This window comes from Arvicanthis niloticus, chromosome 1 (genome assembly GCF_011762505.2).
Source record: "Arvicanthis niloticus isolate mArvNil1 chromosome 1, mArvNil1.pat.X, whole genome shotgun sequence".
In the NCBI taxonomy this organism is placed as follows: Eukaryota; Metazoa; Chordata; class Mammalia; order Rodentia; family Muridae; genus Arvicanthis; species Arvicanthis niloticus.
Genome location: NC_047658.1, coordinates 18,402,621 through 18,473,107, shown reverse-complemented (window position 1 = coordinate 18,473,107; position 70,487 = coordinate 18,402,621). Strand labels below are relative to the sequence as shown.

General features: G+C 47.7%; 2 protein-coding genes across 14 annotated transcripts; one reads left to right on the top strand and one right to left on the bottom strand.

Moving 5' to 3' along the window:
• Positions 1-17,642: 17,642 nt before the first annotated feature.
• Vrk3 (VRK serine/threonine kinase 3) lies at positions 17,643-49,035 on the bottom strand. 8 transcript variants are annotated; one of them, XM_034507608.2, is made up of 15 exons: positions 48,896-49,035; positions 45,543-45,604; positions 42,936-43,075; positions 38,631-38,780; positions 36,650-36,859; positions 35,626-35,690; positions 33,762-33,828; positions 32,601-32,685; positions 31,867-31,972; positions 30,181-30,273; positions 28,881-29,013; positions 27,795-27,915; positions 24,152-24,210; positions 19,302-19,461; positions 17,643-17,942 (listed from the first exon to the last, which is right to left on the bottom strand). In XM_034507608.2, the coding sequence occupies exons 3-14, from the start codon at positions 43,072-43,074 to the stop codon at positions 19,313-19,315; spliced, it is 1,377 nt and encodes a 458-aa protein (XP_034363499.1). In that variant the 5' UTR covers position 43,075; positions 45,543-45,604; positions 48,896-49,035; the 3' UTR covers positions 17,643-17,942; positions 19,302-19,312. The 8 variants fall into 8 exon arrangements, with proteins under 8 accessions (XP_034363499.1, XP_034363525.1, XP_034363518.1 ...); XM_034507634.2 differs by having other exon boundaries at positions 36,650-36,844; XM_034507627.2 differs by having other exon boundaries at positions 48,818-48,914.
• Positions 49,036-49,060: 25 nt separating this feature from the next.
• On the top strand, positions 49,061-69,630 carry Znf473 (zinc finger protein 473). Of its 6 annotated transcripts, none has more exons than XM_076933410.1 (6): positions 49,061-49,193; positions 55,400-55,576; positions 58,695-58,827; positions 60,814-60,879; positions 63,184-63,294; positions 66,680-69,630. In XM_076933410.1, the coding sequence occupies exons 2-6, from the start codon at positions 55,517-55,519 to the stop codon at positions 66,685-66,687; spliced, it is 378 nt and encodes a 125-aa protein (XP_076789525.1). In that variant the 5' UTR covers positions 49,061-49,193; positions 55,400-55,516; the 3' UTR covers positions 66,688-69,630. The 6 variants fall into 6 exon arrangements, with proteins under 6 accessions (XP_076789525.1, XP_076789519.1, XP_034363477.1 ...); XM_076933404.1 differs by having other exon boundaries at positions 60,811-60,879; positions 66,680-69,624; XM_034507586.2 differs by having other exon boundaries at positions 63,184-69,624.
• Positions 69,631-70,487: the final 857 nt, after the last annotated feature.

The following is a 70,487-nucleotide window of genomic DNA, read 5'->3' as shown; positions in this document are numbered from 1 at the left end:
CAGCCTACAACAGCTGAGCACACCCTGATAACATCTTGTTTTAGATACCCAGGATTTTCCCTTGGGTGTGTGAGACTTGAAGGTGTGTGAGTTAAGGGCGTGACTTAGAGATCAGATTTAGAGACAAGACCCAAGGGCATGATTAAAGGTGTGACTTAGAGGCGTGGCTTAGAAGTGAGACATAAAAGGCGAGAGGCAGACAGAAGAAAGCAACAGATTATTAGTCATTAGGTACTTGGCACTTGGAGGAAGAACAGAGAATTAGGCATTAGACATTAGGCACTTAGCACTTGGAAGAAGTAACTTGGAACTTGGAGGCACTGGGGACTAGGAACTAGGGACTAGGAACTCAAGACTTGGGACTTGGACTAAGAAGAGAGACTGAAGAATAAACTGGATTGAATCATACTCTGTCTGGTCTCCATTCTTCGCGTCTGTCCTCACTCTCTCTCTTGCTGAACCCCGACCCTTGGACTGGAGCAGCTTGGGGCAGTGCAGGCTCTAACAACTTAGCCCCCAAGGCTTTTGGCAGTGCGGGTTTCAACATTGATAGAGTGGTTCCCAACATTTTTAGCCCCCAAGCATGGGGCAGAGCAGGCCGCAACATTTCCCCATTACCTTCTCCCTTTCTCCTCAGAGAAGGGGAAGCCCTGCTTGGGTACCTGCATCCTGACCTACCACAGTTTCTCCTCCTCCAGCACCGGCTCCTATCCACTTCTCCCTTTCTCTTTAGAAAAGGGCAGGTCACCCGGGTGTATTGACCAGCCAAGGCATAGCAAAGGCAGTAAGACTAGGCACCTCCTCTCCTATCAAGGCTGCCAGAGGTAACCAGGTAGGAGGAAAGGGTCCCAAAGGCAGGCAACAGAGTGAGAGACAGCCCCCTGCTCCCACTGTTAGGAGTCCCACAGGAACACTGAGCTATACAACTGTAACATATGTACAGAGGCCCTAGGCCAGTCCCTTGCTGGCTCCAGGCCCACAGTTTACCTGGTTCCATCTTTGGGTATAAGCTCTGGGCCTGTTGAAGTGAGAAGTCTCACAGCAATGCCCTGAAGTCCTTGTGCCCAGTTGGACATGATGGCACATACCTCCAACCCCAAAACTTGGGAGGCAGAAGCCAACAGAATAGACGGCTCCACAATGAAACCCTGTGGGGACTCCTGCTAGGTTCCTCTTGCTACTGAATGTGCCGCTCACCTCTCTGAAGCTCCCAGCTGCTATCTAGGCAGTTGGGACCATGGCTGACTAGCTCTGAAGGTTCCTGGCTTCCACAGACCTGATGACAAGGATCCACTAGGTTTGTGGATGATTTTGGTGTGGGTGTGGAGGAGGAAGACCACAAAGAAGAAGTGTCCTTTCACCTTGACCACCTGGTTGAGCAGAAATGCTGGAAGTCACCATGTGCAGTCCATCCTTGAGGACTGGGTGTCAAAGGATGCGTCTGTCCTCCCACTTGTAGGGATGCTAAGGGTTGGGGTGTTCATGTATATGCAGGTATATATGCACATGTATGCACATGGGGGCCAGAGGACCACTTTAGGTATCGTCCTCAGGCACTGCACACCTTGTTGCTTGAGACAAGATCTCTCACTGGTCTGGAACATGTTGATTAGGCTGGCTAGCTAGCAAGCCCATGAACCACAAGTGTGCAAGTGTGCGCCACTACAACCTGCCTTTGCCCTTCTTTCTTCCCTCCCTCCCTCCCTCCCTTCCTTCCTTCTTCCCTCCTTCCTTCCTTCCCTCCCTCCCTCCCTCCCTTCCTTCCTTCCTTCCTTCTTTCCTTCTTTCCTTCCTTCTTCTTTTCAGCATATAGACCAATCTTGCCTGAAATTCACAGAACGATTTCTGCCTTCCCAGTGTTGGGATTAAAGGTGTGTACCCAGCCTGGCTGCAAGCTGGGTGTTGGGGCTAGAACTCAGGTCCTTCTGTTTTCAAGGCTGGCGCTTACCAGCTGAACATAAGAAACACCAGGGTCCAGCTCAAAGACTTGAGGGCCTCAATAGAGAGCCAGCCCAGCCTGTGCCTCTGTGAAGAGCTGAGGGAAAAGGCAAGGGATGCTGGGGTACCCAAGCAGAGCACTCTAGGACTTGCCATGTTCAGCATACTGTGGGGTGAGATGCCCCGAATGGACTGCGGGAGGGGCAGGCACAGTCTATGTGCTCAAGAGCAGGTCATAGCCAGGGTGCACTAAGACACAAACAAATAGGCTGGAGAGACTGCGCAGTGCTTGAGAGCACTGGCAGAGGACCCAGGTTTGATTGATTCCTAGCATCCATATGGAGGCTCACAACCATCTGTAATTCCAGCCCCAAAGGATGTGACACCCTGTTCTGACATCCCAAGGCACCAGACAGACAGACAGACAGACACACACACACACACACACACACACAAAGTGAGGGCCTGTCCTGTAGCTTGTGTTTCCTCCAAACAGCAGGCCTCACTCTGGAAGAATCTCCACAGAGGTAGTAAAGTAATTCCAGGAAGGAAAGAAAAAAGTGGTTCAGGCTTAATTCAGGCCTGTAATCCCAGCACTTAGCAGATTGAAGCAAGTGGATCAGAAGTTCAAGGTCACTATCTCTTCGGTGACATAGTGAGTTACAGGCCAGCCTGGGATACAAGACCTAAGTAAGACCTTACCTTAAAAACAAAAAGAAGAAAGAAGAAAGAAAGAAACAAACAAGCAAACAAACAAACAAGTGGTCTTTCTTTGGCTTTTCCTGGGCTTTCTCTGGACATGTCTTGAGTTTTTGAAGACTCCTTGTGGAAGGAAAAGAGGTAGCTCCCCCACTTCCATCCCCGAAGGCTAAAAGAAAGGATATCCATGTGTGTATGAGGGGCTGGTCAGTGCCCTTGTGTGGATGTGTGCACGGACAGGTCTGTCCTGCGGCCCCTTCCTTCCCCCCTCCACTCATTCTTGGCATCAGTTTAAAGCGTCTCTTCAGAGTGAAGGAAGCCAAGGCAGGAACATAGCAGGGCGAGAGTCTGAAGGCAGGAACTGAAGCAGAGCTCATGAAAGAACGCTGCTCATTGGTCTGCTCTGCAGCCTCATATTCAGCTAGCTACTCCCTTTTAAAAAATAGCTCCTGGGACAATCAGCCCAAGGGAAGGCTCATCCAGAGTGAGCCAGGTCCTCCCCTACCAATCATTACTCAAGGAAATGCCCCCAGACCTCCCAGCAGGCCAATCTGATAGAAGCATTTTAATAAAGATTCTCTTATCTTAGACACGTGTAGGTTTCTGTCAAGTTGACAAAACCCAGCTATCACAGGGATAGAAACTAACATCTATCCTGGGGAACACAGGGCCACTGACGCAGGAGAGAACATGGTCCTCCTCTGCACAGCTTCCTGTTGTGTCTCCGTGGCTGCTGGGGTAGTGGCAAAGAACACGGGCCATCTGGACATCCAGCCCTCACAGTGTGTCTCTGGGCAGATGCTCCTCATAGGGTGACTATCACCACAGTGCGCCCTGGAGCATGTGACACAGGTATGCAGGATGTGCCTCCTCTGGGGCAGGAAGCAAAGATAGCAAGAAGGTGCTCCAGAGACACCAGGGGGAAGTGTCTTTCTCCATGATATCACACACCTCACCCTTCCCTCAGTAAAAACAGAACATGGAGGCCCTGGCTCTCAGTCTTCGTGTGCATGTGCATCTGCATGGATGGGGTCATGCACGAGTATTGAAGTCAACATCAGGGTTGTAGCTAGGACTCCTCTCTACTTTACTTTTTGATACATGGTCTCTCAAGGGCCTAGGACTCAGCAATTAGGTCATATTGACCAGCCAGTGAGCCCCGGGCATCCTCCTGTCTCCGCCTTCCCAGTGCAGGGATCACAGGTGTGCACAGCACACGTTTTTTTCTCTGTGGGTTCTCGGAATGCGACTCAGTCCTTGTGTTGCAAGGCAAACCAACTGAGCCATCTCCCCAGCCACTTGTTCTTTAATGACAGCGTCTCAGGTAGCCCAGGCTGGCCTCACACTTACATAACTCAAGATGATCTATATTCTGATCCTCTTGCCTCCACATTCCCAGTGCTGGGATTATGGATGTGCGTCAGGAAATGTGGTTTCAGGCAGTGTGTGGGGTTGAATGAAGGACTCTGTGAGCTCCAGTCCCAGCCTCTATTATTTAGATCTCTTTATCTTATTTAATGTCCTATCAACCACTATAAACATGCTTGGAGTATTTGGTACCCTCATCCCTGCCCAGACCCTTGGAGAGCCCTGTGCCCTCAGCCTGCGGTTCTCAGTGATATCCAGCCCTGGTAAGTGCTCTGTCTCTGTAGATGGACTTTCCCCTCAGATTCTGACTTCCTACATCTGGCTCTTCTCACTGGCCTCATGGAGCCAGGGTCAGTCCTATTAACACTGCAGCTCAGGCCTCCGTTCCTCTTCATGGCAGAGTATTGTTCCATCCAGTTCTAGAGATCTAAGCCTAGGTCCTCATGCTTGTGAGACCAGCACTTCACTGACTGAGGCCCCTCTTATGCTGTGCCCTTCCCCCAGGCCTGAGAAGGCCTGCAAGTCTTTTACCACAATAGACCAAGCAACAGTAGGACCTAGGAGAGGCATTGCATTACCAGCCTTGGCGCCTTGGAGCCTGCTACCTGAGCTAAGAAGAATGGACTGCCTGCTGAGCTAGCCTTGACACCTTCTGGACTGCTATCTCCTTACCCAGCCCCTGGGCTGAACCGAGAAGAGACTCTGGAGGGTGGGGCTTCCCCTTTATATGTGAAAGCAAATTATTAAACTTTGAGCCTTGATCAGAGAACTTTGTCTTGGCTTCATCTCTTCCCGCCCATTTCCCTATTCTCAGCCTCTCTTACAGGTGAACCCAGTTCAGCACTGTTGCTGCTGGCAGCAACATTGTACCCTACCTGAGAGTCTGTGTGTATGTGTGTGTAGGTGTGTGGGATCAGAGGACAGCCTTAGTGGCCCTGCCTCACCTTCCACTTTCTGATAGTCTCTTGCTTACCACTGTCTACACAGGCTGGTGGACCTATAAGCTTCTGGGATTCTCCTGCCTCACCACAGGAGAGTTGGAACTGCAGATGTGTGCTGCATCATCAGGCTTTACCTCGGCTCTGAAAACAGAGCCCAGGGTCTGTGATGCTTGTGTGGCAAATGCGTTATGCAATGAGTTGTCTCCCTGACCCACACCTCAGGATCTTGATGTCACTATCACTCGTGGTCATCACAAACACACACACACACACACACTCTTCAGCAGTGGGGCATTGTTTGTATCAGTAACCCAACCTAGTTTCCAGGTTACTGTTGGTGGACACATGTGGTAGTGTCTCAGATAATGCCTGCAGTTGACCTGGACCCCATTTTTATTCTTTGGGGCCCAGTTTCCCTGTGTATATATCCCAGCACTCAGTAAGTATCCAGAGGAGGATCAGGAGTTCAAGGTCACCCTTAGCTACACAGTGAACCTGAGCTAGCCTGGACTAAAAGAAACCCTGTCTCAAAGCAAACACCTGTGTAGGCATATACCTTCTCCAACCTACTTTAATAGAGTTCAAGCTCTCTTGTAGTCCATCACCCACCAGAGGTAGTAGAGGAGAAAAGTTATTAGGACATGGGGGAAGTAGACCTGTTTAGAAATATTTCTTTGGGGGTGAGTTCAATCTTTGTTGTCAGGGTATCAGCAGTTCAGTCCCATAACAAACACTAAATATGAACCAGCAGCTGCAGTCCAGTCCTGAAGAAACCATAAGGCTTGCCAATCGGCCTGGGTCTGAGGAAGCCACAAGAAGCCACAGGAAGCCCTCATGAGCAGTTCTTTGGCGAGTTTCTCTCTATGGTGTCCTTACCACAAGTGGAGCTCAGCAACACAACCTAAGGCGAACTAATACATGCAAGTCCTTAGCAAAGAACAGCGAGGCAGAGCAAAGCAAACCAATGCTTCTGCCTCCACTGTCTGTGGGGTTATATTTATATCACTTCCTCAAGCATCCTTTTATGTATCTGCTTTAGCAAAATATCCTTTCACCTGTGTTCCCTAGCAAAACACTGAAGTGGAAACTGCTGGTTTCTTTGGAAAGTCAGTTATGTTGGATGGTGTTTTGCTAAAGTAGACATGTGAAGGAACGTTTTCCTGAAGCAGACACAAGTGAAAGGATGTTTTGCTAAAGCAAGCACATGAAAGGACACGTGATGAAGGATTCTTTGCTAACAACACACATGTGTTGTTGAGCTCCATTTGTTGTGACTCCGTAGAGAGAAATGTACCAAAAAACTTCTTGAGGTTCCTGTGGCTTCTTGCTGCTTCTGCAGACTTGGGCCAATTGGCAGAGTGATGTCAGCTGATACAGACTCACGTGCTGAGGCAAGACCCATTGAGGACATGTGATGTTTGGAGAGAGTATAAAAAGAACTCAAAGGAGGCTCAGCTGGGCTTGCTCATATAGCTAGCTGTGCAAGTTTCTTGGTCTTATGTCTTCACTTTGTTGAGAGAGGCCTGGCAAAGAACTTCTCCTGGCATCCCTGCTGGTCTTGGTTGTTCTTGCTGACTCATTCAGATTCAGCTGAGGTCTGGCTGTCTCTGCTGGGTCATGCCAACATTGCTGATTCATGTTTGCTATCCCAACTCCACTAAAATGGACTGCTGGTATATTTCTGAAGTATTTGCGAGTGGATCGAGCTGTCACTGCTGACCTGTGAACTGAACTGTGGGTTTCCTGACAATGCAGATGGGATTTTCTCCAAAGAACAATTTCTAAACAGGTCCACTAACCCTGTATCCTAATAACCTTTCTTTTCCACTATCTCTGGTGCATGGTGGACTAGAAAAGAGGTTTAACAGTTATTAAAATAGGCTGTGAAAGGGCTGGAGAGATGGCTCAGAGGTTAAGATCACTGACTGCTCTTCCAGAGGTCCTGAGTTCAATTCCCAGAAACCACATGGTGGCTCACAACCATCTGTAATGGGATCTGATGCCCTCTTCTGGTGTGTCTGAAGACAGCAACAGTGTGCTGACATATATAAAATAAATTAAAAAAAATAGGTTGTGAAAAATTTATGCCTACAAAACATCACTTGATGTAACTTACTTTCCAAAGAACCCAGAAGTTTCCATTTCACACCTGCTATTTGGAGATCTCAGAGTGAGTAAATAATTGGAGGGGCCCTTAGTTGGTTTTAGGATACCTGCTTATCCTGACCCCACTGGAGGAAGTGGGGGGCGGGGGAGGAAGAGCAGGTCCAATAAACCTCAGGAGTGTTGAAAACTGAATTTCAAATACTTGGAATATGATAGGCTTAAGGGGTTTCAGAGTTTCACACAGGAGAGAAATGTGATGAGGACCAGCACCTTGGGTAAGTCAGGAATAGCACAGACACTCTCACACACTCAACAGAGGGAATGCACACGTGTGGCAGGTCCACTCAGTGGAACATAACAACACCTGACAAGACATCCATGTGTTGATATGTGCTCTATGCCGTTGTTCCTCACTGTACACTGTACACTGTACAGCAGTGTAGTGCTGAACAAGGCATCATAATACCTCATGTACACAATCCCAACAGCAATACCCTGACCAGGCCAGCGTTCAAGAAAAGTGTCGGGGCTGGGCTGGATGAGTGGCTTGTTCAGGGAGGGTTCTCTGTGAGTGTCGTGAGTGCTATCCTGTGGTGATGACGATTGAGTATGTGCACAGGGATGCTGGATTGCGGCGTAAGCAGAGCAAATGGGACTGGTGTGTGTGCTGAACCTCAGCAGAGCTGTGCGTGGGGAGTCCCTCCTCCTATGGAAAGGAGAGCACAAGGGGGCAGGCGCAGACCCAGGCAAGCTTGGCTATCCTGGAGCTTGCTGCCCACCACAGTCATACCAAGTCACCAACCCAGGAGGGGTACAGTGACATCCCTCAAGATGATGCAGAGGATTCTGAAGCTGGTTCCCACAGAGACTGTACCAGGCCAGTTGTAAGGCAGTGGGCTGTGAGAAGCAGCTGGGTGTTTGGTTGAGCATGAGTTTCGAACCCCGGAACCTTTATCTGATCGGACGGCAGGAGTTCAGCTCTGCTCCCAGGCCCTGGTTCTTTTCACTTAGTTTCAGTCTTCCAACAACCCCTCCCACAGAGAGGTTTATGACCATCAGTCAGGAGGAACAGTCCCTCGGGCTCTCCCACATGCAGATGAGGTATCTCCAAGCTCTCAGGTCAAGCCAATAGACATTATCTGCTGTCAGACCCTAACCCACCCCAAAACTGTATATAAGGGCTCTATTTAGGGGAAGTAAAGCCCGTGCTCAAGAGTCATCCTGGTGTCCGAGAGTTTTTGTCACAAGAGCTGTAACAAGAGCTCTGCTCTCCCGGAACCTGCCTGGGACACCGAGCTGCCTCCTTGCCAGCTAGCCGGCTCCTTATCGGCCCAACCCAGGCCTGGACCGGCTCACTGGGAGAGACCGGTCAGCGAAAGCAGCAGCGAGAGGGCAGAGGCAGCAGCGGGGGCAGGCAATCTCCCCTCCTGCTTGCACTCTGTGTCCTTTGGCCTCGACCTCCCGAATCAAGCCGGGCCGGAGACCTACAGACAGTGGAGACACAGGCTGGAGGCAGCGCAGAGACAGTAGCGAGCCCTCCCTGCTCTCACCCTGTCCCCAGTTGGGAGATCGTCACGAGACACCCTCTAGAACAAGGAACCCACAGCCAGTGGCTGGGGACTCTCATGTCCGGTTCCTTCCTTACTGGCCGCCCTGCTCCAAAGCCACCTAAGGCTTGTGCACCCATGCTCAGGCCCTTCACATCTGACTCCCCTTCACCTCCTTACTCCCCTCTGGACCTCTTCTCTTCATCATCTCTTGGCAATACTTGGAGCCAAGAGCTCCCCAATGTCTCCAAATAATTGCTGTCTGCTGAAAACCTTGGTCAGGGGCCCTTTGGCCATCGTCTGATCTGAGCTCCCCCTACCACATTTCAGTCCCTTCAGACCCAAACTCATGATGGAAACTTGCTACCATCCCCACAGAGTCAAAGGGATCTGACATCCACCTTTGCCTCACAGGTCTAGAGATGTGTACTTTGCAGAAAGGCCTCGGCTTCTCTATCTGCTGAGTGAGGATGCTAGTGTTTCCCTGGTATATTTTTGTGAAATTTCATGAAACTGGCCTTCAGCAACAGAGAACCCAACATTACTACCATGAAATAAATACACATGAGTGCAAGAATGAACAAGGGCCCAGTTAGTGTGTGGAATAAATACACAAAAGATGAAATGTCCAATGTCGATATTTGCCTAGGATTCTCTTTGCTCTCTAAAAAGTTCCAAGTATTAAAACTGCATAATTCTTTCTTGAATTCCATATTACTGGTGACTTATTCTTTGCTGGCGTCTAGGAATTACTGCACAAAACACTCAGACACAGATCTCAGTCAAACAGTGGTTTATTGAATGCACACCCCAAGACCAGGGACCAAGTTCAGACTCAGGAGCTGAACTGAGAACTGGAGCCAGAATTTTATAGAGTGTTTAAGTCTGAAATTCGTAAACATCTGTGCCAATTTATTTCACCAATCAGGATCTAGGGATACAGGACTTCCTTAGGGTCATGTCTTTATTGTTCATTTAGCCTGTTTTCATTAGTTGGGGTATTCAACTGTGCTGGGGGACTTGCCTTGCTTAACATGTCTTAACTTGCCAACCAGGATGTCAGGATGTCAGTTACCCATGTACATGTCTCTGTCAAGGAAGACGTCAGTTCTCAGGGAGATCTTGGGAATTTAAACTTTATTTGACTCCTACTCAAAATGGGAGTTTTACTCCAAATAGCTTCTTATATTGGTAAAGGTGTCTCTTTTTATGTTGGGGTCTATCCCAGGGGAAGCTTATAGAGGCAAAAACCATAAAAGTTCATATGTAGGTGCAGGAAGTGCCACTGGGCTGTTGGTTTGGGTCCAAGCTTACTGTGGGTAACTATACAAGGCAGTTCTAACTGACCTCTATTGTGATTGGTTTCTAAGAACACCAAAGCACAGAGCATAACAGAATCTGAAATCAACTTGGGCATGAGAAAGTTTCCTAGTACCAGCAATTTAGCATCTGAGATAGTTTCCCTGTAACATTAATAACAGCTCAAAATGGCTGGCTAGGCAGGTAAGTTTCCCAGGCCTTAACATTCTTAACCAGCGTTTCATCCAGGAATTACTGCAGTTTCAGTCACATCACCCATCTCTGACAGTGCTCACATCCAACCTTGTACTGTCTTTTTGTCAATGAAATAGTCACTAGGGAAAAGACAACATCAGCATTCTAAATGTTTGCTTGCTTGCTTTTTAAAGACAGGCTCTAACTATGTAGCCTGGGCTGCCCTGAAACTTGATATTGATATGGTCTGACATAACTGTAGCCATTTTGTAGCGTCCATGCTATTCATAAAGTAAAATCAAGTTCATCCACTGTTTAGGAGTCATTGCTTTAACGGACACTAAAGAACGTTACTAATAAGCCAAAAGTTATGGCTGTATTACTTACACTCTGTTATCTCATGTCCTGAAAATCCCCTGTTCACTGCCTGCCTACCACCTCCCTACTTTACTTAGGACCAATCACTGTAAGGGTTAGCTGTAGGAGTGGTTCTGATGCTAAGGTCCTGTTCCCCAGTTGGTTCTTGATCTGTCAGTAAAGAAGCCATGGGCCAATTGCTGGGTGGAAGGAATAGGTGGGACTTCTGGGACCCTGGAGGCAAGCAGAGAGATGCAAGGAGAGAAGAGACAGAGTTTGCTATGCTTCAGAGAGAAAAGTCAAACAGCCATGTGAGATCTTGGGAGGAGCAGCGGCCTATGGCTGCTTCTACAGGCTGGTGGTCAGGGATGTTTAGCAGGGACTAGGTGGAACTGAGTAAAGTTTAGGGCAGGTGGAGAGGTGTGGCATTATGAAAATTGATAAGGGCACGATTCTCCAGACAGGAGATAGTAGTGACAGCAATTGTGTCAGAAGGCAAGCTGAAAACGAGTAACCTGTTTGTGTGCCTTTTATCCGTGGATTCAAGGGAAGCTGGGTAGAATCTGGTAGTGCGGACCGTTCCCAGAGCTTAGGTGGAGTAGCGAAAAGCTACAGGTTAACAGTTAGATGATAATAGTTTGTCTAGTTAGCCATGTTGTACTACTTTTCTGCTTCCCTTTTAAATGTTTGAACTTGTTTTTCCTATAAAAAGCCTGGGAACAGACTGACGCCACAAACTTAGGCTCCAAGCCCTTTTTGTAGTCCTGATCAATCATTCTGAATCAGTATTCAATACATTTTCATCATATCCCAGACTGGTGTCTGGGTGGTCAGTGCGTGGCTAATCCCAGACCCCAACATTTGGTGCACTGATGGGGAAAGCCCCCTACCTTCAAGACTGCCTCTTGGATATTAATGAAAGCTAGAAAGGCTGCCAGGTCCCTCCCTCTGCAAGGAGGTTAAGGGTCCTGCACCTGTTCAGATCTGCTTCTGTTCTTCTGGTTTTTGTCTAGACCTCTAGAAAGGCTCATAAGAGACACAGGACACAGTTTTTGCTTTTTGAGCTTAGGGAACACTGAAAATCCTCTTTAGGTGAAGGGAACCATCTAGTCCTTTGTGTTTCAGGCTCTCACCTGACCGATGCACGACACTGTCTTCTGTTTCTGAAAATCTGTTCTGCAAATGTCATTCGCTTTCAGGTTATTTCTGGCATTGTTATTCTTTACATAATTTTCATTTCTATCATGGGGCAATCCTCTTCTACTCTTGACACTTTTCTTGAGGTGATTTGGTGCTATTTCCAGTATTTTCAGTCAACCTGACCTTTGGCATGGGCTGGCCCCTGAGGGGTCCTTTGAGATACCTGGTCTCCTTCCCATTCAGGATAGTGTCCTTCATTGTCTGGGACACTCCTATCAGATTCTCTGTGTCACCAGGCGGTATCTGTTAGCAGACCCTCTCTGTTGGCTGAAGGGTTGAGCCCCTTCACCTGCCACAACTACTGCAGAGGAAGCAGCTATTCTCTCAACCACATTCACTCTTTTACCTATTCCTTATAAGGTAATTAATTCTTGCCTGTCTTTCTGAACTAATACAAATAAGGTCCTGAGGTCAGAAACTGGTTTCGAGTTCTCTATTGAATTGCTTGCAAGTGTTTGAAACAATCCATGGCCAAGGTGCCCTACCAGTTAAGAGCTGACTTCATAAGTAAAGGACAACTAAAAACAAACAGGAGATCCTAGACCTCCTAGCTGCTCTATGGCTCCCAAAGAAATTGGCCATCAACCATTGTCCTGGGTATCAACAGGGACAGGCCCCAGAAGCTATCAGTAATCATAAAATAGACCTGATGGCTAGGGAGACAGCCAAACAGCCTCTCCAACATTTGCTGGTGACCCCCCCACCCCAGACCCAATCCTACCTGAACATCTAACTTATTCCAAAGATGATGACCAGGCTTATCAACTCTTGCCTAATACCTACACAAAGGATAGATGCCGAGATACAAACAGATGGAAGAAAAATTCTACCAAAAACCATGGGCAGAACTTTTGTGGGAAGCCGACAGAAGGCAGCTATCGTCCTTGCAGCCATCTTGAGCCATATACCCTGACAAGAGACTTGTTTACAACAGCCTACAACAGCTGAGCACAGTCTGATAACATCTTGTTTTAGATACCCAGGATCTTCCCTTGTGTGTGTGAGACTTAAAGGCATGACTTAGAAGTGAGACATATAAAAGGCAAGAGACAGACAGAAGAAAGTACTTGACACTTGAGACTCAAGACTTGGAACTTGGAACTGGGAAAGAGACTAGCAACTTAGAACTGGGATTAGGATCTGAGACTTGGTACTAGGAACTTGGGACTGGGAACTAGGGACTTGGAGAGAAGAAGAGATACTGAAGAATAAACGGGATTGAATCACACTCTGTCTGGTTTCCATTCTTTGCATCCGTCCTCACTGTCTTGCTGAATCCCGACCTGTGGACCAGAGCAGCTTGGGACAGTGCAGGCTCTAACAACTTTGCCCCCAAGGCTTTTGGCAGAGTGGTCCCCGACATTTTGGCCCCCAAGCGTGGGGCAGAGTGGTCCGCAACAAACTTTGGCTTGGGATCTCCATGCAAGCACACATATGAAAATAAATAAGATGAAAGAATGAATATCTACAGTGTTTTTTTATTCCAGGGCTATGGATTTGCATGGTATTGTTACTAAATGTCATTCCTGTCAAATGACAAGCCCAGCTCCCAAAACAACAGATGCTAAAAGAGAAAGAGGAACCTCACCAGGAGTCTGCTGGGAAACAGACTTCATGGAGGTAAAACCAGGAAAATCTGGTTACAAATGTCTTTTAGTGTTTATAGGTTGCCTCTCAGGATGGACTGAGGCATTCCCAACCAAGAAGGAAAGTACTCAAAGTATAAGAAGCCCATGAGGAGATAACACCTCGATTTGTAACCCCTACGCTTTGGGACCTGACAATGGAGCAGCTTTTACCTCGCAGGTTAGGCAAACTTTAACAAAAACAATGGGGGTAAAATTGGGAACTTCACTGTGCATATCACCCCCAAAGTTCACAACAGGGAGAGAGGATGAATCAGACCCTTAAAGAGACCTTAACTAAATTAACCTTGGAAACTGAAGATGACTGGGTATCTCTCCTTCCCTCCATCCTCCTCAGCATTAGGAGCATTCCTTGTGGAGATGGGATAACCCTTATGTGGTGTTTGGGAGACTCCCTACCACACACACACGTCAAGGCAGGTTTGCTAGCTGAGATTTCTGATTATGATATCCTTAAGTCAATCCAGGCACTCCAGACTGGTCTACATGTCCATGTTTGATGCCTACATGAACTAGGCTCATGGATCACCCCTCATTGGTTCCAGCCTGGAGATTTAGTGCTGATTAAGAGACACCATACTCTGGCCCCTCGATGGAAGAAACCCTTTATCGTGCATGATCCTGAAGACACCCACAGCAGTTAAGGTTGACGGGACCCAGACCTGGATCCACCATTCCCATTTATAGCCTGCTCCTTAGAAACAACAAGGCTCAACCCAACGATGGCCTGTCCAGTCTCATCTACAGGACCCACTGAAGCTACAGATAGTAGCTGAGAGAAAGCATCAACATCTAGGCCAATGATGGACGGCACAGCCATACTCAGAGGGCCCTCTGAAGAGAAGACTTGTTGTAGACTGACTATTTCCCTCTGTTTTATACTTACAGTATTCCCCTGCTCAACACTAGGACTGGTGAGACCTAATAACTATAAGCCAAAGACTTGGTTAAGGAAGCTGTCTGATACTAAAATGGGCAGAGTCATAACTGATCTATTCATGATTATTCTTAGTGCTAACTCATTCCCACCCTGAACTCACCGAATCCTGTCAGTTATGTTATCATTCTAGTCCACCCTTCTATGAGGGAATTGCTGTGAGTTCTGAAGGCACTGAGACCCAAGAGTCCTCCTTACACAGGTGGAATCAACAGCAGGATGCAAAGCTAACACTGAGCGTGGTCTCAGGCCAGGGACTGTGTGTTGGTAATAAGGCCCATGTTGATCTTTGCAATAAGATAATTCCCTATGCCTCCTCTTCCTCTGCCTACCTTCTTCCCACAGATGATAGTTGGTGGGCTTGCAGCAATGGCCTTACACCTTGCATTTATATTCCAAATTTAGTGAATAACAAGACAGCATTTTGTGTACTTGTACAGTTGATTCCTAGCTTAACCTATTATACTGAAGAAGATTTTGCTCAGGCGTGGGACCCTGTTGCTGATCACGCCCTGCTTAGGACAAAGCTTGAGGTCATAACAGCCTTACCTTATCTGTCCTCCTTGGCCTCAGTGCTGCTGGGGCTGGGACAGGTATAACTTCTCTAGTTCCTTCAAATAGGCACTACTCAGACCTTCAACGGGCCATTGACAAGGACATCGAACAGCTAGAGATTGACATCACTAATCTGAAAAAAAATCCCTCGTTTCACTGTCTGAAGTGGTCCCCCCAAATCAGAGGGCTATATCTGCTTTTCCTTCAGCAAGGAGGGTTTGTGCCGCCCTCAAGGAGGAATGCTGTTTTTATACTGACCACACAGGGGTAGTTAGAGATAGTATGGCCAAGCTCAGAGAGAGATTGGAATGTTGAAAAGAAACAACCAGAACAAGAAGGGTGGTTTAAAAACTGGTTCTCTGCCTCTCCTTGGCTTACCACCCTTCTCCCTTCCATCCTGGGTCCAGTGGTCAGTCTCCTTCACCTTTTGGCTTTCTGCCCTTGGGCCTTTAACAGAATCACTGGCTTTGTAAAACAAATTGACTCCTTGGCATCTAAACCTCTACAAGTGCATTATCATAGACTTGATCTGGCTGATAGAGGCTTAGCTGAGTCTTGTGATGACACATCTCCTTTAGGAGCTGCATAGAACTCAGATCTGTGCACGTTGGTTCAGCATGGCGAGGACACACGTGTGTACCTGACAGGGGTGTGAGGCTTAGCACTGCAGGGGGACCTTATATTCTGCTTCTGAGTCCCCTGAGAAGCAAACCTGATTGCATAGAGGTTAGTGTTGACTTCTTGTGTCTCAGAAAGTGGTCGACTAGGACCCCTGAAATCCAATGCAACCTATGAGACAAATAACCCTCTCCTGCCCCAAAAAGACACCATTACAAACGATACTGGGAGGATCAGATTAATATTTCCCCCCTCTAATTAATGGCCACTCATCTGTTGATGAGATCTCCTAATGTCCACCTTGGCTTGTCAGCCTCATTAAATATTGTTAAAAGGGAGAAGATGCCAGGAGCTAAACCCAGGAAATTACCTGCTCTTCTGGAAAAACCTAGTCAGTTAAAGTACAAAGTTAAGAAAGAACTTCCAGGTCTCAGGCCCCAGGAACTTAAACAATGTCTGGTATTTCCTGGAAGCTGGTTATGACAGTGTGATGGTCTTAGGCAATGAGAATACAATAGTGGGATAGCCTTAAGCAATGATCCTTGCCTAAACTTCCTGTTTTGCTATGCCTTTATAACCTGCCATCTGAAATTAAAATTTGAGAGCCTGCTTTCCTTGTGTCTCTTGTCCTTTCATTCGTCTGCCCCCCCCCCCAGGTCCTCGTTGAATTCCCTGAGGGTCGAGGCACAAACCCTTGGAAACCAGGAGCCGAAAGAAATCCTTCTTCCTTTCTGTTGTTTGCGTCAGTTTTTTGGCCATAGTGATGGAAATCTATTTAATACACCATGTGGTTTTCTCCACAACATGCTCCTGCCATTGTGATGTGTCACCGAGTGAGGGGCTGGGGCCAAGCTCTGCCTAGAATCCTCCACTGGGGAGAAAGTGTTGGGGACTGAAGAGGTGGCTCAGAAGTTAAGAGTGCCTATTGAACTTGAGGACCCAAGTTTGGTTCCTAGCAACCACGCTGGGCTCCTCACAACCACCTGGAACACCAGCTCCAGGGGATCTGACCTCTACTCTGCTGGTACCCAGACTCACATGCATATATGGCTTATGTAAGGATGGAGAAAAGAAGTACTAGGTGTTTGATTTTGGACCTGGGACAAGAGTCTGAGGTGCATATCTTACATACTAAGGCAGAACTGGCCTCCATGTTTTTCCAGCATCCCTCAGTCCTTACCTGGCATATTATGGCGCCAACCCTGAACTTGCCAGCCCAGGGACCGAGCTGCCTTCTCCCCAGAGGCTCCTTTCTATATAATCCAGACATTTTGGTCTCTCCCTCTCTTTTCCTCTTCTTTCTCTGTGCTTGTTCTTTTCTCTCTCCCTCTCCTACCACCTCCCTTCCTCATGATGACTTTCCTGGTCTTGGTCCTTGGGGGTCCAGTAAGCTCACCTACCCAAGAATAGCTTCCCAATAACCTACCTTTAATATAATCTAATCTGGTTTAAATTGGCTCATTTCACTGGTGGCAGAGAAATAACCTATCACTAGGCAGCTGAGAGATGGAAGCATTGAGGGATGGATGGATGGACGGATGGATGGAAGCATGAATGTATGGAAGCATGGATGTATGGATAGATGGATGCATGAATGGATGGATGGATGAAAGCATGGATTGATACATGGATGGAAGCATGGATGGATGGAAGCATGGATAGATGGATGCATGGATGGATGGATGAATGGATGGATGGATGGATGGATGAATGGATGGATGAAAGCATGGATTGATGCATGGATAGATGGATGCATGGATGGATGGCTGCATGGATGAATAGATGGATGAAAGCATGGATTGATGCATGGATAGATGGATGCATGGATGGATGGATGCATGGATGAATAGATGGATGAAAGCATGGATTGATGCATGGATTGATGCATGGATGGATGGATGAATGGATGGATGGATAGATGGATGGATGTGTAGGCTGGCGGGTATGGTAGTGGCTAGATGGAGAAGTGTAATACTGGCTGCGTGGTGGCTGACTTCAGAAAAGTAGGAATAAACAAGTTGGAAGCTTTTGTTTGTTTGACATTTTCTTGGGGTGCTAAGGCTGGAATCAGCCCCTTGGGCTGAGTGTTCTTCCTGCCTTTGTATCCCCAGCAGTGAGGTCTGCATGTGTGCACTATCACTCTGACCAGCTGAAATTCTTAAGAAAAAGACCAAGTGGCTGGATAAGCAGGAGGAAGGTTCTTCCAGAACTTCTGTGAACACTGGACTCTCCAGGCTTTGATTAAAAACAGTTTATTATGCCATCACAGGAATGGCCAAGGCAGGAAGGTCCTAGGAAGTGGTTGCTGCTGCCACCAGCATCCACTTACCTCCCTCTACAATTGCAGAGGCTGAGGGATCGGGAGGAGTTTCACATTACAGGACATGACTCAGGTTCCCCAACACAAGTGCTGATTTGTACTTCCTAAGGGAGCTGCAAGAATGCACATTCAAGGGATTCTTTCAGGAGCTCTGAGTTCAAACAGGCCTCGAGTCACACTACTTCATGTTCTACTTCAAGCTGCAAGTCGGAAGCGCTGTAAAACAATAAGCATGGCTGTAAGGAACAGGCTTTTGGCCCCTCCCTCCTGACACATTTCTGGGAGGTGTGGGGATATACCAATAACACGGGGGACAAGCAGCCTTGGGGCCTGAGACAGTGACCACTCAGAAGCCAGTCATCCTGTTGATGGGAGGCAGGGCCGGGTAGGGAGCAGGTGACATGAGGTGAATGTGACTGGCATCAAGGAATGCCAGGATGGTAAAGGGAGGCTCTGGTAATCCCAGCACTCTGGAGCTAGAGGCAGGAGGATCAGAACCAAGGTCAGCCTCAGCTACAGAGTTTGAGCATTGCCTGAGTTTTGTGGGACCTGGTCTCAAACACAAACAACAAAAGAGGGGCAGTGTCCCAGGTCTTGAGACTAACAGAAGCAAAGGTCTAAGGAGGCTATGGAAGAGAGACGTGGCTGGTACCTGGTGGACTCTGGGAAGGGAAGATGCTACATAAGGAGATAGCCTGCTACGAGGAAGTGCCCCTCATGACACACTCATGACACTAGTGGCGTCTGGTAGATGCTGCTGCCAGGGTAGAGGTAGGGCTGGCTGCACCCTGAACAGTGTTCAGTTAGCCTCCTCATCTCTGTTGTTTCATGCCATGGGACATTCCTGTGTCAGCCAAAATGTCTCCAAATACATAGTTTCCAATTCCTACGTGTTCTTATATGTGCATGCGTGTATGCACAAGTGTGTGCGTGTGTGTTTTTATGTGTCTGTGTTTGCACATATATGCTATACCAAGCTTTTGACTGCAGCCAACTACAATGAGAGAAACAAATGCTCTGGGAGAGAGCATGGCCTTGGGGAACTTCCATTTGGGGACACAACCTTATTATGGGAATTCTACAGAACTCATGACAGATTGAGATAGGATGTCATGTAGTCCAGTCTGGCCTCGCTTCTGAGCTGTACCCCTACCTCCTGTGTGCCAGGATTGCATCTGTGGCCACCATATCTAGTTTATGGGGTGTGAGGGATGAAGCCCAGGACTCCAGCGTGCCGGGCCAGCGCTCTCCAACCCCATTGATTTCTTTTGTTTGTCTCCTTGTTTGTTTTGTTTTGGTTTTTTAAAAACACTCGTATATAGCTAAAGTTAGCACTGAACTTCTGATCCTCCTGCCTCCATTTCAGAATTGGGATAACAGGTATGCACCATCACACTTGGGTGACCTCAAAATTTTCTAGTTACCACAGATCACCCAGCTGAATTCCAGCTGTCTGGATTCCTCTTGAATTGACATCAGGAGCCCATGAGAAAACCAAAGGTATACCAGGGGCTGGGGCACCCAGTCCCTCACAGGCTTGGGTGGGGTGAGGGGCTAAGTCAACAACCTCCTCACCTGGATTCTACCTAAGGCACCATCTGGAGGTCCAGGGGGTCATAGGGTGACACCCGAATATCCTGTAGCAGAGCTTCTAGACTGTTCCTCAGCGTGGTGTAGGGCGGCCTCTCCTCGTAATTGAGGGCCATCGCCACCTTCAGGTACTCCTGCAGGGTCTCTGTGGTCAAGACACCCAAAAGCACTGGTGAGGCCTGAGAGGTGCTGCTTGCAGTCCCCTGCTCAGCCACTGGGAGTCCTTGTATCTGCTGTCCGCATAGAAGCATCCCGAGAGCAGCAGCAGAATGGTAAATACCAGAGTGCTCACCAGCCCTCACCAGCTTCTCATCCATACTACTTCCCAACACTCTAACACGGGGCCTGCGGGTTCCAGCTGAGGCAGGAATGGAGTGTGAGCACAGTGCACAGGAGCCAGCGAGCAGAGGGAAGCAGTGGGCATCACAATGACCAGCATCAGCGGCAGGCAAGCCCCATGTGCAATTACATGTCCTTTAAACATTTTTTCTTTTAGATAGTTTATCTTAATTTTATGAGCATTGGTGTTTTGCCTGCAAGTATGTCTGTATGACAGGATCTTGGATTTACAGACAGTTGTAAGCTGCCATGCGGATGCTGGGAACTAAACCCAGGTCCTCATGAAGAACAGCCAGTGTTCTTAACTACCAAGCTATCTCTCCAGGACTTAAAAATTTTTTTTTCAACCATTGGAAAATACAAAACAGTATTAAGTTCATGGCAGCACAAAACAGCTCTGCCACAGGAAACCATGGAGTTGGCCTGGTCTCGCTGCCTCATGAGACATGCAACATGTTTTCAGACTCCTGTGTTTTTAAGAGTCCATGGCTCCTAGGGCACAAGGTGCCTTCCAGTTCCTGAGAGACCAACACACACCTTCAGGCAGTAAAGCACTCAGGCCACTTTGTGTTTCTCTGTACGTTCCCTTAGAAGTCAAGGAAGCATGAAAGCCTGACAGGACAGTTGGTCTTAGACATTAATCTTGTGTACCGTGTATAGCTTGCAATTGCCCATATATAGATCCTGGCAAATGACACTATATTCGGTTTCTTATAAGGGTATAAAAAGTGTGATTATTCTCAATAATGTTGTCACAGCCTATCTTGCTGTGACTCCTTCAACCTGAGCCTGGATTAAGTTCTTACAAGTCATATCAAGTAATTTTGGCTCTCTAAGTAAGTGTAGGTGCTTATACCACACAAGTTAGAAGAAAAGGGCTCTTTCATAATTTAATTTGGGGGATAGGAGTCTATAAAGAGTCTCACTCTGGCTAGGCATGGTGGTACATGTCTTTAATCCCAGTAGCTGGGAGGCAGAGGTAGGCGGATCTCTGAGTTCCAGGACAGCCAGGACTACACAGAGAAACCCTGTCTCAAACAAAACCAACCCAAAAACAAACAAAAAGTTTCACTTCATAGCACAGGCTGCCCTTGAATTCCTGATAATTCTACTGCCTTAGCCTCTGGAATGCTGGGGAAACAGGCCAATAACATGACGTTACCATTTTGTTGTTTTGTTTTTCTGAGACAGTCTCTATATAGCCCTGGCTAACTTAGAACTCATTATGTAAACCAGGATGACTCAGAACTCATAGAGATCCCCCAGTCTCTGCCTTTCAAACACTGGGATGGAAGGTGTGCACCACCACACCTGCCGTGATGGCACCTGTAAAAAAAATATCTGTTTTTTATGTGTGCGTGTCTGCCTGAGTGTGTGTCGTGTGGAAAGTGCCCTTGGAGAGCAGGACAGTTACTGGAGCCACACAGTGTAAGTGTGGGGCGACTGGAGGCGCACAGTGTAGGTGTGGGTAGCAACTGGAGCCGCACAGTGTAGGTGTGGGGGGCAACTGGAGCCGCACAGTGTAGGTGTGGGGGGCGACTGGAGCCGCACAGTGTAGGTGTGGAGCAGGACTCAGGTCTCTGTAAGAGCAGCAAGCACGAGTGACTGAAGAGCTCTCCATCCCAATGTATTCCCCTAACATTTATGTACTGTGTGTGTGGGGGTCAGAGCTCAACTTGTAGTAATTCCTTCCTCTCACCACGTGGCTCCTGGGGTTGAACCCCAGCCATCAGGCTTGGCAGCAAGGGCCTTTACCTTCTGAGCCAGGTCAACAGCTCCACGGCGGTGGTATTCTTACTTCTCAGGTGTACTTAGGATACATGTGTGCACTGCTCTGTGTGTGAAGGTCTGTGTGTGTTGAATGAGGTCACCAGCACCTGTCTTCCTCTCAAGTGTCACTCTCCTCCTCCCTCTCACTAACCTGGAGCTCACTGATCTAGCTAGAGTAGCAGGCCGTCTAGGCCCAACGATTTGCCTGCCTCAGCTGCTTCCAGCCCTGGGATTCTAGGTGCACACGGCTGTGTAGGCTTTTCACAAGGGTGCTGGGGTCTAAATCCATTAACATGCTGGGTAAGAACAGGAGTGGGCTGCAGACGCAGGGAGCAAGGCCAGCATGACAGTGTTCTTTCCCCAACTCCCACACTGAGTGTTACTTCCTACCCCCTGTGCTGGCCTTAGACTGCTCTGGGCTGATGAGTCTACCCCATGGGACCCCGCTCAGCAGAGATAAACCTATCTGGCTGAGGCCCTGGAACTCCCAGTGACTTGCGGAAGGGTAAAGCTACACGGATCAGTAAGCCTGAGACTGCACTGCACTGAAGTCCAGCAGAAGAGCAGTGTACCACCCAGCCCAAGCCAGAGAGACGGATCACAAGTGAACAGACAGGATATGGGTTAAATTCCTAGCACCCATATGTTGGCTCACAACCATCTATAACTCCTATTCCAGGGGACCTCTTCTGGCCTGTACAAGCACTACACAACCCTGGTGCACAGACATACATGCGGACAACAAAGTCATACACATGAAATAAAAATAAAGCTTTATAAAAAAACATCTGGTTTTAGCTCTAACAAAGGCTACTGTGGAAAGTTGGGGGTGGGAGGTGTGTGTGTGTGTGTGTGTGGACTCTCACTGCTTATACTCCACAATTGAGGTGATAAGTTTTGGAGGAGGGTTACTGGAACCTCACACTTGCTTTACAAGCACCCTGCTATATAACAGCACACCCACAGTTCTCACTGTACTTTTAAAAAACATTAATGATTCATTTATGATATATGTCTGTTCATATTCAACCTGTGTGTGTACACTGCCCACAGAGGACAGAAGAGGGCATTAGATCCCTCTGGATCCTTCTGGAGTTACTAATGGCTGTGAGCTGCTGTGTGAGTTCTGAGACTAGCACCTAGGTCCTCTGGAAAATCAGTAAGTTCTCCCCACCCCACCTTTCTCTCTTGTTTGTTTTTTTTTTTTTTTTTTTTGGAGACAAGTTTCTCTGTGTAGCCCTGGCTATCCTAGAACTCACTGTGTAGACCAGGCTGGTCTCAAACTCACTGAGATCTGCCTGCCTCTGCCTCCTGAGTGCTAGGACTAAAGGCGTGCACCCCACTGCCCAGCTGCAGTAAGTACATATTCTTAACCACTGAGCCATCTCTCTAGCCAACCTTCCACTAAATTCATGATTACAAAACCACTACCCCAGTTTTAAAAAAATCATTCTGTATACATGCATGTAAGCATGTTCATGTACATATAGGTGCATGTGATTCAGCATGCATGTAAGCATGCTCATGTACACACAGGTGCATGTGCATGCATGTAGAGGTCAGATAGCAGAGAACCCTGGGTGTTGGTCCTCGCCTCCCACCTGTTTGAAGCAGGCTCTCCTGGTCTGCTGTGGACACAAGGCTAGCTGGCTGGTGAACTTCAGGAGTTCTCTTTCTGCCTCCCGTCTTGCTGTGGGAGCACTGGGTTTATAGAAGTGTGTACTGCACCAGCTTCATGTAGACTCAGGGGATCTGGGCTCAGGCACTCACACTGAGTATACCTTCCCAACTGAGCCACCTTCCCAACCTATAATTCAGTGTTGAAGAAAACGATGTACTTTCTAATTACAAAAACCCAACCAAAGCCTACAAATGGCTGGAGGTAGTACCAGACACCTTTGATCACAGCATTCGTGGATCTCTGTGAGCTCTAGGCCAGCCAGGGCGACAAAGCGAGACCCTGTCTCAAACAACAAAATCTTACAAGCATTAATGTAAGAAACCTCCACAATCTAATTGTCTCAAACAAGGAAAAACAGAAACCTAAACTGGCTAATATAATTCTATTAAAAAATAACAGGGCCAACAATATGGCTCAGGGGGTAAAGGCACTCGCCATCAAGACTGATGACCTGAGTTTGATCCCCAGAACCCACAACATCCCCAGTAAACAGCACTGAAGTTGTCTTCTTACCGCCACACTCATGCTGGGACACACATACATACACAAACAAAATAAAAATAAATAAAGCTTAAAAAAAAAAAAGGTATGCGTATGTAGGCATGGTGCTTGCCTGTGACCCCAGCACTAAGGGGGGAAGACCTGGATTCCCAGGCCAGCCTGAGGGAGCACACGGCAAGTGTGAGGCCAGACTAGGTTGGTACAGGAGACCCTGTATCAAATCAAATAAATACAATGTATAAAGTTTAATTAAAATAAATGAAAAATAAACTTATGTGTAAAGGCCGGGGAAATGGCTCAGTGGTGAGCACTTGCCTGGCATGCACCAGCCCTGGATTCCACTCCAAGCTCCAAACAACTCAAGAATTATGTATATGGTTTCACCCCTGTTACTACTGGGAGAATTGAATATTTTTACATGTTTGCTTGTGTCCTACAGGAAGCATACACAATACACATGCAACTGGGCAAGCAAGAAGAAAAACATGGTAAAGAAAGGCTCCAAGCTACAAGGCTTGCTGGCATCTTCCCCTTTAGGACATACCTGAGGCCTTGTTCCAGCGGCCACACAGTCCCACGATGAGCTCAGGGTTATCCAGATACCTTCAGGGAGAAACATTTGGGAAAGGATAGTGATGTGTTAAGATGAAGTATCCTCTAAACACACACACACACACAAACACACAAACACACACACACACCACTTAGGAAAGACAAACACTACTTCAGGCTCCTGCCCCAAAGTCCCTTCCCCTCTGGTTCTCTAATCTCGACTGTCAGGCTGGCTCCTATCTGATCTCTGGTTCATCTGATTTCTCCTGCAATCATCCAAACTTTCTCAAGCCCCACCCTCCTGCTTCTTAGTCCCTACTATGCCCTGTTCTGGCTATGGATCTACTTCAGGCTTCTTGCTTCTGTAATTCCGTAAGGGTTCGATGGCACTCTCTGACCAGGCCCAGCGCTGTCCCTCCAAGCTCACAACCTGCTTGTGGCTTCCCCATGGCCTGGCCTCCATCACATCCTCCCTGTTCCATGCTCTTAGACCCATGGGCCTCACAGTTCCTCACACTTCCCATTCCCCTGTGATGCCTGGTGTACAGTCTGCTTTTGTGTGTCCACTTGACACAAGCTAGAGTCATCAGAGAGGAAGGAGAGTCAGTTGAGGAAATGCCTCCATGAGATCCAGCTGTAAGGCATTTTCTTAATTAGCGATGAGGGTGGGAGGGCCCCTTGTGGGTGGTGCCATTCCTGGGCTGGTGGTACTGGGTTCTATAAGAAAGCAAGCTGAGCATGTGATGTGAAGCAAGCCAGTAAGCAGCACCCTCTGCATCAGCTCCTGCCTCCAGGTTCCAATATGATGTGGAAGTGTAAGCCAAATCAACCCTCCCCTTCCCAGTTTGCTTTTTGGTCCTGGTGTTTTGTTGCAGCAATAGAAACCCCTAACTAAGACACACTTGGTTTGCCAGGCAGTGGTGGTGCATGCCTTTAATCCCAGGCAGAGGCAGACAGACCTCTGTGAGTTTGAGGACAGCCTGGTTTACAGGGCGAGCTCCAAGACAGCCAAGGTGACACACAGAAACCCTGTCTAGAAAACACACAAACAGGACACCTGGCTTGGCCTTTCCCACCCTGACCCCAGTCCCTGGCAGATAGCTGTTCTCCTCTTAGGACAAAGCTCAGTGGTTGGTAAACTAGGAAGCTTCCCTGAACTGCACTAGGCAGAAAGTGCCAGTCCCTTACGGGTGCTTGCATACTCTGTACAGAGGTCTGTACAGGCAATGCTGGTATGTAGAAAAAGCCAGGTTTGACTCCAATTCCAGGACAAGTGAGAAGCCAGGAGTAAGACCTAGTCCAAAAAAGTCTTACTTGGAGGATCTAACTTTCCCTCCACTCCTCTCTCTCCCTCCCTCCCTCTTTCTTCCTTCCTTCTCCCCTCTCATCCTTATTTTTTTCTCCCTATATTTCTTTCCCCTCTTTCCTTTCTTCCTACCCCAAGTGAAGCCAAGCAGAGTGCTCACACTTAAAATTTCACAAGCTGAGGCAGGAGGATTGATGGGACCTGTGAAATGACACCTAAGGTTGCTCTCTGGATTCTGCAGTCATGCAGGCATGTGCACACATATAACCTTACATCCTACCCAGTGCAATCCTAGAGATATGCCGAGAACTAGGAAATGCCAATGTTTTTACCATTGCCCCTTGGCGGCCCTTTGGGTTACTGCACCAAACCTCTCCACATGGTGGACTTCACTCCAAGTCACCTCTGCCCCAGGATGCCAGCATGTTTTTTTCTGTTCTACACTACGTGGTGAGCACAGACCCTGTCTGTGAAGCTTGGTCCATTCATCTACGTCTCAGGAAAGAAAAAGCTACATGGGGTGGGGGTTCTCTCACGGTGTTGCACAGTGATGTTCTCTCAGGAGTTACAGGGAGTTGGGGGTGGAATAGAGGATTGAACCCAGGGGAACCTCAGGGTGGAGACGGAGGCAGCTTTACCTCAGTAATAGCTGGGTCTGAGTCACACAGACAGGCCCATGGATGCCCTCAGGAAATCAAACTGACTGGCTGACTAGGTGGATGAATTAATGAATGCAGAGACACCAAACACCTGCCTCCCCCAAGCCTACCTGCAGACTCCTGGGGGCACCTGCCCCCATGAAAAAAGGCTTTCTCTAACCTGGGAAGAGTGTATCTCTGTTCATTTATTGCCCCAGGCCACCACCCTCACCTGCTCTGGCTGCTTCCTGTTACATGACCTCGGTGTCCCCACTTAAGGCCAGGCTGGTCATGCAGCATTCCTTACTGCTTATGGCACCACTATAACTTGGACACAGTGCAGAGTCTCTGTTGCTAGGACATATGAGGACAGAATGTGGACAAGGGAAACTAAATGCGTGCTAGAGACTCAAGGCTCTGCCTGAGACATAAGTCAGCATACGGACTGAAGCTGCAGTGCTGGTGAACTCCCTGCTTTGTCCCTCATCTATGAAACAGGACTATTAAGCTGTGACTCCTCATCTGTTTCCTTTCGAGCCATCTGCTCACTCCACTGGATTTCATTTCAAAAGGAAACTATTCCACTGCTGTGGAGACAATACCACATGCTGTGGCTGGAACAGGAGTAAGTAGCAGATACGATGATGGAGGTACATTAACCAAGCAGGCCAAAGTATCCTAAGAACAGGAAGTATAGCAGACTGGTGGGTGTTCCCTCGGCTGCTCACTCTTTTCTCAGAGATCTCCTCTTCCCAGAGTTCAGCTAACAATCCTGGAGATAGCCAGGAAGCCTGACCTTTGTTAGAACTTCAGTCTCCTGTGAAGGCCATCCTGGAAGATCCGGGTCAGGACCTTCAGGGGTTCCCCAGATTGGTGTCTTCTGTCCTTGGTGCTGAAGCACACACCCTAGGGACCCAGCAGATGCCACATTTCCTCACAATAGAGCAAGCCCTAAGATCAACATCAAACTGTCCTTGGTGCTGAAGCACACAGCATCGTGAGTCCTTTCAAAGCCATTTGTGTGGTGCTTCCATTCCCAAAGCAGACTTCCTGCCGCTATCCTAGGTGCTGAATGGCAGTTCAGAGGCACCAACATGAACGTGTGGCTGTTGCCACACATGTGCTGAACATGTGGCTGTCATCACACATGTGCTGAACACCAGCACAAAGGCTGCCTTCTATCCTTACCAACCGCTTAAAGTACAACTGTCAGGATGTAAAGACTCACATGCTGAGGCCAAGGCACTAACCCTGGAAGTATGGAGACGGGGTGCCTGAGTAGAGGTGTAGGCCCTCAGACTACAGCCTGCGAGTAAGTTGTGGTGTGTTGCATGCAATGAGCATGGAACCCTGTGCAAAATATGTTTACTCCCTAACTGCTCACAGCTTGTGACCCAGGTGCTACTTATATAGCAGTTTACAGTGAGAGAACACCAGGGCTCACAGAAGTCAAGGTACTCACCCAGCACACAGAATAGTGGGCCAGAAGCTAACCCTGGGCGGCATGGCTCCAGAGCCCAAAACTCTCTCCTGCTGGAATGCATGGCAGAGAATTCACTTGAGGCTGCAGAAGGCTGTGGTTCTGTGGGTGGCTGCCTACCCATCCCTTCTGCTCGTCTCTGGGGTCTGAACTCTTCCCCTACCTGAGGGGTGCTTGGCTAGTACAGGGTGCTGCAGACCTTTACACTCACTTCTGCTTCTGCCTAGTTATCTCTTCGGTGTTGGGAAGGCAGTTTGTCCATGGCAAGGACCCATAAAGCCACTTGAGCATACAGTAGCCCAAGGTCTGAAGATCGCTGCGGCGGGAGGGCCCTGGGGAGAAAAGGGGACAGGTGGTGGCTTAGTCTTGCTGTTCCACCTCTTCATGTGTTTATCCCCAGCTCTCCACTCCAGCTGTGAAACAGTCTTAGCCATCACTGCTCAGTCCCCAGACTCCCTTACACTCCCCAAGACTCTCACATACTCTGCTGCTGTCACCCACTCCAGTACTCTGCCCCATCTGTTCATCCTCTGTTAATACAGTTATCCAAGGAGCCCTGGGTGCCTGTGCACCCGGCCTGGCCTCTCAACTCCCAAATAGTTCATTTCCCATATAGTTAAGTGGGGAAAGACTGTGGTGCTGAGCTACCTCATCACAGAGGAGAGGGAACAGGACAATATCCTTTTGCCTAACTCACTCTTCAGATAGCTGTGTACTAAGCTGTTTTCCCTCCTGTCCCCAGTGCAGTACAGGAACCTCCCATGCTCAGCATGTGTGCAGGCAGACAATGGTCATGACACTGAGATTCAAGAAAGAGGGGCTGGGGAACCTGTGGAGGTCTGACAGCCCTCTTTGCACATTTTCCCTGGATAACCTGATCCTCTTGTTCGATGCTTTAACTCCCACAAGACCACAAAGATCTCATGCTCCAGCAGTGGATGGCACCCATTTCTGCAGCTGCCCTTCCTAGGTGACCCTAAACAGTACTCACCATCTCCCAAGTCTGCCACATTGAAAATCTGAATCTCTGGAAATATGAGATTCCTGTCCAGCTGCCCACTGTCCTGGGTTCTAGATCCCATATCCCCACTACTCAAAGGCCACCATGCAGTTCTCCTTGGTTCTGAAGAAGGGAACAAATCCCTCACATGGCCAGGACACTCCTATATTCCCAGTCCCCACCATAGCACCTTTATACTCCTCCACTTCTGGTGTCTATTATCCATGATCAAGAATGTGGAGGCCATGGGTGTGACCGTGACATGTAAGAGGCATGTCATGGTGGAGCCCCTCTCACCGCATCCCTTGTGCACATCCACGCTGATGAACTCCAGGTCGCCATCGTGTGGACTCCTGCTGCCTTCTTTGTAGGCCACGTGTTTGCCACCTGGGCAGTATCGGTAGGTGAAGCCATAGCCCACCAGGGTCACCTGTGTATGAGAAGGAGGCACACAGATCTGAGGTTAGGGCTGCAGTATGGGCACAGATGCCTGTGTCAATAGCTAACTACCTCACCCCAACAGTTGTAAAGAAGAAGACTTGGGGCTGGCTATTGATTGCAGAAGGCTAGACATAAATTCAGCAACATCCCTACTTTGGGTCCAACATTACAGTGGACCAGGTGTGGAGTGGAGACTTCTCACATTACAAAGGCTGGGAGTAGAGAGCAATAGAGAGAAAACAAGGACAAGACAAGATAGATCTTTGATGGGCTGGAGAGATGGCTGAGCAGTTCAAGGCACTGGCTGCTCTTCAAAGGATCTGAGTTCAATTCCCAGCACCCACATGGCAGCTCACAATAGACTGTAACTCCAAATCCAGGGAATCCTACACCCTCACAAATATACACATGCAAGTGAAACACTAATGCTCACAAAATTAAAATAAATAGATCTTAAAAAAATACACCCTTGAAAGACATGCTCTTGGGCCCCACTTCTCCTAATTCCCACCACCTTGTAGAGACGGCACCAAATGAAGGCTCCAGCACTCGAGAAGTCTACTGTGGAGTCAGAGCCCTTTGATCAAGGCTCTGAACACTAAGCTTTCAACACACAGCGGCTTTGTTCTTTCGACTTGGCTTGAACTCCTAACACTCACCTGCCTCAGGCTCTACAGCACCACCATGTGCCTTTGGAGAGAGACTCAGATCTAAATGTGAACACTGGTTTTGGAGACTCAGAAAGCCCAGGCTAACCTGAAACTCCACACATAGTTGAGGATGACTGATCATTTTTGTTTTGTTTGAGACAGGGTCTTTACACAGCCCTGGATATATTAGAACTCACTATGTAGTCCAAGCAGGCCTTGAACTCAGAGATAAGCTGGCCCTGCTCCCAAGTGCTGGGATTAAAGGAAGGCATGCACTATTGCACCCAGCTTAGGGTGACTGAACTCCTGACCCTCCTATCGTCACTCTCTAAATGCTGGGATGATAGGTGTGTGCCTATGTGCCCAGTTTATGTAGTGCCAGAGATGGAACCCAGGGTTTTATACATGCTAGGCAATGAAGCCACATCCCCAGCACCACGAGAGAGAGAGAGAGAGAGAGAGAGAGAGAGAGAGAGAGAGAGAGAGAGAGAGAGAGAGAGACTCACCTGGCTCAGATCCTCTGGATTCACAAAGATATTCTCAGCTGTCAGGTTCCCGTGAACATACTCGTTTTCATGGAGATACTCCAGAGCATCCAGCTGGAGGAAGAAGGTATTGAGGTGATATGACAGAGCAATGACAAATTGGAAAGGGACAAAGCTGTCAACCTGGGGACCATCATTGTGAATGGAGTATCCTGCCAAGTTCTAGGGTAGCATTCACTGTGGTGGCATGCCTGTGAAGAATTCAGCAGTCAGCTGGTGTTTGGCTTTTCCTCTACCTCCTGTGCTGACTTAACGTCCCTCTGCAGCAATAATGAGCACCCTGCACTGTCAGAGTTCTGCTAATTTTTCTAAGAGAGAAGGCAAATGGTTAAACCCCTCAGTGAGGGTTCTAGGTAGGTGCTCGGGTGCTGAGCTACAACCCTTCCCAACAATTTCTGCCTGTCTGTCCAGCTCCACTTTTTACACAAAGCTTTGGAGTGTTTCAAGGATTCATCTGGGTATCAGTCACACCCTGCTTATCTCTCCAGACACCTCCTTGGCCCCGGGGCTGAGCTGTCTGTCAAGTACCACTTGTTCTTCTGTCTTCTAGTCTCTCCCTTCCCTGGCCAGGATGCTCTGCAAGCCCCATCTTCTTCCAGCCAAGCCTCCATCTTGCCTCTAATGTCCTCACTCCAGCTCACCTCCACATGGCCTGACGGTGTTTCTGTCTCACCCACCCAACTTTCTCAGGGCTCCCCAGTATCCCCTGTTACTTACCTGGTCGTTGTTTGCTATTCTCTGCACACACTGACCCCGCCCCCCACCATACACTGAGTTAGAACATTGACCTCACCCAACAAGCACATCACCCCCTTGGTACTTCTATCACTCCAGCAGTGTGATCTGACTCCTCTTCATTAAGCACAGGTCATTTCTAACAGCCATCTGTTTGCCAGAGCCCTGCCCACCTAACTGTAAGAATGAAGTCATGAAGACAGGATTGGCTGCCTTTTGTTCCACCCTAGCCAGAGAAAACTCGGTATTTGGTGACTACTGAGAGCATGAATGAGTGAATGAACAAATACGGGAATAAGTGAGTGAGTAACATCTTTGTACAAGCTGTGGTGGTTTGAATGAGATGTCCTCCAAATAGTCTTGGGTATTTAAATACTTGGTCCCTAGTTGGTGCAACTGTTTGCAAAGCACTAAGACACATGGCCTTGTTGGAGGGGTGTCCTGCCATTCCCATCACACTCAGCCATGTTTTGTGGCTGTAAGACATGAGTGCTTGGCTACTCCAATTGCCTGAGGATTGTTACTGCCACTCTGCCATCATGGACTCACCTCTTTGGAACGGGAAGCCCAAGGTATACTCTTCCTTAAGTGTCTTATCACAGTAAGAGAAGAGTAACTGAGATAGCCTTGGCCCAAGTGATCTTGGCTGCCACCAAGGCGGTCTTGTACACTACCACCGTTCCTCATCCCAGTACCTTGCTAGTTCCCACTCATCCTGAGAGCCCAAACTCACAAACCGTGGCCTGCACCCTCTGTTCCAGGCTGGACCTCCTGGTTGATCTTATGGTGCATCATCACCCACTGGGCTAGACCACTGGCATTCTGCCCTCTGTGCATCCATGACGATCACTTAATCAGCCTGATGGGGAAGTTGGGGTTTAAAGAGGGTGTGGGATGGTTTCAGGTACGTACCAGCCTGCAGGCCACCTGCAGCACACATCTCTCTGATACCACATGCTTTGGGTTGTCATCCAGGGCTGACTGAAGGCTCCTCCCCAGGCAGGGGAACACTAGGAACCTAGAAGACAGAGGACCCAGGGAGCTGGAGATGTGGGATGCCAAGCCCTGCAAGATATTCTACAGAGACTGGGCAGGGCAAGCTAGGACACTTGTCTCCACCAGTGCTAATCTACAGCTGTGTGTTCCTGCCACTAGGTTCACTGTCCCCCTTTCCTGTAAGTTCTCATACTGCACTTAAGGGGATTGAGGTGCCTCACCCCTTAGTTCTCAACCAATCCATGAACAAGTCCATTCCCTTGTACCAATGCCCACATCCCAGTTCTCGGCAGGCAGGAAGCCTTTCAGGTGTCTCTTAGCCCTCGCTCTCTGCTGCTTCTTCACTTTGCTTTTTCCCCTTTCCCTCTGCTGCCCAAATTGAATGAATGAATGAATGAATGAATGAATGAATAAAAATTTAAAAAGCACAGTTACAGGGCAGTGTGACTTTGGTCATCTGCTGCTCTGCAAGTCAAGCTGAATAAAACTCATCATTTGGTAAGCTGGACCTACCCTAATCACGAGGCACAATCCCATCCTGAAGAAAGGCAATCCAATCCTTCTTTTTCCCCCTGAGAAACGCCCATTCATGTAACAGAGAGACCATTGGGCGAGGGTGGCGGGAGTGGGCAGCAAATGAGGAGGCTCACCTGTACTTGTCCTGGTGAATGCCAAAGCCAACACAGGTGGGGATGGCGAGGAGTGGGACCAAGCACTGTTTCTTCCACTTGTTCACTGGAGGCAGAGACTTGGGGTCAGATCCATGGTCAATGCCAGTCCCAAAGGAACAGCCTCTGCTTAGGCCAGAAGCAGAGAGAACCCAAACCAGACTCTGGGTCTCTTCATTGGTCCTCACTGGTATGACAGCCTTGTGGTTGTCAGTGAGAAGAGGTGGGGACAGGTGGGCATATGTGATCCATGTCTACAGGTGACTTCTGAGCAAGCATGCACAAAGCTGGCATGAGGGGAAGAGGGTAATCACAACAGGGTAGGGCTCCGATAGGCTCGGTTGGTAGAGTGCCTGCCCAGCATGTACAATAATGTCCTATTCTCATCACTGAATAAAGGCTCCTGTGGTGGAGCACACTGGTAATCCTGTTACTCGAGTCCAAGGTCGTCCTTGGCTGTATTTCTAGTTCAAAAAACCCAGGACTACATGAGACTGTGTCTCAAAAACAGAAAAGAAGTGATGATCAGGGTGATCTTTGAGTATACATGCAAAGCTGATAAGACTGACAGAAGTCTAGGCAGCCACAGAATCACTGGGCCCCTGTGCTAGAGCAGAGGATGGTGTGTGTGGAGATCTGGCCAGGTACAGGTGGCCAGGGGAAAGCCATGGGGCTAGCATTTCAGCTACTACCTAGGAGGTAAATCCTTCCTACCAGGCCAGTCTCACGGCAGCAATACAACAGGACTGAGTGCGGCTGGAGAGAGACAGAGCATGCGCATGCAGGGTGGCATTTTCACAGATTTATACAACCCGGATCCATGGCTCACAGAACACAGAAAAAAATGTTAGGGCACCAAGCATTGTGAGTCATTTCATTTTGAATGTAACCGATTTGGTTAAAAGTTTTCCTAACAATTTCGGATGTCACAGCCAGCACACAGTGTTCACGACAGTCACCATTTGTCTCTCAGAGCTGCTACAGATCAACCCCACCTGTCATCCCAGGTTGGAGGGCTGAGGGTGATGAGGGCTGGCTTGTGCGTGCAGGTGGGATGCACACTCAGGTCTTTGGTCACATCATAAAATACCTCGAGGACTCTGTCACCTAACCCAACTCTCCTGCTCAGTTCCTGTGGGATACCTTGCAGAGGCTTGGCTGCTCTCTGAAAGAAGTTCTGCTCATTGAAAAGGCGCCCATCCTTGGAGTCCTGAGGGTGACAAGAGAGCAGAAACTGTCACACTGAACTCTCCTGGACAAGGGCCACAGATTCCCAGAAGACTTCACTGCCACATCAGCAGATTCAGTCTCTTCTTGTCCTACACCAGACCCAGTTCCTGGAGTGCCATGACTGAGCAGGCTTTACTTCCCAGTGCCCAGATCTCTTTGATTATTTTATAGCAAAATCCACACACTTGCCTCCAGATATGTGGCCCTCAGCTAAAACCTTAATTTTCAAGCCTCCCTTTCAATGAGGCATGGCTTCGTGACCAAGTTCCAGCCAATGAGGATATGACCAGAACTTCCAGATCAACCTAGTCTATGTAGTAAAAAGCTGTCAAAAACAAACAAACAGACAAACAAACACACAAATGTACATACACATCAGAGGCTGTCTTAAGAGACAGCTCAGTGGTTCATAGCACAGGTTGCTCTTGCAGAGGACCCAGGTTTGGCTCCCAGAACCTATTATCTGACAGCTCACAACCACTTGTAACCCTGATTCTAGGGGAGCTGGCACCCACTGTTGGCCTCTGTGGGCACCAAACATGCAAGTCAGGCAAAATACTCATACACATAAATAAAAATATATATATTCTAAAGACTGGGTCTTTTCACATATATCTATATACACATATCTATCATTCATACATACATACGTACATACATACCTATGAATCAGTCCAGCCTAATTTTTTAGTTATACATAGTACTCTTGCTTGGTTCTTATGACCACAGTGTTAAACACAGCTAGGTTTCTGTCCAACATCCTTCTCCCTTTCTCTCTTCTCCTGGTCTCCCTTCCCTTCCCTTTCTCTCCCACCTCTACATCCCCCTAATTCCTCTAGGACATGGCCTCATGTATCCAAGGCTCAAACTGTTGATGTAGCTGGACTGTGAATACTTGATCCTCCTGCCTCCACATTCTAAGTGGTGGGATGACAGGTATGCACCACACCTGGCTTGTGTGGTGCTGGGGGTGGAACCTGGGACTCTGTGCATGCAGGACAGGTACTATACTGACTGAGCTGCATCTCCAACCTGCCTCTTTCCTGCCTCTTTCTCCCCATCTCTCTCCACTTCTTTCTTCTCATCTGTTAAGTTTGGAATACAATAGCTACCTCAAAGGCTTGCTGATAGAATCCAGGGATGGTGCAAGGGAACCACTCAGCTGAGGTCTGTCACCCAGGAGCTCTGTGGCAGTGGCACTAGGCCTTGGGGTTCCTGCATAGACATATTCCACCCCCACATCCTCTTTCTCATGCTCACTCTCTCTCTACTTTCTGGTTGCCACAACAGGAGCTGCTCTTGGCCACACCCTTTCCACATGATTGACAAGTGAGCTGCATTGCTTGGCGATGCTTTCCCTATATGGCAGACTCATATTTCTGAAACCATGACCCAAATAAATCCTTCCTCCCTCGATGTATTTTACAGACATTTTGTAACAGTGACAAAAAGTTGACAAATACAGTATGTGACAGTCAGACTCTGTGTGAAGTGGGCAGCAGAGGGCAAGCAGATGCAGGAAGCTAGCTGTACTGATGCAGAAACTTGAAGCTGACGGGGGACAGGATTCCATGGCCAGGAAACAGCAGAGGCAGACGTAAGGACAAGCCTTACCTCTGCTCCCCAGAATGAGGAAGGAATGTTCCCAGAGTCACATTCCAGGAGCACCCTCTTTTCAGGGTGGGCTCCGCAGGCTACATGGGGGCTCAGAGGTCAAGGATTAATTTGAAAAGCCCCACACCCGCCTTTCTGAGGTGCCTGCTCCTGGACCACTCACCAGTTTGAGTGAGAATCTCCACTTCCGGGTCCTTGATTCACAGGAGACAACACAAGTGGGCTCAGCTGTGGAATGGCGAGAGAAACATCAGAACCAAAGGGGAGCATCAGGGCCTGATCGCCAAGCTGCTCATAACTAAGAACCAGTTCTCTGGTTCCCATGGGAAGTGCATACTTGGTGCTCAACACCTGTCCCTTCATGTTTCCTGCCTCCCCATCTTATCTTCCTTCCTCTCTTCAAAGTACCAAAGATTGACTCTAGAGTCTTGCATTAGCCAACTTGACACAACCCAGAATTAACTGGGAACAAAGTCTCAATGAGGGATTGTCTATATTGGTTTGGCCTGTAAGGGAGTGTCTTAATTGATGTGGGACAACTTAGCCCATATGGATGGCACCATTCCCTAGGCAAAGGTTCCTGAATTGTTAAGAGTGGAGACAAGCAGATCACAAGTAAGCAAACACGCAACCAATTTTTTTCCTGTTCTTTATGGTTGTGACCAGCCCCCTGGAGTTTCTGCCTTAATTTTTTGGGTTATTATGAACAGGAACTGTGGGCTAAATGCACCTCCTTCTCCCCCAAGTGGCTTTCTGGCAGTGTTCTAATCCTCTACCACTTTCACCACACCCTCAGCCCTGATGCCTCATTGTTACTATCAACTTGATGGGCCTGAGGAGCGACAGGCTAGGCAAGCCAGTTCTGTGCGACTCTGATGACTTCCAGAGATGTGGAGGTCCTCAGGGCTCTGACCTTAACAGTGCATTGATTCTTTGAAGGCTGCAAATATAATGGCATCCCTGGGAGGTGGGGCTAAGCTGGAGGAAGGTGACTGGGGCATGTTCCTGAGAGCCATCCCTTGCCCTAGTTGCTCCCCATAATGCTTTTCTCAGGCTCCTGGATACCGGGTCTGAGCTGCTCTACGTGGCCTCCCTTCTGAGTCCTAGCCCATCTTTCCTCCGTGAAGTTGCTGTCCTTGTGGTACTGCACTGCCTGGAGCATCTCTGAGCACTGGGACAGTGTGTACCTTCATAGAGAATGCCCTGGTCATCCCGGGCCTGCAGGGCCCCCAGTGTCCAGTGCTTCCCATTCTGGTCTGTCAGCTCAGTCCCTGTGGGCAGAGCCTGGAGTGAGGTGGTCACCCGGCTCCGCTTCAGTGTCCGAGGGCTCAGCCTGTTGGAAACTGGGCTGCCTTTGGGGGTCAGGGGTCTGCTCGAGGTGCCTGCAGGGAGATGACCTGATAAAGAGAAAGCAGAATGCCCAACAGTGCCCAAGACACTGTTCCTGCTTTTGTTCAGGAATTCTTCCTGACCTCCCACAGAGCAGAATCTTTTGTGAGTCAGGTTTGGACCCCTCTCAGTGTGTTGAGGATTCTGACTTAGACATAACCAGTCAGAAACAAATCTGAGATGAAGCAGTCAAGCTAGATAGTGGGGCCAGAAGAGATAGATGGCTGGAAGAAGTCAAGGGAAGCTTACTGGGGACAGTACATTAGAGAAGGGTTTTACTGGATACAGACATTCACCCTCAAGTATCCTGAAATGGGTCTTGGCTATGTGCTGAGCTCTGCAAAGTGTCCAGAAATGTGTGAAGACTCAGGCTTGATCTTGATGGGCCCCCAGACAGACTCTCTTGCCCAATACTATCTGGGAAGATACAAATGAATCCTGTATGGTCCTTTCTAAGAAGAATATGCAGGCCAGGAAAAGAGGCTGCAAGGGACATGGAACCATAATGATTAATATCAGTGAGTGGATCAATGGTGGGGGGGGGTGTCTACCAGAGGCGGCAGAGGCCTCAGATAAGCCCACACGCTCAGGAAATACTCCAAGAGATCAGGCCCCTAAATGGTCAGGGTGGGTGAATGGCAGGCCAGCTGGAGGTAAAGTCAAACTGGTTTGAAGGAACAGATTAACACAGCTTAGAGGTCGACATCTCTCAAGTGGCTTTTCTGTTTACTGGGATGTAGCGTTAGAAATACAGTATGTGTTGCTGCCTTGTTGGAGGAAGTATGTCACTGTGAGGGTGGGCTGTGAGACCCTCCTCCTAGCTGTCTAGAACCCAGCCTTCTAGCAGTCTTTAGATGAAGAGACAAAACTCTCAGCTCCCCCAGCACCATGCCTGCCTGGACGCTGCCATGCCCCTGCCTTGATGATAATGGACTGAACCTCTGAACCTGTAAGCCAGCATCAATTAAATGTTGTCCTTATAAGAGTGGCCTTGGTCATGGTGTCTGTTCACAGCAACGGAAACCCTAATAAGACAATGTGGTTTAAATGTCAGACTAGACATGGCTGGAGAAAGAACTCATGAACTAGAAGATAGAGATGAAGAAATTACTCAAAAAGTGAATGTGATGGCATGTGCCCATAATCCCAGTACTCAGAAGGCTGAAGCAGGATGATTGCTGTGAATTTCAGGCCACCTTAGGCTATATAGTGAGAACCTGTCTCAAACAAACAAAAAACCCAAACAAAAGAAACTGTCTAGAAAAACGAACAGAATGACAAATGATAGCAGATGGAATAGGTGCTGTTTGTGGAGTGATGAGAGTCAAGGCTGAGACTATGGTCCAAGAGACCAAGAGCCATAGGTCCACTTGAGGGTTTAAAAGGTTTCTGTGGGGATAGACAGTATTGGACACTGGGAAGATGCTGGGAAGAGGTTCAAGGCAGGGATGACTGACTGATGTTTCAGATGGAATAGCAGTAGTCTTTTCTTAATCATTGTTTTAATTTTTAAGATTTTCTTTTTAATTATGTATATATGTGTTTGTGTGGGAGCTGGGTATTTTCACAGGACCACAGTGGCTGTGGAGGACAGAGCAGGGCACTGGATCTCCAGGATCTGGAGTTACAGGTGGTTCTGAGTTGTCAGACATGAATACTGGAAACTGAACTTGAGTGCAAGCACTCCTAACTGCTGAAGCATCTCTCCAGCCCTTGTCCCCACCCTGCCAAATGACCCATCTTAGTCTCATCCAGACAAGGACCAGTCCCGGCTCTCACCTGTGGCTCTGTCAGGAGAACTCACGGTGTCATCAGACCCAGAACTGTCACAGTCAGAGTGGAGGGAGAATGGGAGAAAAGTGGCAGTGTGTGACCATTTCACTTTCTTGGGGGAGGTTTCAGAACTGGAGTTCAGGGCTCTCCTGGAGCCTAGAGGTGAACCAAATGCACATTAGAGTTCTGAGGAAAGGGCCTTCCATGCACAGCGAAAGCAGAACTCTGCGCTCAGAGTCAGCCTTGCTTTCCTCTGATTTCCACTGGACAGCCCTGCTGTGTCTGCTGCCCAGTGCCCAAGAGTGCCTGGTTCCTGCTGTCTCTCCTCCACTAGCCCAGCCTCTTTTTCTTTCTTTCTTTTCTTCCTTTCTTTCTTTCTTTTCTTTCTTTCTTTCTTTTCTTTCTTTTCTTCCTTCCTTCCTTCCTTTCTCTTTCCTTCTTTCTTTCTTTTTTTACATCTTTCATCACTTGTCATTCTGGTGTCTTCTGAGCAACTTCTTTTTTTGAAAATTTTAATTGACTGTATTCACATTATAAAACAATGTAATACACTGAAATGTCAGATGGCAACTTTTGGAAACCAGTCATCTCTTTGTACTGTGGCTTCCAGGGATGGAACGCAGTTCCTCAGGTTTGTGCAGCAAGTACTTTCATCCTCAGATCTATCATGCTGGCTCAACAATTTGTTTTTGTTTGTTTAAGAGAAAGATTTTCAGCTGGGCAGTGGTGGTGCACACCTTTAATCCCAGCAGTTGGAAGGCAGAAGTAGGCAGATCTCTGAGTTCAAGGCCAGCCTGATCTACAGAATGAGCTACAAGGCTGCCAGGTCTACAGAGAGAAACCCTGTCAAAAAACCCAACCAACCAAATAAACAAACAAAAAGAGAGAGCTAAGGCCTTCTTATATGATAAGTCTCAAACTCAAGTAGAGTCCAGTTGTCCTTCCTAGGCCTCCTAAGTGCTGGGATTACATGTATGTGCCACTGTTTCATGCTTTTGAATAAATTCTCCAGCTCTTATCTTCTACTTGAAGTGGAAACTTGCACTTTCTTTGGAAAGTTAGTTATGTCAAGTGATGTTCTGCTGGGGCACACAGGTGAAGTGAAAAGGATGTCTTGCTAAAGCAAACACGTGAAAGACTGTTTTCCTGACGCAGACACAGGTCAAAGGACGTTTTAACACAGCAAACTCATGAAAGGACCTGTGATGAAGGAGTATAAATATGACCCCTTAGAGACCAGCACTAAGCTTTGGTGTGGTTTGCTCCACCTTGCTAGTCTTCCCTAAAGACACACATGTATTGGTATGCCTTACATTGCATTGTTGAGCTCAACTTGTGGTAATGCAGCCATTGAGAGAAACTCATCCAAGAACTGCTTGTGAGGTTCCTGCTGCAGCCTGCTGCTTCCTTGGCCTCGCCTTAGGCTGGCTGGTGAGCCTGGTGGTTTCTTCAGGATTGAACTACAGCTGCCTGGTGTCTGCTTGCTGAAACAACTGGACAGCAGCTGCTGGTTTGTTTCTGGTGTCTGCCTGCTTAGAGGATTGTCTGCAGCTACTGAATCATATTTGGTGTTTGCTACAGGACTGAACTGCTGCCAAATTAGATCAAGCTCTGGGTAGTAAGACCCTGAGCCCTAGAACCCTTCTAGTAGCAGGGTACCACTCTCTGTGTGTGTGGACTAGAGGGGCGGTTGAACCCTTATTAAAAGAAGGTTGCAAAAAAATTTTTGCCTACATCTATTTCATGAATTCTCTCTCTAGCTGTGTTTACTCTGCCAGTTAAAGAATAGACTTTCTTGGGAACGTGTGGTGGTGCACTGCTCTAATGCCAGCGCTCTGGAGTCAGGCGGCTCTCTGAGCTTCATGAGTTCGAGGCCAGCCTGGTCTACACAGACCATGCTGTGGTCTTGGGGAAAAAAAAAAGAATAGACTTTCTTATTGCATAATTATGTAATATATATATATGCTTATATAATATGTATTTAAAGCACTTTTATTACATTCTACAAACATATTAAACATGCTTTGCAAATATTTGTATCTTTTAATTCTTTTTGTTTTATTCTTTTAAGTGCTCTTAACAACTGAGTCATCTCTCCAGCCATATTTTTTTTTTTTTACGCTTGAGATAGAATCTCACTCTGTCGCTCAGGACTCAGACTCATTGTGATTCTCTGCCTCAACTTCCCAAGTGTTAGGATTATAGGCACAGGCTACCACACCTGGCTGCAGCTGTTAATTCTGAGTGATTCAGTGATTCCAGACATCTTTAACTTCATTATAATACATGCATATGGTAAGTGGCACACGCCAGTGGCACGACAGTTGTCGACTGCCATGATTGTCCCTGAAAGGTGCCATGGAGGCCCTGGTAACATGGATATTTTGGTCTGGAGACTCAGTTGTGTCACTGTCGTAGGAGAGGATGCTTTGCTGAGAATAGACATGTGGCGTTTTTTTGGAAGCTGCCTGGAAAAAGCATGTAATGCTTTGCTAGAGTGGATGCTTGAGAGAACATGTGATGTATGGAAAGGGTGTTAATATAACCCAGCAGAGAGTGGAGGATGCTGTGGCACTGGTTCGCCTTGTAACTCTTTGCTGGTGGTCGCTGGGCTTTGCCAATGCTGGTCTTCAGAGATGGGGCTGTAGCTTTGCTTTGCCTTGCCTTCTCTGCTGATCACGGTTTGTTGTGGTAGAGAGAAACACACCAAAGAACTTCTGGAGGTGTTCCAGAAGCTTCTTGCTGCTTCCACAGACTTGGGCCAATTGGCAGAGCCTCAAGGTTTCTTCTGGATTGAATTGCTGTTGCCGATTCTCAATGGTGCTTGCGAGTGGACCGAGCTACGACCACTGACTAGTATGAACTGAACTGCCGATATCCTGACAATGGAGACTGGAATCGCCCCCAAAGGACTATTTCCAAACAGGTCCACATCCTCCTTTGCCCTATCAACCTTTCCTTTCCACTACCTCTGGTGGGTGGTGGCCTAGAAGAGGTTAGAGCATTTACGAATCATTATTAAAGTAGGTCGTAAAAAAAAAAAAAAAAAAGAATGTAAGCCTGGCAAGATGGCTCAGTGGGTAAAGGTACTTTCTACTAAGCCTAAGGATGAGAGTTCAATCCTCAGGCCCCACATGGGAGAGAGAACACAAACTCGTGTAAGCTGCCTTCTAAACGCCACGTGTGCTCTTGAAGAAATGTTCACTGAATACTCAGTGTTTTAATATGCATCCAACATAGTCCAACTACGGCCCTGCACTGTAACTGGAACAGTCTGCTGAGATGCTAGGACTATGTGGAGATGAGAGGCCCTCATTTTACTGAGGTCAGCCTGGTATGTTCCTGCTCATGTCAGCCGCATCTCTGTTCTCTAAGACGTGGCTCACACCACTGTCCAGTCAAACTGTTTGCTCAAGAAAAGGGTCATCTCCTGACCCTGCAAAAGACCAAGTGTCCCTGTGTCTACCTCTTGTAGGCATAAATTTTCACAACCTACTTTAATAAATGTTCAACCTCTCCTCTTGCCCACCATCCACCAGAGGTAGTGGAAGAGAAAAGCTATTAGGATACAGGGAAAGTGGACCTGTTTAGAAATAGTTCTTTGGGGGTGACATCAATCTTTTTAGGCAGCAGCTCAGTCCCATAGCAAACTCCAAATATGACTCAGCAACTACAGACCAGTCCTCTAGTCAGGCAGACATCACACATGAACCAGCAGCTTCAGTCCAGTCCTGAAGAAACCACAGGGGCCGCTGAAGCAGCAAGCTGCCACAGGAACCTCCTAAGCAGTTCTTTGGCGAGTTTATTTTAATGGCAACGTTACCACAGTGGAGCTCAACAATGCTCCACTCACTATACAAGAAGAACCAATACATGCATGTTGTTAGCGAAGAATAGCGAGGCAGAGCAAACAAACCAAGGCTCCGTGCTGTCTCCCACTGTCTGTGGGGTCACATTTATGCCCCTTCATCAAGAGTCCTTTCACATGTCTGCTCTAACAAAACATGCTTTCACCTGTGTTTGCTTCAGGAAAACAGTCTTTCTTGGGTCTCCTTTAGCAAGACATCCTTTCACCTGTGTGCCCCAGCAAAACATCATTCAACATAACTGATTTTCCAAAGAAACTAGAAGTTTCCACTTCAACTCTGCCTCTACAATCATGCTTAACTGTAATGGACACTTCTCTTCTTGTGGTCGTGAGACCCAGAGAGCACCCTCTGACAGTCACATAGTCAGGGATTTCAACACTGTGACCAAACTACAGAAGCTATAAGGAACTGCTGGACTGGGCGGGACTTTCCTGGCTCCTACCTCGAAAGGATGACACAAGAGGCGTACTGCCAGTCTGGGTGCCTCCATCTTCCTCTATAGGCAGGGCATTGCCACAATAAGGGCAGAACTTGAATGATACCTCGACACTTTTGCCACAGACTGGACAGAAGGAGATCATGCTGTAACACAGAAAGGGAGGGGACAAGAATCAGAATGACTCCATCAACAGAATATGAGCTGTGAGTTACTGCAAAGGCAGTATGCAAGCATCTAGAAGCTAGGCTGGACGTCTCCCCCGGGTACTGCTCCCCAGGCACCACCTACCTTGTTTTGTCAGACAGTTCCTCTCACTGGCCTGTAGCTTGTTAAGTAGAGAAGTCTGTCTGGCCAGTTCAACCTAGGGATCCCGGTCTCTGACGCCCCCCCCCCCCCAGGCTAGAATTATAGGGATGCACCAGCATATGCAGATTTTTCTGAGTCCTAGGGTCTTTATGTCTTAGCTTTAATTATCAACTTGACTCAGTCGAGAGGAAAGCCTCAACTGAGGAACTGTCTGCATCAGACCTGCATGTGGGGGACTGTCTTGACAGATGTAGGAGGACCAGCCCACTGCAGGCAGCACCACTGCCTATTAGCAGATCCTAGGCTATACAAGAAAGCCAGGTGTGCATGCGCCAGCAGGCAGTAACCTCCACAGTTCCTGAGTCAAGTCCATGCTCGGACTCCCTCAGTGATGGAGTGTGCCTGCACGTGTGAGGTCAAGACATCCTTCCCTCCCCTAAGTTTCATTTGGTCGGTGTTTTGTAACAGCAGCAGAAAGAAACTTGACCACACCGGGGTGGGGGGTGGGGGTGGGGTGAGCAATCTCCCAACTGAGCTGCCTTCCTTCCCATCTCCCTTTTACTGATATTTCTTCCCTTCCCTTTCTTCTTTTTGGGCCTGTTTCCTCTTACTGATGACTCAGACCCTGCTACCTTCCCAGAGGCTAGCAAGCCCAGCTGGCAGTGCTGGTGACAACATTCTTTCAGACACTTACTGTACTGATTGCTTTTCTGAACACCTGTTTTTTGCTGTTACAGAACACTCCACATGAACAACTCAAACAAGGCCGGCTTATTCTGGGCTCCCAAGAGCTGGTAATAAATAAATAAGTTTATGGTTGGAAGTCACTACAACCCTCTATAATCCAGCCTTTTTGGCTATGTAAGCTCCAGGTTCTCTTGGTCTCTAGAGGGTCCCAGGTGCCCTCTTGGCTCCCTCTCTTGCTCTTCACCCTCATCTCCTCTCATGGTCATGTTCAGCCCTTCCAGATGTCTCTGGCTGTTTTCTTCCTCATATAAACCCTTGCATCAACTCAGACCTAGGAGCAGTCATATCATTTTTTTCTCATTCAGAAAGTACTCCACAAACTTGCCTACAGTCCAATTCGATAGAGGCATTTACTTGAGGATTCCTCTTCCCAGCTGACTCTAACTTGTGTCAACTTGACAAACAAAACACAAGGAAACAACAACAAAAACCCAAACCAGTCTATATGTACACATAAATAAACGAATGCAAACAAATCAATATAAAAGTTATTCAGCTCCTAGTTCAGGTCATAAAGGCAGGGAATGCTCGGCGGACGCTTGCAGCTCACGGCTGTGGCACTGGGAGCATGTGGCTTTGATTGTTCACATTACTTGGGACCAGGAATCAAAGAGCTGCAGCCAGAAGATCTTTGTCTGTGGCCTTATGTCTGCTAGCTATGCTACATGCTCAAGCAGCTCACTGCCCCCCAAAACAGCGCCACCAGCTGAAGAAGTGTACTTAATTACATGGACCTGTTGGGGACACGCTACATTTGAACTACCACATTGGTTTTGCCAAAGGTGTAAATGCTGGGGAGGTTTTTAATTTAATTTTATTTTTTGTTAGTGTCTCTTTCTCCTTCTCCCTTCAGGCAGTGACAAAGTTGAAGCTTAGCTGGTGACTGTGGAACCACCAAATCCAAACTGGACATGGACAGCTGCCCATGGCACCAGGGAGACTCTGTTTCCGCTGTGGCATTGTATAGCCTAGACTGGATAATAAGAGCCCACTTGACTTCTTATATAAAAAGTGGTTTGGAACCCCCCAGAGGCTTTATGTCTGTAAACTGTATGCATGTGTGTCTTTTGTTTGAGACAGTGTTTTAATTACTTTCTTTGCTGTGATAAAATATCTGGACAAAAGCAGATTAAGGCTCACAGTTCAAGGGTACAGTTCATCGTGGTAGAAGCCATGGTAGCCTAGATAATCCCTGCCATGAATGCTCAGAGGCTTGTCTCCAAGGTGACATCCTATCGGTATCATGTATGGTTAACATTAACCATTACACAGGGTCTTGCTGTATAACCTCACTCCATCTGCTGATTGCTGGGGTAACAGGCGTCACCACCACACCTAGTTTTGTTGGTGGACTTTGGTAATCCCACATCAAGCCCATTTTCCTCAGCAGTCACTGGGGAAAAGATGGCGTCTTGGAAGGAACACATGCCTGCCTAGGTGAGCCTTGCAACACCCTGCTGGATCAAAGGGTAGGAAGGTCCACCTGCAGCCATAAGGGAGGAGACAATAGGTAGGAGTGGGTTGGTGGTGGGAAATAGGCCAAAGAGGCAATAGTACCTTTGTGGACTCAGGGTCTGGTCCTTGGATTACTGGGTTAGACACTCCATCTTGACAACAGCCTAGAAATGAATAAAGAGGGAGATACTGACTGAAGATCATTTCACAAGTGAAAAGTTCTGGCTAACACATACTGGGCACGGGGCAAATAGCCGGCAAGTGCTACGTGAACACTAACTCACTCATCCTTTCCTTTAAAACTCAGTTTCGTTCTGAGCTAGGGTCTCACGCAGCCCACGCTAGCCTTGTACTTCTTGATCTGACCCTCCTGTCCTCACTCCCCGAATGCTGGGACTACAGATACTTTCTCCTCTTGAAGGAAGAAAGTATTTTAGTGGAGCCCACAGTTAAGAGGCTTTGAATTGTAAAAAGACTTTGAAGTTTAAAAGATATTGGATCTTTTAAAAGGATTGAAAATTGAAAAATTTGTAAAGACTGGGACTTTTAAAGTTATTTAAATCTTGGGGATGAATAAGAAAGTAAGGATTGAAGATTACTAGTGATGTGTTTGTGTCAAGTTGACAGGAGCTGGAGTTATCACAGAGAAAGGAGCCTCCCTTGAGGAAATCCTTAAGAAAATACCTCCATGAGATCCAGCTGTAAGGCATTTTCTCAATTAGTGATCAATGGGGGAGGCCCCATTGTGGGTGGTGCCATTCTTGGGCTGGTAGTCCTAGGTTCTATAAGAAAACAAGCTGAGTAAGCCAGGAGGAAGCAAGCCAGTAAGTAACATCCCTCCATGGCCTCTGCATCAGCTCCTGCTTCCTGACCTGCTTGAGTTCCAGTCCTGACTTCCTTTGGTGATCAACAGCAATGTGGAAATGTAAGCTGAATAAACCCTTTCCTCCTCAACTTGCTTCTTGGTCTCTTCCAGCCTATCACCAGCCTAGACTGTCACCTTTCCCTCTTCCAGAATGTGGAGGCAGTCACATCCTAACTATAATGACCATCAGCCTCTACACCTGTCACTGTGGTTTAGCAAAACAGTGGCCATAATCATCCATTTAAAGTCAGTTTTGAGGGTAGACTGGATGTCTCAGGATTTAGAATGCACCTTTCTTCCAGAGGACCCAGACTCAGTCTCCAGCATCCTAGTCTGCTGAATGGCTCATATCGCCTGTAACTTCAGTTCCAGGGGATCTGACACCTGTGAATACATGCCATATACACAAATATCGCCCATAACTAGTGCAGCACCGTCTCTGATGATGATACACAGCCACAGTCCTGTTGGTGAGCCATCAGCAAATGAGTTCAGGCAGATAAGCATGGGCTGAATTGCAATGTGAATTCCAAGCAGAGAAAACCTCTTATTTTCTAAAACACTCTAGATGCAAACATGTAGGTGTAAGGCCCCCACGAAGGGAGGACCTCACCCAAGCCTCAGGACTTTGCGGCCACCCAGTTACTCACAAGACACCGAACTTGATGTAATCAGCAAGAGGTATATTTTGATCAACATGTTGAGGTCAAGACCCATGACCCACACAGGGGCAATGGGGTCTGACCCCGGGGCTTTGGAGACAGAATTTAAAGCCAGAAACCACAACCCAGGGGGAGTGAAGGAGGGTTATTGGAGAGTACCTGTGGAAAGTCCCAGCCCATTATTCAGTTTGTGACAGGGTACAAGAAACAGTCATGGGGAACATCCTGTATAGGCTATTCTCAAAGAGCCTATTCGTACTCAACCATCTATCTTGTGGTCAGCCAAGCTCCTGAAACACAGAGTCATGACCAAGCTGACCTGCACTCTTGGTTCTGCTCAGCCTGTTAGGAGGTTTTGAAAATTTTTAACCCTTTCATAGGTAAGGCACCAGAGAAACATATTATACAACTGACTGCATTTTCTGTCTGGCACCTCAACCGACGTTAGAATGTAAACTAGTTGTGCAGAATTTAAAAATATCCATCTTTATGATCTTTAATCTGTATACATGTGTGTTTGCATGTGGGTACGTGTAGGTACGTGCAGGTCTTTGCTACTTTGTGAGTTCTTTCCCCCAGCCTCTATCTCCCCTTCCCATTTCACCCCCATCCACAGGAAGGAGAAAGGAGGACAGATGGAGAGAGAAATCTGAACCTAAATTCTTTCTTCTTTGAGCACAACTATTAACTGCAAACAACACCTCCAAACAACTCACTCCCCCCAGCTGAGTCCCTAGCATCTATAAACCTGCTGAGAAGTTCCCAGAATTCCAAACGCTACACACTTGTAGAAACTATCTGCAGCTGGCAAAATCATGATCTGCTAGAGCACAAGGCATAGTCAGCTGCTGAAAAGCAGCCCCATAGCCCCACACCTGGGATTAAAACCAAAACATATTCTTATATTTCCGTGTTTTTCAAAGAAACGAAAATCCCAGAATTTTCACTACAGATATGGGCATGTGAATCCATGTGAAGGCCAATGGCCCTGGTTCCCTAGAACTGGAGTTACAGGCAGTCACGAACTGGGAACCAACTTGAATCCTCCAGAAGATACTAACCAGTCAGATTTGAACCAACTCTCCAGTCCTTTGGCAGGGCGGGTTTTGTTTGTTTTTTGTTTTTGTTTTTGGACAGTGTCTTGTAGCCTAGGCTGACCTTGAACTTTTGTTCCTCCAGCATTAGAAGCTCCCAAATGCTGAGCTTACCCAAGTATACCACTACATCCAGCTTTAATTAAACTGAGGTGTCTATCGCTCTGCGGTCCATATTCTCCGAAATCCTCCTGACTCGGCCTCCCAATAGCTAGAACATCACTGAGAGTTTAGAGCTACTCCTACGGGAGGTGGCATGTAATACACCAAGTGTCTGTTGCGCAGATCCTTACAAGTGCTCGAAACTAAGGGATCTGAGAGCTGAGGTCTGCTCCCCACGGTTGCACAACCAGTTCAGGCTACGATACTCAAGTCCGCTTTTGTTATGCACCCATTTGTTTATTTCATTTACCCTACTTATGAACATCAACTTAGTACCATCGAGTATGCTCATGGTCCAAGAACGCAGCACAGCAGAGGACCAAAGGCTAAACTCCTCCACAAGTGCGGGACTGATACTTCCCTAAGTGACACAGACGGAACAAAAGAAACCAGTGATGACGTACCCTCGGAGGCGGAGAGTCTGCCACTCCTCACAGGCTCCGCCCAACGTGGCTGTAACCCCGCCTCCCGGGCAAAACAGTGCAAGTGGGTGCTCGCCCCCCCAACCCCCGAACCCCAGCCTCGGTCGGCCTCCGCTTTCCTCAGGCAGTGACGTCACAGGCTGCCCGGCTGAGCGGCTTCTCATCACTGTACCTGAGGAAAAGGCGAGGGCGACGAGGTTTCTCACTGCGCAGACCCTCGCCCGGATCCGAGGCCGAAACTTGGACTCACCTTTCAGTTGCCCAGCGGAAACTTCCGGGTAGGGAGGGCGAAGGAGGGGCTGCGCGCGCATCCTCCGCGGGCCCTGACGACAGCGTGCAGACGCGGCCTACTTATTCTAACTCGGCTTCCAGACGCGCTGTGCCCTGCTGGAAACTCCATTTCCCAGAAGCCTAAGCGACACGCCTGATTATTCCGTCCCTTAATTGCTCGCCGTTAGTTGGCTGGCCTTCTCTGGAGCGGTTTCCCCCTACAGCACGTGTAATCTGACACCAATCGTGATGAAATACGTGATAGCCACCAATCAAAGGTCGTGTTGTCATTTCTCAACTCTCCTTGCTTCTGTGCCCTCTCTGTAATCTCAGTTTTGCCGTATCTATGGGACCCCGCTGTCACCTCCAAATGGAATTTTCGGGGTGTAGAAGGTGAAAATCGTCCCATAACAGGGTAGTGGACTACCCAACCTTGATGTCGCTTAGTCCTAAATCTGTTTCCTCTGTACTTCCTAGAGTGTTCAGTGGGTGGAGACCACAGTTGGTGGGTCCTTAAAGTCTCCGCAGAATTACCTGAGTGGGATAAATTTGAGGAGAAGTTCCTGAAACCGGAAATTCCTCTGAGGCGTTTCTCCCAGTACTGGGAGTTGCTCTGAGGGAGCCCTCCTCGTGAGGAGTTGGGTTTCCTTGGGATCCCGAAAAGCATCTGTTCACTCGGCCGCCAGCCATACCGAGGTCATGGTTCAGAGACGCGGAGCCATGCCGAGGTACAGAGACTGAGCCCGGGCGCTCATGGGCTTAGTCCTGTGCGGCAGGGGCCGGAGGCCTTGCTTGCTCACAGCCTGGAGTAGGCCCGGCTCTCAAGCGGTGGTTTCCTCTCATGACCAGCCGTGAGGGGAGTTTTGTTTGCTAAGGTTTATTTTATATGTATACAAGTGTGTCGGAAAGTCTGTACACCACCTACGTACAGGAACTGTGGAGGTTAGAAGAGGGCTTCGGATCCTCTTGGAACTGGACATAGGTGTGAGACGCCACGTGGGTGCTGGGAGTCAAATCCCGGTCCTCCTGAAGATTAGCAATGGCTCTTAACCCTGACCTTGAAAACAAACATAAAAAGAAAGAATATTTGTATCTATTCTTTGAGCATCTCAAACATATATACTGACATATGTCATATATATAATATACATAGTATCTATATATGATATATGACATATGTGTATCTATATATATTATATATGATACATATGAGTATATATATATATATATATATATATATATATATATGAATGAGACAGGGAAGCCAGAGTTATGTTTGGTAGGGTGAGATATGCTTCTGGGGAAGGGGGTGCCTCTGTGGGCCCATGCTGAGGCATCCCTTCCCCTTGAGGTACCAGCCACACCAGGGATAGTATATAGTAGAGTTTAGGGCATAGGGAGGGAGTTGAGAGGGTAGTAGAGACAGAGAAAGGTAAGGAGAGAAAGTAGAGGAGTAGAGGCCAGCTATGAACACGTGTAAAAAGAGAAGGGAGGGGAATGGAGAGAGAAGGGACAGAGAAGGAAGAGAGGCAAGCAACCCTTTTATAGTGAGTCAGGCATACCTGGCTGTTGCCGAGTGACTGTGGGTTGGAACCTAGAAGAAATGATAGCATTCCTCTGTTTTGGTTTAATTTAAAAAAGGGAAAGTTAGAAAGAGGTGATGGTGAAGCAGGAATAGGATCCAGGATTGTCATGGTCTTTAGCTACTTCCTGCTGACTTTGGGCCCAAAGGACAGAGGTTGGTCTATAGTCCAAAGAGTTCCCAGGTTCCCGTGGTCTCCATGGAAACTTGGGCAGAGTCAGTCTGGATGTCAGGCCCAGAAAACGAAAAGCTTTTTTTTTTTTTTTTAGATTTATTTATTTTATATATAAGTACACTGTTGCTGTCTTCAGACACACCAGAAGAGGGCATTGGATCCCATTACAGATGGTTGTGAGCCACCATGTGGTTGCTGGGAATTGAACTCAGGACCTCTGGCAGAGCAGTCAATGCTCTTAACTACTGAGCCATCTCTCCAGCCCACGAAAAGCTTTTTATAGCGGGATATTTTTCCCGCTACATTTGCAATAAAGCTCAGTGATTGGGCAGTATGAAAGGTAGGGAGTTGGGAGGAGAGAAGGAGAGGAAGGTGAGGAGAAAGGAGAGAGGGAGCAGCCATGGAGAACCACGGATGGGTCAAAAGCTGCCCTGGGTAGCAACTTCTATCAAAAGGTTAGATATTGGGTAGCAACTCTAATTGTGTGGGCGTCATGTTAATTGAGCATTTCTAAATATATAAATTGCCAGGCAGTGGTGGCACACGCCTTTAATCCTGGCACTTGGGAGGCAGAGGCAGGTGGATTTCTGAGTTCAAGGCCAGCCTGATCTACAGAGTGAGTTCCAGGACAGCCAGGGCTATACAGAGGAAACCCTGTCTTGAAAAAACAAATCATTCACACATATATGTATATTATATACACACACACACACATATATATGATATGTCTCCTATCATATATATCATATATCTCCTTTAGATAATCATTAAGCTTTAAGAGTCTTCTTTCTACCGGGTACTGCAAGGATGGTGGGTATTATCAGGGGCTCAGCCAAATTTTGCAGGGACAGCACAGTGTGTTGGCAGAGCCAGCCTCCACGCTGGCATCTCGTGGGTGCCAGGGCCAGTGCTCTAGATAGATGGAGCCGTGGTCCAGAGCCAGAGCAGTGGGAAAATGGCGGCTGCCCCGGAACAAGCCTGACTGAGCACCATATTCTAAATATCACCAGTTTCAGTTTTTTCCTTCAGAGTAAATATGTGTGAAATGAGACATGACCCACCTTGACTTAAGCAATATGAGACATTTGTCTCTCAGGGAATCTTGTTTGTCCACAGTGTAGATCAAGCCCTGGCAGTGGGCAAGGCAATGAAGCAGTGTTTCTCAGTGGTTATCATACCACAATCCAGCAGTCTTGTCACTGTGCCCATTATCTTCCCGGAGACCTTGGGAGATGGAGGGTTCACTTTTAGGCTTTGGGAGTCTCTGTCTGTCATAAGCTTAAACATTATTATTTGTCAGATTTCTGACAGGATTGAGAGCTAGTTTATTGAGCATGTCTGAATTAGATAACCTTTGTTTGTTTAATTACTTGTTTGAGGATGTATCTAGCAAATAAAGAGAGCACACTGTGACTTATTGACAGTAGCAAAAAAACAAGGCTAAAGTATATATTTAAGGTAGTGATCTTTAACCTTTGGCTGTTTAGACATCTCAGCCTTAGCGCCAATCTTCCTGGAAACTCTTGTTGCACCATGAGTGGTGGAAGAAGCGAATGCGCAGGCTGAAGTGCAAGAGAAGAAAGATGAGGCAGAGGTCCAAGTATCAGTGGAACAGCAGAGACATTCAGATGAATCTAAGCAGCACAGTGTGAGGGGCGTGCAGCCTGCAGTGGCCCCAAGCTTGTGGCTGAGCAAAGTCCCTGCAAGGGGGGTGGAGTGGATGTCTGTGGGTGTGGCGAGGGCTGGTGCCTGAAGTAGTCTTCTCCTAGTCTAGCAACTCTGCTCAGGAGGTGCGACAGAGCTGTGGAGTTGAGCAGGCAGGGGTGAGAGAGAGTTGAGGATAAGTAGGCGGCAGATGTGGGGTGGCTTGGCAGAGCAGAGTCCTGGGCAGAGTGTGAGAGTGTAGGGGTGGGGCAGATGGGCACTTTTCCTCTGGGGCAGAAAACTGGTATCGAGAGAATGAAGGAGGAAGGGAATGGCCTATGGATCGCTATCGAGACAGTCGCTTTTACAATGCCAGTTAAGTGACTAAGTAGAGATACTGCTTTGTGGATATAGAGGCCAAGTTTGGCCTATGAATTAGACCGGGAGGCATCCTAGGGATGCAGCACTAACACAAGCAGGCATTCAAGTCTAGGCTTATGGGGTTATCATTTAGAAGCTAGTGGTTGAGTGGGCCCTAGGCCCATGGGAGAACAGTTTACCTATGTTTAGGATTTTCTTCAGCAGTGACAAAAAACTGCTTCCGAGAGGGAGAGGGGGTCACCCAAGGGTTAGAAGTCCTGTATCAAAGGGTCAGTGAGAAGACCAGTCATAAAGACTGAATGTCTTTATCCTCAAGGACACTACAGGGTGGCTGGGAGATCAGCAACCCTCCATTGGGACCAGGGGATGTTTACACTGACCTGTAGGGGGAGGAAGCTTACCAGTTCTCCAAAGTTAGGGTAGATTGGTCTAGAGAGCCATCCAGTGGCTGTCCATGTGGCAGAGAGAGATGTGAACCTGTGAGTTTCTAAATCTGAGTCTCATCACCAATGTTGTGATTTATAAAAAAAAAGAAAAGGAATCCAGGGGTGTGTTTGGTAGGGTGAGGTATGGTGCCGGGGAAGGGGGTGCCTATGTGGACCCATGTGAGGCATCCATTGCCTCTGAGGTACCACCAGCCATATGACTGACAGGTATAGTATAGAATAGAGTTTATTTAGGGCATGGGAGGGGAATTGAGGGGGTACTAGGGTCACAGAAAGGCAGAGAGAGAGAGAGAGAGAGAGAGAGAGAGAGAGAGAGAGAGAGAGAAGTCCAGGTGTAAAGAAAAGGGGAAGGGAATGGTGGGAGAAGGGACAGAGAGGGAAGAGAGGAAGAAGTGAGGTGGAGGAGGGGGAGAACAGCCCCTTTTATAGTGAGTCAGTCACACTTGGCTGTTGCCAGGAACCTAGAAGAAATGCTAACATAAACAATGTATCTTGTCCATATCACCTCTCACTTTCCACTGCCAAAAGGTGTGGCCCAGGCTGGGCCCCAAACTGGCTATTCGGCCTTTACCTATTCAGCATAGCCAGTGGAGTTTATGTATGTGACCCAGGCAGGTCCTCCAGTGTGCAAATTTAACTTAACATCTAGTTGATAATACCCAATACAATGTACAAATAACTATTATTTTAAAAAATAGTATCACCTGTATATGTTGGAAACATACAGAATTTATTTATTTTTTATGTACATTGGTGATTTGACTACATATATATCTGTGTGAGGGTATCAGAGTTCCTTGTAAGCTGCCATGTGGGTGCTGGGAGTTGAACCCTGGTCCTCTGGAATAGCAGCCAGTGTTCTTAACCGCTGAGACATCTCTCTAGCCTGGAAAGATACAGAATTTTTAAAAATTAATTTTTTAATGAGTCAGACTGGATCTGTGAATGGAGAACCCATAAACATATGTTGTTTTTGTTACTATGGGTCATGGCTTAAGGACAATATAGGTAGTGTAAAAACAGCAGTTGTCCAGGTAGATTGGGAAGATTATTTACTTGCCCCAAATTCTATAGAATATAATCAGAACTCCCAGCAGCATTGTTCGAACCCATTTAGCTAGATACTGCTTCTGCCAATAATTTTTTACTTTTTTTCATTTTGGGTTTTTGTTTTTTGAAATCGAGTGTTTTGTCTACATGTATGTATGTCTAACACCCACAAAGGTCAGAAGAGGGCATTTAATTTACTAGATAGTTGTGAGCCACCCCATGGGTGCTAGAAACCAAATCCCAGTCCTCTACAAGAGCCGCGGTGTACTTAACCAATAAGCTGTCTTTCCAGGTCTTTGATAAATTCGGTGACAAAGATATAGACCAGATTAAAAGTAGGTAAAGGCAGAGGTATTAGGAGGAAGCTCTTGAGTGGGTTCGCAGATCTCGCAGGTGGAGGTCAGTGAAGTCACACATCCAGGCTAAAGCAAAGGGGTTTATAGAGCTTAGATGAGGAGTGATGACTGCCAGCTGGGAGCTGGGATTGTGTCCATACATGGTCAAAATGGGCGGGGACTCATGGGTGGGTTAGTAGACACGGGTGGGGAGGAAAAGGGGTGATGACATGCTAGCCCAGAGTTTTCTTTGAAGGATGGGGAGTTTTCTCTTGTGGGCGGGATTAGGGGAAGGGGGGCAGATGGGGTTTCTCAGCTTGTTTAGGGAATGAGCAGGGGTTCCAGCCTGTCTTGAACTTAGATCTACCTGCCTTTACTTCTCAAGTGCTGGGATTAGGAGGTGTGCCACTATGTCCAACTCACCTTTTTGTTTTTAAACACAGTCTTGTTATGTATCCCTGAGTGGTCTTAAACTGGAAATCTTTCTGCCTCAGCCTCCTTAGAGTTAGGTAGGCATGCAACTACTATGGCCAACTTTCAACAAATATTTTAAAAGAATGCCCTGTATACCAGCACAACGGCACACCGGCACCCCAGCACACCGGCACCCCGGCACCCCGGCACCCCGGCACCCCGGCACCCCGGCACCCCGGCACACCGGCACACCGGCACTGTGCTGCTGCTTACTGGGCAGTGAGCAGCATTGAAATGTCTGAGGAGAACTTCCTTGCCAGATCCCAAGATGTGTGTGTGTGTGTGTGTGTGTGTGTGTCAGGAATGGTTGTGAAATTGTTCTGCAGGTTCTGAAGCATGATGGAATTTTAGGGATAGGATAGTTTCAGTAAATACAATTGTCATTTGATCCCTACAGCAATCTCATGTTGGAACTTCGCCTTCTACTTGTGATATTTTGGAGACACATTCAGCATGAACAGGAAGTCAGCCATAGAAGGGTGGGAGACTTTCTGCAGCTCTGCTAGCAGGGACCATGGAGAGGAAAGAGGAGGAGCTTAAAAGAGGTCACTGGAATCAGGCAGCTATGGCTGAGGTAAGTTGAAGTCTCTTTGAACTGAATCACTCCTAAAGGAAGACCAGCATTCCTTTGGCTTAGGCTCCCTGTGACTCACAAGCAGTCTTTTGGTAGTGGAGGGATGGCCTTGAATTCAGACTTTATACTTCAGTCTCTTAGTTTACAGGAAATACCTGGGGCAGAGGGACAGTCAGATGGCACCAAAAGTAAACAAGTGTCACTTCCGGAGTATAGAGCCTTTAGTCAGTGTGTTCCTTTGAATGAGAATGGCTCCCCTGGTCTCCTGTGTTTGAATACATGGTCTCGGGTTAGTGGAATTATTGAGAAAGGATTAGGAGGTGTGGCCCTGTGGAAGAAGGTGCATCAGGCAGGCTTTGAGATTTCAAAAGCTTTCCACCATCCCCATCTCCCTCTTGCTTGAGGTTTGAGATGTGAGCGCTTGGCTGTGGCTGCCAACATGCCTTCATTCCACCATCATAGATGCTAACCCTCTAGGAACAGTAAACCCAATTAAATGCTTTCTTTTGTAGGTTGTCTTAGTAACAGTATTTTATCACAGCAATAAAAAGGGAACTTGGAGAGCCTAGAATTATGGAGTGTAGTCAGACTAGATGTGTTTGACATAAGCCAGATGCAGGGCATAGACCTTCTTAAGTTTGTTTTTGTAAACACCATCTAGTACCTCTAGAGCAGTGGTTCTCAGGCTTCCTAAGGCTGCCACCCTTTAATACAGTTCCTTGTGTGGTGACCCCAACCATAAAGTTACTGTCATTTCTACTTGATAACTGTAATTTTTCTGCCCTTATGAATCATAGTGTAAATATCTGTATTTCTAATGGTCTTAAGTAGGTCTTTTAACCCCCGGGTCGAGACCTGTAGGGTGAAAACCACTGCTCTATATAAATTTTAAAGATGTAGTTTTATTTTCCTGTGTACTTTGCCTGTATGTATGTATGTGTAACACGTGTGTGTCTGGTACCTTCACAGATTAGAAGGGCCCTACCTCTGACAGTTGTGAGCCACTCTGTGGGTGTGGGGATCTAAGCATGGCTGCTCTGCAAGAGCAGTAATGTTCTCAATCACTGGGCTATAAATTCAGCTCCAGATCTGTATCGTTTTAATTTTAGGTTGTTGTTGTTTTTGAGACAGCGTCTCACTGGGCAACCCTGGCTAACTTGGAACTTACTATATAGACCAGGTAGGCCTTGAAGTCATAGAGTTCCGTCTGCCTCTGCCTGAAGTGTGAGAACTAAAGGTGTGCCACTGTTCCCAGCATGTATGTAGACTTCAAATATGGAACAGGTATTCAGAGGTGCTTTTTAAAATTTTTATTATAAATGATTACACAGCTGATATAGAGCAGACATAATCACAGGAACTCAGACATAGCACAGTGTAGTCAGATCCAGCCCCACACTCTTGGGTTATGCTAGTCTGGCTGCCTCATTCCTCACATCTGTCCACTGGTGTTGCGCTGTCTGAGGAGTTATGTTAACATGGAAGTATTCACAGGTGAAGTGGTGTCGCCTGGCTGTTGGCTCCATATGTTTGTATTTCTACTTGTTTCCATGTTTGAAAATTTCTATAAAGAAAGCCAAGTGTGGTGGCTTATACTTGTAATCCCAGCACCCATGAGGTCCAGCCTGAGTGACAGAGTAAGACCCTGTCTCTAAACAACAAAAACTTAAAAAATCTTTGTGGGGCTGTAGCTCACGTGTGGGCGTGGGTTCTGTTGGGCTGAGTTGTGGGTCCGGGGTGTCTGCCGCCCCAGGTGGCCGGAGCCCGTGGCTCAGGGAACAAAAGCTCGGGGAATTTGACTGAGTTCACTCCACGCTGCACTGGGCAGATGAGTGGTGGGGAGATCCCAGTCTGATCCCAGTCCCGCATAGGCCAGAGCTCTTGGGTTGGGGACCCCCCAGGCAAGAAGGCGGGCGGGAATCGACTGGTCTCAGCCCTTGGGCTCTCAGGTACTGTTGGGAGACTGCGGAAGAGTTGAGACAGGAGCTTTCGGCTGGACCCAGCCTGCAGCCAAAAGGGGAAAGGGGGAGAAACTCTGGCAGTGCCCTGCAGGGTGGATGAGACTCTTGGTCAAGGCAACTCGCTTGGCTGGGTCATGGCTGGCTCAGTTAGCTCCACTTGGGTTGGCGGCTTCTCCGTGGCTGGAACATAGAGAAGTCCTCTGGTGGGAGATTAGCTTGTTAGCTGAAGACCTTCTCCATGGGTCCCCCACGACAGGTCCCAAAAACAAGAGGTAGTCTATGGTTTTAAAAGGTTTATTGTCATGGTGGAAAGTGGATGAAGCTGTACCCTGTGTTTTCAGGTCAGGCCTGAGGTTAAATACCTTTTGCAAGTAGGAGGAGAGTCTGGGAAGGAATGCTTAATTGGCTACACCCTCTGGCCTTTAGGTATCTCATGAATATGGAGATGTCTTGAGGCTCTGCAGCCTGCAGTCACGCCCTCTACCTGTGCTACATGACCAAAGGCCACAACCTTTCTTTGGGAGAAGCTGTGGCTAAGTGAAAGGAACCAGGGCCCAGGAGCAAGGCTGAACATCCACAGTCCCTTTAGGGTCTCCAGGGTTTGAGGCCTGTGCTCCACCAGGTACCCAGCTGCCTCTCACAGCCCACTGCCCCACAAATCTTATTTTTTGGCCAGGCATGATGGTGCACACGTTTAATCCCAGTACTCGGGAGGCAGAGGCAAGTGGATCTCTGTGATTTCCAGAACAACCAGGGCTGCCTGGAAACTCTGATCTTGAAAAAAAAAAAAAAAAAAAAAAAAAAAAAAAACGTATTTTTTTACTTTTTTTTGAGACAGGGTCTCTCTACATAGCCCTGGTTGTCCTGGCACTTTCTGGGTAGACCAGGCTGGCCTTGAACTCCCATTGATTGCTGTAGCTCTGCCTCCCAAGTGCTGAGATTAAAGGCAATGCCCCCACACCTGGCTCCTTAAAATCTTAAACTAACAAGAAGACAAACTTTAGGGTTGGCAGACCTGGGTCTCCTGCTCCCTGTGTGACCTGACTTTCTGTCACTTTTCTAAGGCCTTGTGTCTTTACCTATAGGGGGTTTTGCCCTAGTCAGGCTTGCTGGGGCTTGTGGCAGCCCCTGAATGACTGACAGTTTGCTTCATTTAGGAGTTTGTGACCCTCAAGGATGTAGCCATGGATTTCACCTTGGAAGACTGGGAAGACCTGGAGTCAGAGCTGGACCAGAGAGATCTGTTCTGGGATGCGGCACTGAACAACTACCAGGACCTTTTCTCATTTAGTAAGTGTTATTCTGATCCAGGGGTCGTAGTCACTGCCCTGTTTTGTGCAGTGTCACCCACAGGATGCTGTCTTGGTGCTTGGGCTGGCAGTGCAGTCATCTAGTACACAGTGTACAGGATACCTACTCCGGTCCCTGCCTGGTTTCCTGCATATCCCCTCCCTTTCCTGCTTATAGCTGTAGAGCTTATCCCTCAGCAAGTGGCTCAGGATCCTGTGGTTCCCTTGCCACACAGCTCAGCCCCGTTAGAACACACTGTCCTCACTAAGTCTGGATTCCCTTGTGGCTCCAACACAGTCTAACTCCTTGCTGTGTCATCTGGAATGGGAGCTTCCTGGGGTGAGGACTGGTCATCTGTTCTCTTCACTGGGTATTCCAGTCCTTGCTGTGGATGCTGACGAGCACTGTTCAGCTATGGAAGTCACTGTGCTTAAGCCCCACCCTGTGCTTAGTGAGTCTACAGTGCTCTCCTGCTCAGCTCCTGGGTCAGCCCTTTCTTGGCCAGGTATTCTGAAACAGAACTTCAGAAAGAAAGAGTCCTCCTAGCTGTGCTCCCCCGGGAGTAGCCGAGCTCAGCCTGCGGTCAGACTCCACAGCTGTGAGTCACTGTAGTGGACGAATACAGCACAGGTTTCAGGAGTGTGAGCTTGCAGAGCCTCCATTGAAGTCACATGGATGCCCTGAGTCTCAGCAATGGGAGGATGGCTGGCTAGTTTCATGTCAACTTGACACAAGTGGAGTCATTGAGAAGAGAGGACCTTGGTTGAGAAATTCTCCTACCAGGCAAAAGTGTGATGAATTTTCTTAATTAATTATTGGTATGGGAGTGCCCAGCTCACCATGGTGGTGTCACTCATTCCTGGGTGCTGTAAGACAGCAGAATGGGGGATCCATGAGAATAGTCCAGTAAGCACTTCTCCATGGTCTCTGCACGGTTCCTGTCTCTAGGCTCCTGCTTTTTCTCAGTGATGAAATGTGATCTGAGTTGATCTGAGTTATTAGCTAGAATAAACCCTTTTCTTCCCAAGTTGCTTTTGATCATGGTGTTTTATCAACAACAGTAGAAACCCTACAAAGTCAGGAAGTGAGTTGATGCTTGTTCATGGGGCCCTTCTTCCTAAGTCTCAGAAAGCAAGCAGGACTGGAGTGTGAACCATTCTGGTATAGGAGCAATCCTAAAATTCAGCTGTGCTAGCATGACTGTCTAGTGGAGCAGCCAAGGCTGCCAAATCCACTGCCTAGATAGCACATACAGTAAGAAGGCAGAAGCCCTTTACTCCAGATGTTGGTAATCAAGTTATGTGGGATGATCAAAGAACGAGGGTCCTCCAGGATGAAATAAGGTCTTGCAGGCAACAGGGAGGTCCACCCTCTGATAGATTGATCCCTAAACAGCTGTGCAGAAGCATGATTATTGACTGTTACACAAAACTTATTTTTAGGGTAAGTTTTCAGTCCTTATTGTGGACTGTTTGCAGTACTTGATAATGCAAGATGTTCCAGGTGTGCCAGAAGCATCTGGTGACTGAAGTCATGCAAAGGCTGTAAAGCTCCTTCAGAAAACAAGTCCATCAATCACAGAGAGCAATCCCTGCTCTCTACAGTGATTTCCTTGAGTACCTCCAGAAAACAACTACTTCATTCCCATGTTTACCCTGAATACAATGAGATACAATGACTGCGGATTTTCCCACTCCTCCAGGCACATCTGCATGGCAGAGATAAACAAAGTGAAAGTCAGCATGCCCTGGGACCCCTCTCCCATGGGATTTTATCACACTGGGGCAGCGTTTCTGACCTTACTTTCTGGTGTGCAGCATCAGAAGCAACTCAGGAGGTCTTCCGCCAGTGTCTTTCAGGTCTTAGCCCACAGTAAGAAGTGCATTGACCCTGCCACCCACACAGATCTGAATGATTTACACGCCAGAAAGTTCCTGCTGAGCATCTAGACTGTTCACTGACAATAGGATTGTTGTTTCTCAGCAGACCCTCCGCCACCCAGCCTGATTTCCCAGCCAGAGGTCAGGGAAGAGCTGGAAGCCACCGGTACTGGTGAGTGGGAGGAGGGCCCCTTCTGCACTCTGCACTGCAGCCTCCACTGAGCTCCTGTGCAGCCCCTAGCATGTCTGTCTACCATCTACACGTGTTGATGCCCAACCTCAGCCCTTTCCCCGTTGTCCCCATTGATGCTGCAGAGGTTCCCTGGCTTGGCATGCCTGTTGTGTCTCTTCCTTTGCCTTCAGAACAGGCATCTTGGTGCCTCTCCAGAGCCTTTTTACTCCAAGGCTCAATAAGAGAATGCTTTCTACCCTTAAATCAATGTGTGCACCCCCATGCCTTGTGGCCTCTGAGCATGTGGACCTCTGGTTTCCATCTTCTACCTTCTTGGTTCAGGCACAGTCAGAATTGGGAGTAAGTCAGGCCATAGCCAAATGCTGTCTGGCACAGCTACTCCATCATTTCCAGTACCAGGCATCCCTGCACTGTGTGACAGCCTGATGGGACTGTATGCGGTGGAAGAAGGGGGAGGGACTGTACTGGGGCATGGGGGGCTTCACACAGTATCCTCCATCACCATAAGGAAGACGCAGAACCAGAGGCTGCAGGTCTCCCTTCACTCACCAGGACAGTCCACAGACCTGTTCCTTGTTTACTGCTACCTGGGAGGTCATTAATGTGCGCTCTCTACAGCCTCCTGCTTGTGTTAGAGTTCCTTGATGGTGATCTGAATTCTGTTTCTGCCACTTCATCATATAGACTGTTTGCAAGCAGAGACAGCCAAACATGCATGGACACACATGTACACGAGTTTATTTGCAGGTCTAATAGTAAGAGCTCTGCTGAGCTATCAGACATGCCTTTCTCTGCTGCAACATAAGTCTCTATAATGAAAAGTCCTTAGCTGACTGACCTTTGAAGTCCCAGGACCCCTTATCATTCATAGCACAAGAGGGCCTGATACTTGTTGGTTGATATTTTTTATGCAGGGGGAAAATAAGAGCAAAGGTCTGGGGAAGAGGAAACTAGAGACCAGTGCAGGCTGAGAATAGCCTGATGACAGTGTAGGGCAAGGAGCTTTGAAAGCTGCTGTTTGTAAGGGTCATACCCAAGTCCAAGAGACACTGAACAGTCTCGGAGATGCTCGATGGATGGAGAACCAGCACACCATAGAAGGCACTGATTTGAATGATGGTGGTACAGGGTGTTAGGGGAGGAGGCAGCAATAGTGTGGAGATAGCAATGACGGATCCTAAGAGCATATGCGGTGTGCTCAGGAGTATGGGTTAGGTAAGGGCAGAGCTGCTGGGCCCCTTCCTTAACTATGGAAAATAAGGTGTCCACTTTGGACTCCAGAGGGGCTCATGTGCTCCTGCCTGCAAGGAAGCAAGCACACCACAAATGTAAACTGTCGCTATCCTGTGAGCATATCTCTCTCTCTCTCTCTCTCTCTCTCTCTCTCTCTCTCTCTCTCTCTGTGTGTGTGTGTGTGTGTGTTCCAGTTGACACTGAGGACAGTGGAGGATCCGTAGTAACCTGAGTTACGCAGTGCTCAGCCTCCGAGAGCATGGGGCAATGAGGTGTGGGTAGTCAGGGAAGTCTTAGTCTGGGGAAGTGATACTCAGACTAGGTATTAAAGAACACACAAAGGTATCATGTTAGAGGGTATCTGAGCCCACAGCACTAGTCATAGCACTGAGAAAGGGGATAACTCCCATGGGGCTGTCACAAGATGTGCTAGGCTGATATGCTGCTTGTATTTCTCTTCTCCAGGAAGATGCTTTGGAAGGGTGTAATCAGCAACGCAGCTCTCTTGATCAGACAGTTCCCAGGGCTGATGGGGAAGAATAGACAAAGAGGCAGGGGCCAACAAGAAACCGGGGACCAGATTTGTAGTTGCTAATGATAGAGATAGGAAAAGAAGGTTGAGACAGTTCCAGGGTGATCTGAAGAAATCAGTGCCTGAATCAAGGTAAGGTGTTGGCCCTGGGTTCTAAAATGGAGGACTGGATACATGTGAAAGATATCCCTGTCCCATCAAGAACCCAGGATGTCTTAAGTAAGGTTTTGATGCCGTGTGGTATAGAAGGAGGAGGGGGGAGGCAGCATGCCTGTGAGGTGTGTTGGTGGCCTTGGTTTCATGGTTCTGATGATCATGGCCAAGGCTCTCACTCTGCCGAATCCTTGCAGGCTCTCAGCTCCCTGTGTGACCACCTGAGCTTTCCATGTCTTACCTCCTGCCATTCCCAGCCAGAACATCACTGACAGACACAGACTCCCCACACCTTTCTCATGGCTGTCCCACTGGCCCAGGGAACAGAAGGCATCTGTATACCACCCCCTCTCTTTCTCTTCCAGAAGTGTCTGAGACCAAGAACTCTCCTTTGCAGAATTATTTCTTGGAAGAAGACCTCTCCCACATTATGGAGATGTTTTCCAACAAGGAGCTCAACTTTGAAGCCTGTATAGGTGAGAACTGGTTAGATAGTTTTCTAGGAGATCCAGAAAGTCTTCCAAGACCTGTCATCAGCAGCAAGGAAAGCCCCACAGATCATAGGAGTCATGAGCCCAAGAGTTGCGTCAGTCCTGGGCCTCCCTTTTGCACAACAGAGAATTCTGTGATATCTGATATTCCTGGAAAGAACCTCACTCCAGTGATACTGAAGGAATCCAGGAGTGTCCCGAGCCAGCACGACTCTGTCCAGGGACAAGAGAAGCTATATACGTGTAGTGAGTGTGGGGAAAGCTTCAGCCAGAGTTACCACCTCATGCAGCACTGGATTATCCACGCCAGGGGAGAGCCTCCTGCATGGCAAGAGCAGCAGCAAGGTCTCAGCCAAGGTACTCACTTTCTCACGCGTCCAGGAACTCAATCAAGTTACAAATCCTATGTGTGTCAGGAGTGTGGTAAAGGGTTTAGTCAGAATATGTACCTCCAGTGGCATCAGAAAATTCACACTGGAGAAAAACTTTGTAAAACTCCAAGTGACAACCTAGAAAAGCCCTCTAAGAGTCCGAGTGATGAGCCAGGGAAGCAGTGTATGAGTAAAGGGGCTGACTCAGCAAAACTGTGTGAACTTCAAGGTTGGGACCAAGAAAAATCACCTATTAGTAAAAGTAGTGAACAAGAAAAACTGCATAAGAGTCAGCTTGGTGACAGTCCGCTCATTCTTCATCCAGAGCCTGTAAAGCATCAGAAAACTCCTACACACGCCAAGTGCTTCAGATGTAAGAAGTGTGGGAAGACATTCAGTCGGGCCTTTCATCTTGCTCAACACCACAAAGCCCACACTCAGAGACTCTATGAATGTGCTTCATGTCCTGCAGTCTTCAACTTAAGGAAGCATTTCTTCCTGCATCGCAAAACACATTTCCCCAGAACTGTCTTCCAGTGTCAAGAATGCAGAAGGATCTTTAACCGGAGGTCAGCACTCATTAAGCACCAGGCTGTTCATACAGGAGAGAAGTCATACAAGTGTAATGAATGTGGTAAAGCTTTCAACCACTCCTCCACCCTGAAGCTCCACCAGAGGACTCACAGCGGAGAGAAGCCTCACAGATGCAGTGAGTGTCGGAGAACCTTCATTCGGAGAGCAGACCTTACAGAGCATCAGCGAGTCCACTCAGGCTTCAGACCCCACCAGTGTCCGCTGTGTGCCAGGAGTTTTAGCCGGCCCTCACACTTGAGTCGACACCTGCTGAGTCATGCTGCAGAAAGGCTCTTTGGCTGTGCTAAATGCAAGGAGACCTTCGGCCATAAAGAGCAGCTAGAGCGGCACTATAAAATCCACACCATCGAGTGCTCCTACGAATGTAAGCAGTGTGGGGAACACTTCATTTGCAGGTCAACTCTGAATTGCCACCTGAGCATACACATCAGAGAAAATACAAGCAAGAAAGTATTGGGTCAGAACTCACAGCACACTGAAAAATGCTTTAAGAATACCAAGTGTGGGAAAGCCTTTAACCACAGCAAATACCTGGGGCAGCATGAGAAGACTCATACCCAGGTGACATCCTGTGAGCATAGCCCATGTGCGGAAACCTGTGACCAGAGTACTCGGCTTATTTGCCATCCGAGCATCTGTGCTGCCATAAAACCAAATGACTGCACTGAGCCTGAGAGATGTGTGCATGACACCTCTGTCAGTGAGCACCAGCCTTCCCAAAGGGAGTGGCCCTTTAAGTGTGATATATGCAACAGGACCTTCAAACAGAGTGCCCATCTTTCAAAACATCAGTTGATTCACACTAGAGAGAAACCCTTTAAATGCAGTGAATGTGACAGAGCCTTCAAGCAGAGTAACTACCTCATTCAGCACCAGAAAATTCATACTGTAGAGAAGCACTTTGAATGTAGTGAGTGTGGGAAAACATTTCATCAGAAATCATGTCTTTCTAAGCATCAGAAAATCCACTCGGGGGAGAAGCCCTTTAAATGTGGTGACTGTGAAAAAGCCTTCATTTCCGGTGCCCATCTTATCCGACACCAGAGAATTCACACTGGGGAAAAGCCATATGTTTGTCAGGAATGTGGGAAAGCCTTCAGTCAGAGCTCGTGCCTTACTCTTCACCTCAGGATTCACACTGGGGAGAAGCCATACTCATGTAGCACATGTGGGAAAACCTTTGCTCAGAAAGCAAATCAAAGGAAGCATGAGAGGACTCACAGTGGGGAGGAGTCTTACGCCTGTGATGTGTGTGGGAAAGTCTTTGTCTTCAGCACCCATCTCAGGCAACACCAGAGAATCCACACCAAGGAGAAACCATATTGTCAAGACTGTCAAAAAGCCTTTCACAGCTGCTCTGCTCTGAGCAAACACCAGAAACTTCACACTTGTAAAGTAGCAAGTAACACTGCTGAGAGCCACTTGGTTACAGCGGAGTGCCATACTTCTGAAGGCCTTCATCTGAAGCCAGCCATTGAAACCAACACATTGCAAACCTCCACTCCCCATAAGTCCTAATAAAAGTTGACAAGGCAGACTGGACAGAAGCATTTCATCTAGACCAGCGGTTCTCAACTTTCCTGATGCTGCGACCTTCTAGTTCAGTTCCTCATGCTGTGGTGACCTCCAACCATGAAATCATTTTGTTGCTACCTCATAGCTGTAATGTTGTTACTGTTATGGATTGTTAAGTTTTCCAGTAGTCTCAGGAGATCCCTGTGAAAGGGTCTTTCCACCCACAAAGGGGTCAAGACCCACAGGTTGAAAACTTCTGATTTAAGAAGCTGTGCAAGTCAGGATTTGGTAGTAGACCTTAGAGCCAGTCCACCTGAATTGAATTCCAGTTCTGTCTTCCTAATTGGCCTTGTGAAAACTTTTCCTCATCTGTAAAATGGGCATAATATCCCTATTCCTCAGGGCTGTGGTGAGCATTAAATTTTGAACACCTGATGCCTGGTACATAGGATGTGTTCGCTATTGATGAACTATGGATGAGTGTCTAACAATATAGCACAAATACACTTTTATGATAAAGATGAAAACTAGTAAACTGTTCACTGTGGTTAATGTTCACTGGCTTTTTAAAAGGAATTATTTATTTTATGTATGTGAGCACACTGTAGCTGTCTTCAGACAGAGAGAGCATCAGATCCCATTACAGATGGTTCTGAGCCACCATGTGGTTGCTGGGAATTGAACTCAGGACCTCTGGAAGAGCAGTCAGTGCTCTTAACCACTGAGCCATCTCTCCAGCCCCATTCACTGGCTTTTAATGTTTTCCCATTTTCCAGTTTTTGCTCAACTCTTTACTCTTTTTAATACCAGGCTTTTGATTTTTTTGCATTGATTTGCTTTGTTTTAGTTTTTTCCACATATAAATTCATAAAATAATTTTATAATTTCAGATTGCTAAAACTTACAACCTTCCAAAATAGGAGGTCAAAGGAGTCCTTGTTCACAGGCCACCTCTTCTCACCATCCCTCCATTTGAACTGTTACGTATACAAGAATCAAGCTTGTTATGGACTCAGTGGCTGCAAACATCTGGATTCATGCGTGAAATGTGCTAACAGCTGGGGAAGTTAGGAGCTGCCTGAGACGCTAACACATAAGGCAGCATGCATGGAAGACGTCGCTGGTGAGAACTGTGTATGACAGTGCTTGCAGGAACGGTGGCCACTCCACTTTGCAGGCATTCTGCTAGGCTATAGGGCAGGCATACTAACAGGACTGCCTTTGCCCCCAATGTTTCTGTAATGAGAAACAGCCCCCAGGCACAGGATTTTTCTCATCTGACAGGTGCCATCTTTAAAATACTTCCTTTATGTCACAGGAAGTTCTGAGGCCACTGAGGATTAGTGGTGAGCCCAGTGGGCAAGAATCCTTCCTGTTGGGACTCCTGGCCTATCTAAGCCTTCCTGCTAGAAACCTCATGGAAACACAGTGCTGCATTGCCCCCTTGTCAGCCGAAGGCTTTTGTGTTCTACCCACTGAGCAGCCCCATCACATATTAAGTACAAAAGAGTCTTAACGTGCATGGACATTTAACTAATACTCACCACATTTGGGAGGCTTAAAATAACTGGTGTATGTAACTTGATTTTAATTTTAAAAGTTTGAAACAAGGTCTCACTATATACCCTTGGCTACCCTGGAACTCCCTGTGTAGTTCCAAGCCTGCCTCCCAAGTACTGGGATTAAAGGTGTGCCCCACTATGCCCAGACCTTTTTTTTTGGCTTGTACTTTCTTGGGATCCTCTGGCTGGGTCGGATTTGACATGAGGATCTAGCTGACTTTTGGGTCCAGGCTATAATGTTGACCATTCTCTTTCAAGCTGCGTTTACTTCCTGCATGTGATCTGTGCCCTCTGGAGCTAGCTAATCTAAGAAACTGACAGACTGGCTACAAAGAGTGTGTAAGCAGAGTGACCGAAGGCAGGGATACACACACACTAGTGGATGTTTTGTTTTGTGTAAAGGGCGCTACTGTTGAGAGAGGTCTTGAGAAGCACCCACGTTGTCCCAATATCAATATCCGGTGGCTCACAGCCACCTATAACCCCTGCTCTAGGGGACCTAACGCATGGCTTTCTTAGAGTAGTTGTGCTCAGATGCCTATGCCCATTCATAAGCATGCATGAATACGCAGTACAGAAAAGATACTTTCAAGAAGAGACCAGAAGTGTATGCAAGCTGTTGGTCAGGGTGGGCATGAGGCACTTGCTTCTCTGATTTAAGCTTTGGTCTATAAGCAAGCCAAGCTCAGGCTCCTGCACTGTCCGAACAGTCCTATTTATTCCCTCCAAACATCACATGACCTCCACAGGTCTTGCCTCAGCACGTGCGTCTGTCTCAGCTGACATCATGCTTGCCAATCAGCCTGAGTCCAAGGAAGCAGCAAAAAAGCCTCTGCACACCACCAGAAGTTTTTTGGTGTGTTTCTCTCTTTGGAATCCCAACAAACACAGCTCAACTACGCAGTGTAAGGCAGACCAATACATGCATGTTGTTAGCAAAACATCCTTCATCACCTGTCCTTTCACATGCTTGCTTTAGCAGAACATCCCTTCTGTGTCTGATTCAGTGAAACGTTCCTTTACGAGTCTGCCTTAGCCTTCACCTGTGTCCACTTTCAGGAAAATACTCCTTCATATGTTTGCCCCAGCACAACACCATCCAACACAACTGACTCTCCAAAGAACCCTTAGTTCCCACTTCACATACACTTGGTAGTTTATACACAACAATTCCCCACAGTGCTGGAGGATAGAAGGCCAGAATCAAGGTTTGGGCAGACTTGGTATTTGAGAGGATGTTTCCTGGTTCATAGATGGTACCTCCTTCCAGTGATGAGTGGAGATTCATGAGGCTTCCTGCCTCTTCAAGGCCTCATGTCAGCCATGTTGGATGTTGGGTTTCCAAATAGGAATTTGGGGAACACATTCAAATAATAGCTGATGTGGGCAGAGAACAGTGGGTAAATGGACAAACCTGGGAAAGCCTGCTGCATTTGAAGGGGTGTTTGGGTAAGATGCTTCCTGAGGGAGTTTCTAAATTGCTAGGACATAAATCTAGATCGGGGGTGGTCACCTTGCCATGAAGGGTAATCCTATCCCCATTGTGAACCTATGGGGCCAAAGAGATGGAGTTCAATCCCCAACACCCACATCAGATGGCTCATAGCCACTAGAACTTTAGTTTCAGGGGATGGAAACCCTCTTCTGACCTCCATAAGCACCCCCCCACACGCATAAATAAGAATTGTTTTTAAAAATATAGACCTAACCAGTAATGAGGTGATGCTATGGAACAGAGCACTGACAGAAGTTTCAGACGCCTGCATCCACCTGCTCCTGAAGGCAGATTTGCTCTATTAGCCAGTACTTCCCTTTCTTAAAGAAGCATAATGCTCTTGGGTTGACAGGAAGTCTCTATTTAATAAGCCATTGAAAACTAAACAGGGTGTAGTGGCACACACCTGTAATGCCCCAGCACTTCGGAAGCAGAGACGGGAGAAGCAGAAGTTCAAGGTCAGGGCAGGGGAAATGACTCTGGGTGAAGCTCTGGCCTTGGAAACAAGGATCCTGAGAATCTGGCTTTGAAGAATACTCCCTCAGAGAGGGGCCAATAGAAGAAAGAATGTTCATTGCATCCCTAACTGGGAATACTGTGAGAAATGTGTAACACAGGGAGCAGACGGAAGTCTAGCAAGCAGTGGTTTGGACAGCCCACACTGCACCGAGCCCCAGTGCTGCAGACGGCATGTGTGGGATGATAGGAACAAGGTATGGACTGACGAGGGTAGAATGTTTCCATGCTGTGGTTACAGCAAAATAAAGCTACATCTGTTCAAAGGATACAAGAGAAAACACAATCTGTGAAAGCCTGCGACACTGGGGGAGGATCGGTGGAGGGTCTTCATATGGAGGTGAGGAAGAGCCTTCATACTTCGCAGTTATACTTTGTGGCAAATGGGCATAGATAATACAAACCGAGGGGCAGGAAGAAACACGCTCAAGAGAAACTACTGAGTTTCTAAGCTATGCAGATGATAGGAATTGGTACCTTCGTATTTCTGGGCATGTTTCAAATTATCCTTTACAATGAGTATAAGTTACTTGACCAAATAATTTCAATGCATACACAAAGATCCCTAACATCACTGACAAAAACTCAGGAAGCCACTTCCCCCTTTTTAGATGAGGAATGTCAAAGCCTCCCCCATTGGCAGGGAAGCTTGACCTCAGCTGTCCCGACAAGCTAACATGTGAGGTCCATTTTCCTCAACCTTGGACCCCACCCAATCTCCACATACATAGTTACTGGTTCCTGGTATTTCCTGTTTGCTCAAGACCCTGGGTGCTTTGGCAAAGGGAGCCAACTAGAGTCTTCCCTGGGACTTACATATGTGGTTGCTAGGTAGAACATCTTTGAGCAGGCAGTAACCATGTGAACTGCCACTTGGGGAGGCCTGGAGGATGAAGCTGGAGATGGAGAGAAAGATGTACAATGTGAGAAGAAAACCAGAAAAGCCAGGCAACGCCATTTAAACCTTACATTCATCTGTGCCCCGTGACTGAAGCACTTCCCAGTAATGTAAGGTTTTAAAAATTCTTAAGTTCTCAGGGCTGGAGGGATGGCTCAGCAGTTAGGAGCATACTGCCCTTGCAGAGGACCTGAGTGCAGTTCCCAGCACTCATGTCAGGTGGCTCA

What these genes read in the sequence shown, in the direction of transcription:
- Vrk3 (XM_034507608.2), bottom strand. Translation starts at nt 43,074, where the DNA reads ATGATCTCCTTCTGTCCAGTCTGTGGCAAAAGTGTCGAGGTATCATTC. An exon ending in AGCAGCCAAGCCTCTGCAAG is followed by an intron (nt 32,686 to 33,761) that starts GTATCCCACAGG and finishes CTCTGCCTCCAG; the next exon opens with TGAACAAGTGGAAGAAACAG. An exon ending in ATTCACCAGGACAAGTACAG is followed by an intron (nt 31,973 to 32,600) that starts GTGAGCCTCCTC and finishes TCTGTCTTCTAG; the next exon opens with GTTCCTAGTGTTCCCCTGCC.
- Znf473 (XM_034507562.2), top strand. Translation starts at nt 55,517, where the DNA reads ATGGAGAGGAAAGAGGAGGAGCTTAAAAGAGGTCACTGGAATCAGGCA. An exon ending in ATCAGGCAGCTATGGCTGAG is followed by an intron (nt 55,577 to 58,694) that starts GTAAGTTGAAGT and finishes TGCTTCATTTAG; the next exon opens with GAGTTTGTGACCCTCAAGGA. An exon ending in GCTGGAAGCCACCGGTACTG is followed by an intron (nt 60,880 to 63,183) that starts GTGAGTGGGAGG and finishes TTTCTCTTCCAG; the next exon opens with AAGTGTCTGAGACCAAGAAC.